At 34.9% G+C, this 72,089-nt stretch overlaps 3 protein-coding genes across 3 annotated transcripts; all 3 read left to right on the top strand.

Annotated features, from left to right (window-relative positions):
• The first annotated feature begins 5,286 nt into the window (after positions 1–5,286).
• Positions 5,287–9,860, top strand: LOC123548106 (uncharacterized). Its single transcript, XM_045335341.2, has 3 exons — positions 5,287–5,414; positions 7,950–8,879; positions 9,709–9,860. Exon 2 carries the CDS (start codon positions 7,960–7,962, stop codon positions 8,839–8,841), a length of 882 nt encoding a protein of 293 aa, XP_045191276.2. The 5' UTR covers positions 5,287–5,414; positions 7,950–7,959; the 3' UTR covers positions 8,842–8,879; positions 9,709–9,860.
• Positions 9,861–19,250: 9,390 nt separating this feature from the next.
• LOC123548105 (uncharacterized) lies at positions 19,251–22,797 on the top strand. Its single transcript, XM_045335340.2, has 2 exons — positions 19,251–20,613; positions 21,679–22,797. Exon 1 carries the CDS (start codon positions 19,716–19,718, stop codon positions 20,577–20,579), a length of 864 nt encoding a protein of 287 aa, XP_045191275.2. The 5' UTR covers positions 19,251–19,715; the 3' UTR covers positions 20,580–20,613; positions 21,679–22,797.
• Positions 22,798–47,014: 24,217 nt separating this feature from the next.
• LOC123548104 (uncharacterized) lies at positions 47,015–64,148 on the top strand. Its single transcript, XM_045335339.2, has 3 exons — positions 47,015–47,117; positions 62,463–63,033; positions 64,107–64,148. Exon 2 carries the CDS (start codon positions 62,473–62,475, stop codon positions 63,031–63,033), a length of 561 nt encoding a protein of 186 aa, XP_045191274.2. The 5' UTR covers positions 47,015–47,117; positions 62,463–62,472; the 3' UTR covers positions 64,107–64,148.
• The last annotated feature ends 7,941 nt before the right edge of the window (positions 64,149–72,089 follow it).

Raw genomic sequence — 72,089 nt, 5'->3', positions numbered from 1 at the left:
GAACTGGTTTGTTTTTCGATAAAATCTAAAATGTACTCATCAAATAAATTCAACTTCCAAATATTCTTGTTGTGTTTGTAAGGCCACATTCATAATTAAATGTTATGTAAAATGGCTATTTGTTAAAAACGCCCTCAGATATCAGCGGAAGTACACATTTCTACTATGCCTACTATGAATTTGGATCTAATATATCTTTCAGAGGCAAAAACAAATCATTTTTCAATAATCTCATTTTGTAAATGTTCAATGAATCAATGAGAGGCAATATTTAAAAGAAAAACTTCAGCTTATGGTTCAATTGTATTTTCATAAAAAGGCATGACAGTCCACAAAATTAGATTTTACATTGATTTTTTTTCAACGCAAGAAACGAAACATAACACAATTTTCTAGAAATTCACAAGTTCTTGCAAAGCCTTATGTAGTTTTCTAGAAGCTTTGGTTCATAACTAAACCATGAAGTCAAAACTCTCGAAACGGAATGCGAGACATTAAGCTAAAATCTTGAGTAAAGCCACATTCTGTTGCAGCCCCTTTAAATTCATTTTCATTTTTAAGGGGCATGCATCCAGACTTGTGTATGTTTTTGTAAATTATCCATTGTAATAAAAGGTAGTCTCAGACATCATCGACTTGTTATTTAGAACTCAAAAAGCCAATGTATTGAAACTAAGGGTATTCTGAAATTAGTAGCGGCCAGTACATGTGCATGTACAGGCTAAATATGAATGGCCAACATTAACCCGAGTGCAAGTGCAAATTAGCTTCTATGCACATATCATATAATCTTTTGGCTCTACATTGCATCAATCAAAATGTGGAATAAGTAAAAAAAAAAAAATATCAGTTAACTTGGTATAATGTATTATAAAAAGATTGATGATTACTACGCGCTTAAAATCCAAATGTGGCATCTACACATTATATATATGCCTTTTAATTTAAAGCGCCTTTGAACATATGTATCATTACTGTATAGATGTTAAAACGCGCTTTGCTTTCAAAAGCAGACACATAACTGTAAAGTATTGACACGGAGCAATCCGTCCAGAGGAACAAAATGAGTAAAAGCTCTCAGAATACATAGAGGGACATCCGCCAGATAATACAAACCTGCCTGGCTAACAAAGTATAGCTTTTTTGCGAATATACTGTCTTGTTCTTGAACGTTCCCGTATGTTGCACCAAAGTATATTAAACATATAGAAAAGCAAATTTCTGAACATTGCCATTTCTCTACCTATACACTTTCTTGTATGCTAGTGACCCAGTCAACTTTCTGAAACCGCCTCGATAGCTTAGTGGTAGAGTGTCCTCTTTGAGAGCGGGAGGTCGTGGGTTCGATCCCCGGCCACGCCATACCAAACACGTGAAAAAATGGTACCAGTACCTTGCTTGGCACTCAGCATTAAAAGGGAAACTGACCTCTTCTCTCATACTCTCGTGGTTATGGATTCCATCATGATTGAGGTATCAAGAGTATAAGTTGTAGAAATAGCTTCACTATCAACCTAAGATAAATTAATATAAACTAACTTTCCAAAACAGAATATGCTGCTTCCCTGGTCCAAATTACAGAAAAAGGCTGGAATACCACTGCCGATTTTCGAAAACATATTAGAGAATTAAGATTATCTGCACATTTTGAACCAGTTCCAATGTTTCTGCGTGTGTGCGTGTGTGTTTGCCCATGCGAATGTGTGCGTGTATGCGTGCGTGTGTTTGTGTGTATGCTTTTAAAATAATAAATCGTTCTAAAAAACATTACTTTAAAATGACGTTGTATAACATTCCTTTGCCAAAAGTTAGAAAATTTTTCAATTAAAACACACTTATTGTCCTGTCCTATATAGACTCACGACAGTAGTGAAAATGTGACATTGATGGAAGATGAAAAGTAAAATTAAAAATTGATCAATGAGGCTATCAAGAGAATACGTAATTGTGATAGTGTCATTAATTTGATAGCGTTGACATGTATTGTTTCAGCAAAGATAGGTTGCTCTGCCATAAAAATGTACAATTGCAGTTTCTTTTCATGGTTAATTTAATAAGCATAATTTGCAAGGCAATGTAGACTGAAAGGGAACAAGATCTCCTCGGAGTAGGGCAATATACGCCTGAAGTTCCAAATCAGAGGAGGAGGAAGTAAAATGTAAAGACTTGCTGTGTTTGTGCGTGTGTGTGCGTGTGTGCGTGCATGTGTGTGCGTGTGTGGAATGGGGTGTATAATATGGCAAAGGTTGTGGGGTTTTTTGGGGTGGGGGGGGTGAATTAGTGCGTTGATGGAAAACTGGGGCACAAGAAACTAAAATGGATTTTTGTAGAAGGGTAGTACAATTGTGATAAAAGTCTTACATTGTAAGTCTGCTTTCTGAATCTTGAGAAATTGCACATGTACCGGCGATATTTCCCTCTCCAATTGATAGATTTATACAAGTAAGATGAGTAAGTCAAATCATTAGGAGTGTACGCAGAGTTCTGAATATACTTACACCATGTGTTGTTTGTTTGATTGAATGCAAACACGTACATAGATAGTTCCATTTGTATAGAAAGCAACACGTGTGTCATTATTGACTGCATATATTTCTGAATACACAAATTATTTTACTTCAGGGCCTAGACGCTAACTCAGTTGAATTAAAATGCATGTTGCACATTGGCAAAAATAGATACTTTTGACCACAAATGAATGATGTCATTTGGTACAACTGGAATAATGTACTTATGCCAATCACTAAACCAATAAAATCTGAAAAGTAGATCCCTCGGAAGAACCAAGTACTAGGCAGTGAAAATTGCAAGTCACGTAACAGGAAGGCACTGACAGGCCCTGTGAAGTTCACCGTCATAGAGTGTTTGATTAATTAAAACAATATGTTTATGATAATTATGCTAAATAAGCCAGAAATAGAACCAAACTGCTTATGAAATTGACTATATGTGAACTAACCTAAGTGTTTTATCTGACATTTAATGGAATTTTAAAAGTTTGAATAAGTTCTTCTTTGTTGCTGTTTTCAATGTTTATTCATTTAAATTTGACATATTTTCTGCAATTAAATTCGACAGTTTAACATTTTGTTTAGAATAAGTTTTTATTTTCCATGTAACAGTTTATTATCCTCCGTCACAGAAGTGTCTTCACCACCACAGAACGTCTTCTCCATTACAACATGAACATACGCCAGTGTTCTACATTTTCGTCATGAAAGCATGTTAGTAATATTTTAGGTCCATTGAAGTAAAAAATAAAAAATGGAAACATTTTCTTCATCTATAAGCATACGGTTGTTTTGTAACGTTGAATAAAATCTAATTGTCTCGACCTTAGAGCACGAATCATTGTAAATATCACTAAAATTAAATGCAAAATAGAAATAATTTTCTACTGGTTGTTACTGAATATATTCAATTTCTTAAAATAAAAAGTATTAACCAAAAATTTGTAAACTCAAATGCACATTATCGTTGTAGAAGTGTTTACAGCCGTAACGGTGGAAACATACTCATGGGTGGTGGCCTTAAGGTCAATGTCATAGAAATAAGAACAAAAATGTCACATTATGTTTTTAAATTGTGTTTTTGAAGGTTGCTTCTCTGTCAGTAGTTAGATATTATATATTTTTCTTGTAAAATGAGCAAAAATCAAAACAATAAAAAATAATATTGTTTTACTAAAATTAATTCTTTTCCTGGTGTTGTGACGCGCACCTGCTAAAATGTAAACAATGAAATTATTTGACAATAGTTTCAGTACAGTCAGAGAATTTGAGAAATCGCAGATATATTGATTTTTTTCATTATGTTCTTACATAAATGTCAATTTATATAAATTTATATTATAAAATAAATTTGCCTGTGTCGCCATTCTAGGATCACATAGTTTTACAATCATCAGGTGATTTGCTTGGAGGCAGGGTGAATGTTTGACAATAATCCTGTGCGGAGGTTGAATCGTCGTTGGTGGGGAATAAATGTATTGACCATGTTATACTGCAGTATAGATAAAGAACGACATTGGTGTTTATATAAGAAATGCAATACTTCTTGATAAAATCATGACGCTTTACAAGCTTTACAAGCTTTCAGTTTTAAGGTAATAGTGCAGTTATGTCACTTTTCGGTAGATATACCAGCAAAAAGAAGGCATTTTGTCATATCAAACACTTGCATTCACTCACTATTTCTTTTAAAAAGCGGCGGAAATCAATCCGCAAGTATATCACAGAGTTTATGGAGACAGCCGAGCACACCACGACCGTATACATAAATAGTTACGCAAATTTTTAGTTCAAAGACTTGTGTTCTATAATCCAATCATCATTCAGGTAAAACACCAATATTGGGTATATAAATACCTCCTGTCTACAGTAATCTTTGTATTTCTCCGATAAACCTCAATAGTGACTGTATCTACTGTATCTGTAAATTTGTTGAATTACAACAAAACTTTTTGTTAAACAAGTATATTAATTATCATCCAATTAAAAGTATAAACGTTTCTATGTCTGTCCAGACCCGCTGTTTTTATTGGTTGAAGAATTATAAATTTACAGCTTCTATTGGTTCTTTAAGTAGGTCAAAAGTTGACAGAGAGAGCTACGTCGAAAAATGCTCATGTAATGTCCACGTTATAATTATCCCTTAGACTTTATCTTCATGGTTCTCTGATTCATAATCAATAAATTAGTACTTGTATCTTGTTGCTTACTTAGGACTTAAGAGTAACAATTCTTGCTTGGTTTTATACCACCATGGGTTCTTCCCGTGTTTGCCATAAAGGCTCATAATGGCTTTGTTTAAAATGTGGCTGCCACATTTTCCGTTATGAACATAAAATACATCAATTTCTTGTTAAATCTTATTTCCGATATTTACTTTCTTTAACATTTGTCAAAGGTTTGAATATTGCTGAGTGTACTAGAATGTTTTATTGAATCTATTGTTTTTTATTACCTCCCTTTACCTTTACCTAACTATAACAATGCATGTGCAATATTAAATTAAAGTAGTCTTTTTCTAACAATGTAAGTACGCATTACATCTATTTGCAAAGCTGTTTCATCTGTTTTTAAGATGAAAAATTAAAGCATTATAGACGTTGAAATATGCCATTAATTCTATGCCATGCAAACTAATTCACATTTAAAGCAATTTAAAAGTCTTTTCTTTAATGCAATTAACTCAATCTTATGTAAATTCTATGCCGACCTTTTTATTTTTATCTGTAATAAAGAACGGAATTTGGCACATGTGAAACATGATAGTTTTGTCAAATGAATGATGGACGTATTGGTGTAGTGTCAGAGTGTCTCACTACATATAAGGTTTTTCCGCCTAGAATATATAAGGTCACAGGCACTGCTTGTGCATTCCTTTTAAATCTTGGAAAACACGACAAAAAGGTAAAATGCTCTTATTTTCTGTTTTGGTTTTTTATATTAAACATTCTTTCATTATTTTTCGGAGGATGATTCAGATTTCAATTTATGAAAGTAACTTGCATCGTTTTTTTTTTAATTTTTGTTGAAATATTTTTCAAAAAGTAAGATAAAAATAATATCTTGTTAAAGTTTTATGATATTTTGCGTTTCAGGTTTTCACAAAACATGCTTTTTACTAGTTTAGGAATACATTTTATGTAGTTTAAGTATTATGATTAAAACTCTTTATATAATAAGAAACTAAATTTGTAACAAACACCCTATACAAGTTATACAGATTCACCTTTTCTAATGATTTGAAATGTTCTTATATATCTTATTCCTTACTTATGAAATCAGCTTGTAGCATTTCTCTAATTGTAAAAGAAAATAAGAAATGAAATACAGTACTTTTTAACATATTTAAAACTTGTACCAGTTTGTAGTGGAATTGCTATTTATGAACTGAAGTCAGTAGACACATGACTGGTTTGATTTCTAGAATGCATTTGTAGTGGATATGCTAATACTGAATTTAAGTTTTTCGAAAAGTAATGATCTTCATTAATAGAATATATTTTTGTAGTTATGCTGTTCACTGACTTGAGTTGTCCTCGTTTTGTACTATGTAGTTGGTAAAAGCATAATTGTCTTTATTACAGTAGAAAATATTTGCAGTGGTAATGTTTATAATACCATTTCATATTATGTTGTCCGCGTTACAGTTGCATAAGATCCAACTACCTGGGCCGATGCTCATGGCCTACTGTGCAAAAGTTTAATGCACTAATGTCATCTAGTAGTAAAAGATATATATATAGTTACAAAATATATTAAAGAAGCATTAAATGTGAGAAAGAATACTCTTGAAAATCTACTTGTCTTCTGATCGAATAAAATTATTGTGTTTTGTTCCTTGTCTTTTGTATATATGTTCACTTTCTCGTGTATGATTGTCTTTGCCATAAGTTTTTATATTTGTAAATGGCCAAAGGCAAATGTATTGCTGATTGCCAATAAACTGAAACTGAAACTATAATGGACTAAAATGCCGAAACATAATGGTTTTCAATTGTAGAATACATATGTAGGTAGTAATGTTATCAATGATTTGAAGTTTGCAGAAACACGTTGGTCTTTGTTTGTACATTTTAGTTGTAGTGGCTATGCTTTTTATGAACTCAAGTTGGCAGAAACGTAATTGACTTCATTTTAATTTATGTAAAACGTTACCACACAAGATATCAAAAAGTAAACGAAGTAATGTGAAACATCGTATCTATATAGAATTGAAAGAAAGTATTATTTTCATAGTGTGTATACTTATTGCTGTAATATTATAAATGTGTTTTCTCTGCTATTTGAAACGTAACTAAAGCTTGTGAAGTTTGTTTTCGGGTACGCTTTGTTAGGATATACAGAGGTTTGTTAGTCGGTAGAGAATATCAAGTATTTGAGAAAGTCGTGACAAACAGGATACATTAGGATTCCAAACTATGCTGAAATTTTTCAGGAAGTTAAATGTTGCAAAATTCTTACCAACAGGTAACGTTCATTTTATCATTCATGCTTTCGGTAACTTTTTTATATTTAAATATGTATTACAAAGTATTTTATTATACAAAAAAAAAGAAGAAGATAATTTGGAACAATGTCTGACTCAGTCAGCTTTCATGAGTTTTACATTCCGTCAGATATAATAGGGTTATTACAGCAGTAGCTCGATCTGTGATGCTGTATTCGGCTCGAGTGGATTATCGCAAGATCGGAGCGCCGAGTGTGATCCGACCTTACAAAATCCACGAGAGCCGAATACAAAGTCCCAGATCTAGCTACTGTTATAATGACCCTTTTATTATATACCTCAACCTTTTTGTGTGTTGTTTTGTTATTGAACGAAATCTTTAATGTTTATCAGTACTAAAATGGAACTAAGTGAAGTTTTTATGTCCGGCAGCATACAATACGGAATATAAAGGTACAATATGGAATTTTTCTGCCAGTTCACATTTAATTGTGAAATACAAGCCGATATTTTTACAGACTTTATATAGATATATAACAAATGTTGTTAGCTGCTATTTTTCCTAATTAACAGCTTTTTTGTAATACATATGTCTTTTAGAAACGGTGTTTTTTTGCATAGTAGAGAAGACCTATGCCTATCATTCTACATGCTGCGAAGCCTATTCATCAATAGAACAAGTTCTATGACAACTTTACAAAATCAAATAAGTCTAAATTCGTTTGTTTCACATTCTGATTCACGTTAGCTTAAATAAAAGTTCTGACACTAAGATGTTGGCCAGGTTAAATACTCGCTGTTTTAACACTAAAATAAGTGAATACTGAATACATGTATGACTGCGACTGCATTTGATATTCAGTATAATGTAATAAAACATACGGAGTTATAGTTATGACCGTTTGTTCATGCGATGTAAACTATTTATGCAATGGAATCATTGCTGTGACAAAGCATTGTTTTGTAAATTATGATCTTTTACACTATTCCAGGTAATTAGCCATGAAGGTTTTATTACTACTTGTAGTCCTAATTGATGCAGCTACCTCACACTACTATTATTACCATGGTGACGACCTGGGTATACCAAGGCAACATTACAGACCTTTTATCTTTGCCCGACCTTATCACACAGCGGGAGTGGCACCATATTTTGAGAATTCATATGATTCAGGACATCCAGGATATAGAGGTAGCCGATTAGGGAGTCACCGTAGGCTTGATGCTGGATACCTTGACTACTCCAGACGCAACCCATATGAAACAAGCGGATATCGTGGTATTGGAGCAGACAGTTATCTTGATATTGCGTACAATAGATACCGTAACTTTGATAGTAACATTTACCCTGATTATGAAAGTGATATATACCGTGATTTTGAAACTGACAGACACTATAATTTCGGGGATTATTCTGATCGTTACGGACAAGATAGAGCACCCCGTAATTATAGGCGTTCTGGTTTTCGAAATAGTAGATACTTGGGTAATGGTGACGGTACATACATTGGTTTAGGAAATAGAAGAAACATAGACTATTACAACGAGGCTAGCAGTGATTTAAGAAATATAAGAGACCGTGGTTATAGAAACGATGCATATAATGACATAAGAGAGAGCGGGTACCCTAATGCAGGTGACGGTGCATACAGTCCTACAGATTTACGCGATAGAGGCAGCCCTACTGAAATCTGGAAAAACAACATTAATCGCAGGCAAGATATCGCAGAAAATGTTCGTAATGCTAGAAAAAACTTTGCAGAGAACGTCAGTGGTAGGAGACAAGACGCGACAGAATCCCTCCGCAGTGCGAGAAAAGACATCCGAGAAATAAACAGGGGTATAATGAAAAGTAGGATAGAAAACGGATTAACTCCTGTATGAGAACAATGCAAGTATTAGCAGGAACACTGACAAGAAAGGTTTGTAATAGTGCCTTGATTTTTCTTTTCTTTTTAACGTATACTGTAATAGTATTTCTATATAAAGTTAGTTCAAAAACCCATTGCATTACATTTCCTAGCATAGCAAAAGAAAAAAAAAAACATAATATGCCGGTAACTGAATAGCTCCTAACGAAGGACGTAATCGCAATATGTTTCACCTAGTACATGCTCGGAGACACTTGTCGTCTTCCTTTTGACACATATAGCTTGTTTACGTTATAACGATTTTGAAACTTTTCACACTGCCTTTGAAAACAACCATGTATTGTACTCTACCCTTAGAATCAACATTGTTTACCCGTTCACCTTTTGCGGTTATCGTATGAACAGAGCCTGACGAAGTTTTTGTTTTTGGATAATATTATTGCCATGCATTTTAAATAAGCAAATCTAGATCTAGACACATTTAAAAAATGATCTAAAACCTTACTTGGCCATGTTTAAACAGGTCATTTTTCTAACTCAGGACTATCAAATAAATTTTACTTATGTGTAATATCCTGCTGAAAATATCAACCCTTGATTAACAATGATTCTATATGTAAAAATATAGCTCTAGATTGATTATTTCTAATACACTGACATATAAAGAGAGAGAATTTTCGTTTTAGGTCCAAATTGATGTAATGCAGCTATTGATAATAATTAGAGTGTGGTTATTTTCTGGCATTGCATGACAAGATTGCCGAGCAGATAATTACAGGTTAATAAATTATTGTCGTGATTCGCCCATCATCCTCTTTTTCAGCTGGTGCCATCTTCGTTTTATTAAATATGATTATGTGTGTATATTTTTCTTTTCCAGATCAATCACACGGCAACTTCAAAACTCTTGTTACCTCGAAACGATGACGCTTATTAGAGTTATCTGGACGATTGAAGTAATCTTGCTGACTGATAGTATTACTCCAGAATTTATATGTTAAATATAATTGCAATAAAAGATAGTAGCCAAGATTTATTGCCTTTCTGGATACAATTTAGACTGCAGTCAAATGACCACTTTAAAGCATGGCAAATTAAGTCTGATTGAATTTGTCAAACAGTAACTTCGGCGGCTTGGGACAGTCAGTCGTTTCAATTCACCTGTCCTATAGCACTGCTGATTCGAGCTACAGCAGATTATGTTATTGCTTTTGGAATTACTAGCAATATTTGTCACAAAGGAAACTTGCTTCACTTTCACCTTACTTCTCGGCAACATGAACATTCATATTTCATTCTAAATCAAAACCTGTTTCATATTTTATGCGTTTATCTAAATTTGGCTACAACACACCCTTCGTGCAATTCAAACGTGAACTTGAAAAGCAAATCCCTTATTGCATCAAATATGTCTTTGTTCATTTAAGATGACGCTTAATTGGACCATTTAACTAAATGTGATAATTTTGTATCCCGGGTATGTCTTTAGACCTAGTTGAATCAGGATAACACTGCATATAACTGATTTTCCCCAAGTTGTTTTTGTTTGTTGGAAGGTACTTATAGGTTATCAGCTTCGTATAAAAAATATGCATGACTACTGCAGTATTATTCCGCTAGATAGCCCGCCCGCTTAGCTCAGTAGGGAGAGCGTTGGTCTACGGATCGCGAGGTCGCGAGTTCGATCCCCGGGCAGGGCGAATGTTTTCCATGACAATTTGATAAAAGGCATTGTGTCTGAAATCAACAGGTAAATACTGATACAGAATCCAGGAAAACTGGTTAGGTTAACTGCCCACCCTTACATGACTGAAATACTGTTGAAACCAACGGCTTTAACCCAAAACAAACAAAAGAACGGGTCCATATTTCTCAGTACAATGCTAAAAATAATGTTATCATATACGTATCTGCACATATTAATATGTAAACATCGTAATCAATTTGTTTAATAGGCTGAATAAAATTTACAAAACTGACTAAACAAAAAAGTGAAAGCAACGACGAACATTACGTTATGCACCCTATTTGAAATTCAGACGTCAAGGTTGAACAACATTTGCGTTTCCAGTTCCATTTTATGTCAAGGGAGAATAAAAAATGAGTATTTAATAAAAAAAAATCATACCGCCATTTGATTTTGCTATAAAAGCTGTCTACCAGGTCTTTATATGCATTTTCAAATTTAATAGTGAATAACATTTTAGTTTTAGTCGGAGTTAAAATATACATTTCCGGAAAGATAGAACCCAAACTGTGCAAAATCTGAAGAAAAAAATACTAAATTCTTTAATTTCTCGCAATTAGATCTGTCGTAAGTTATCTCAGCAAAACAAATAACTTTGATCGCATTTTTATTTTTATACAGCCTTTAAATGGCCTTTAAACCATTAAGAACTACAATGTACATGTAAATGAGTTTCTCACTTATTATATTAAGCATGGCGTAAGAAGAAAACTTAAGGGGCTGAACACTGGATAATCGCTGTTGCAATTAGGTGTCTACTTTTAATAACACAATACTATACAACTTCAAGCCACACAGCACTTGTAATTGTCATATCCATAAAAATCTGATTAATTTTTTATTCAAACTTCTGCAAAATGCATCATAAAATCTTCCGTAAAGCATCTATCGCAAAACTTTTTTTTTTCTTTTTCTGGGGGTGGGGGAGGTGTCTGGGGGCATAGTTGCTTCCGGAATCGAACTTACGACCTTCAATCAATGATAGTTACAATGATATACAATAAGCGACTCCAACAACTGGACCACGAGTCTATCGCGTTTTATATTGTGAAAACTAAACACGAGATATATTATTTAAAAGAAAAGCCTGCAGCAAAAAAAAAAACACTGGAATTTAGGCAGGACAATGCCTATTATGTTTTAGAGAGTTCCGGTTTTTTTTTCTCATAACCACGCGACTTTAATTTAGTGCGAATGCTCAACGTAATACTATGTGGCAAGATTCATTTCATATTTAAATGACGATAAGTATATATTTTACTTTTCGGTTAAACATCCGGTTCAACAGTACATTTTATCTTGTAAAATTCTCGGTCATGTGGCTAACGTAAACACGTAAACAAGTTCATTCAGTGTATTAACCGACTTGTTGAATAAATTAATCTTACTAAGTTTGCTGAAAGGGGTTATCTGTATAGACGAGGTCCAAACATAGCTTCAGCATCGCCGGGCAATTTGATCTGTAAACTGTTACAGTAGTATACAAACAGAGATGAGCAAGATGGTGCCGAATGAAGGGAAATGATAATGCTGTATCATATCATATTTAATCATGTTTTTAGTAACAAAACGTGTTGTTCTTATTTGTGTCTGTGTTAAGAAGAGCAGTGAAATCTGCAACAAGAATACTAATAAGATATTATGGTTCATTCCCTTGTCTATATGTCCTAAGTGACTAGTAATCATTTGTCATACTCCGTCACAGATGTATTTTTCACCTGTCGTTTTTTCTTGCCTCTGGTCATATTCAATTTTCATCCTATCCGTTCACTTTTGTCTGTTTTAAAGGCTCAAAATATTTTAAAGTGATTCTTGCAATTGTTGCCGAGTTGCAAATGTAACTAAAAATAAAATTTCTTTTCTTTATTATTATCTTTTTGGGGGATTTAACGGCTAATCGACACATAATGTGATGTGATGACTTTTCACTTTATGGCTGTGGAGGAAAATCACAGATACCCATCCTGGCATTTTTGAATAGGTTCCTTACATGGAAGAATTATGAACATCAGGCGATGTTTCGAGCCTACATTGGTGGGGTGTAGGTGATTTGAGTTCACTGATCTTAATCATTCGGCTACGGGGCCCATTGAATGAACAGGAATAAAGACGACATGTTTATTATAATTACTTTATTAATGGACCGTATATAACAGGGAATGACAGACGCGAACTCATCAGCCATTATTTAAAGAGAGCTTTTAATGACTGATAATATCATCAATTCGTTGCCACATGAGTTAGCGTCCGAGTCCGACCATATACGTCTGTCATACCCACTACAACTCACTTATCATTATAAATGAAAACTACAACACAGTTTAGTGGGAAAAGTCCGCGACTTTATTTAAAGATTTCTCATGGCAATTGGCAAGGTGATTTGATGTTTAAAATGCACATACCATTCAAATACCTAAACATGTATAAACCATGGCCGGTGGTCAACAGCTGTTCAAAATGGCGAACCGTCAACCATGGCTAGTAGACTAATTATTTCACTATACAGAGCACTAACGTAAACATGACTATTTAATTTACTTGTTACCATTCTGAATTGAAATATTACTTCCGACTGAAACAATTATAATACATATGGCTTTGGTACTCTTTTTAATTCCACAGGACATTTTAAAATTAGAATCTTTATTCTATGGAAATGTTATAAAACCCCGACAAATATTAATGTTAACATGTATATATCTGTTTGAGTTTCCGGCGTTCGAGAGAACATTTACTAATAGCTCTAACACTAAAATGTCTGATCCTGTAGGTATTTCATATCATTTCTTAAAATAAATACATCTTATCAACAATAATCTCACAAAATCCCTGTCATTATTTTAATTGTTTGTACTCGACATTATATGCTTCCAAAAAATGATCGAAGACTTTATTACACAACAAATTATCATTCACTACATAACTTTCTGTGTTGTTTGCGGGAATACAAAATTCTGCTATTGTCTTTTTCCTTTTTAGGGTAAGCTATGATCTGAATCAGATCTACCATGCAGGAACCTGAAAAACAGATGAACAGAAGCAGCAAAAATGTCTGATTCATGATAAAGTTGTAAACAATATCAGCAAATATGGGGATGGGTGGGTTTAAAAAAAATCGGTGAAAGTCTATGTTGTTCCATTGCTGAGCAGAATTGAAATGTCAAAGCAAACGTAGCAAATCCATAAAACGAAATTCACGCTTTTGTTTTCATTACAAAACGCGCATAAAATGCAAAGGTGAACAACTAGAACGCGTCTTGATACTAAGATAATGTTCTCGTTGTCACCTCCTAACTAGAACAGGGGTCTATGAAACATAAACAGGTTTATTATGTACAACATGCAACATAAAACTCATTATAAGTGATGTGCCAATAATATAGTATCACTTAAGTTCATGATACAATATTTATCACTTTAAACTTGACCTTAGAAATAATCGAGTAAAAATGCTTAAATTATCGGAGCGAAATGAAAAGCAAATGACAGAGAGAGTGTGTGTTTGTGTGAGATGGAGAGGGAGAGACAGAAGGAGAAGAGAACGAGAGAGTTAAAGAGTATGTTTTATTTGCTGTAGACTACATTATTATGATAGGCTTGTCAGACCTCTCTTGAAAGGCAACATATTTTTGTCCCTCCTGAAAGATAATCAACTTTGGTCCTAAGTCCAAAAACTATCCCTGGTGGTACAACAAAACGCGCTGTTATTGCCACAAAATGCCTGCAGAAAGTATAAAATTGATTGTCGTAATTTCAAACAGTTACATAATTTTAAGTTATGTAATGTTAAATGATTGTTATTCTTTCCTCCCTTGCACATATAAATGACCTCCCACAAAATATATAGTCTAAAGTCTATTTGCAGATGACACTGCAATATAAATGTCACTTACCTCTGTTTGACAATTAAATACCCTCCAAACGACCCTAAAACATTTGATAAGTGGAAGTTGGACTGAGATATGGAATCCCATCCTTCCTAGTGTCAAGTTATACCATGTCAAAAGAAGGTAAAATCCTATTCCCACACAATTCTACCTGCATAATACACTTCAAAAATCTGTCACCTCAGCAAAATACCTTGACGTGAATATCTTACACGCTCTCTTTTGGGACGTCCGTCTAAGTTTTCTTTGCAGGAATATAAATGTTAACTCAAAACCCCTTAAGTTCATGGCATATCAGACACTTGTCAGACAACAGCTGTAATATAGCTCCGAAGTCTGGTCTCCATACACCCAAACCCAAATAGACAAAATAGAAGACGTCCAAAGACGGGCAGCGTGTTTGGCTATGTTCGACTTTGGCCACACTTTCATTGTCACTGACATGCTATACATACTACAGTGGCACAGGTTAGATCGCCGGCGCTTGAACTCTCTCTCTCTCTCTCTCTCACGTATAAAATCTAAAATCAGCTTGTTGCAATCCCCATGGACGATTATCTTATTCCTCTAAGACGACAATGATGGCATTATCATCATACTGTCTTACAGGTAAATCTCTGCAACTATTGCCTACTATAAATTCTCCTTTTTCCCCTAGGACTATAGTCCTATAGAATAATCTTCCATCTGGCATTCCCTTCCTTCAAACCCTTGAGCAGTTCAATGCCGCTGTTTGCAACATTCAACATATTTCTCCATATCCTTGCTCTTCATCCTTGTTTTTATCTTGTAAATCACTAACGAATTTTCCTTTTCCTACTTTTTAGCCCGATTTTCTGTTCTTTTCTTAGATTAAATTTGTACGAACAATTACTGTGGTTTGATGCGCACGAACGTGTCTACGTCCCTGTGCAACGGTAGGTAGGTAGGTATTTTATAATGGTAATGAACGATTTTTTTTCTTACAATGTTATTGTACTATTTTTTTGACCTGTCAAAACATGTTCCCGGCTTTCATTGTATTCTGTTCACGCCTATGAAGATTAACATGAAAGCCAGAAACATGTTTTGACAGTTCAAATAAATAGTACAATACCGATGTTTACGCGGAAATAGAGCAAACATAGTTAGTTCATATAGTATTTACTAGGTAAAATTAATATACTAATATAACATGTATTGTTCTTCTAAAATGCCCTAAAAATGTCAACGAACCTTCAATTCAATAACTTCTATTGAATCATCAAATTTATTGGCACACGCCTAACATATTGTTCTTTTTGATGATCAAAAATTCTTAACTTAACGCTCAAGTTATAACTTTGACTAAAATATACTCCATGGGCTTAATATATTCTTCTGACCTCAAAAAGTAAATTAAGAATAATTTCTGAATGAAAACCACAAAATGAGACCGTCTTGATATTATTATTCTTCTAACGTAAGAAATTATCATAGAAAATACTGATATGAAAACAGGCATTAATCTATTATTAATTAGACGATTATTAATTAAGTTTCTAATATTATAAACTTTAACAGTTTGCTTAGTTGAAAGATATAAAACAAATAAAATGCATTTTATCTGGCAACTGTATCAATCAACTAAGGCCTTCAAAAGAATACAAATGACTTTCTCAAAAATATTTACAACCCTGCACAAAGCAAATGCACTATACGAGGTTAAACAAACCAACAAAGTCCATTGTATAATGTACTCGGCGACTTGTTACAGTTGATTGATGAAATTAAGGGTCTTGGGAGGCAGAATGGTGTAGAGTTGTATGTTTCACTGCTAGGATGCGGCCTCTGCGATGACGTTTTTGCGGCATGGTTTCGTACGAAATCATTTTCTTTGGAAATCAAATACGCATCTTCCGCTAAAATGGTTTGTTTTCGATTATACTTAAATTGTACTCATCAAATGAATTTAACTTCTTAAAATATACAGTTGTGTTTATAAAGCTTCATTCACAATTTAAAATCATTTTTAACGGTTGTTAACGTTTCGTCGGGCCCTTAAGGGTGTTTCTCTTGTTGCTCTGTCTTCTGAAAAGGCATTGAGTACATACGTTTTTGGTTCTTAAGGTTTGTTTTTTATATATTTATACACGAGCATTTTTGTGTTTTACATGCCATGCCTTTTTGTTTCCAATACGTGTGTAAGAAATTCACCTGGAGGGGATTACTTTTATTTACACTGTCCCATGTCTTTGGAACATGGTGGGGGTAAGAGTGAGGTTAGGTGCACCATAAACCGGTCTAAGCTCCCCAGTGGTGTTTTTGCCACTGACCGTTCCAAGGCGGTGCCCCACTGTGTTCCTTTGTTTGTTCGTTTCGTCTTATGTGTTGGCTTTGTGTGCGTGTGTGTTGTTCGTTTTGTCCTTATGTGTTGGCTTTGTGTGTGTGTGTGTGTGTGTGTGTGTGTGTGTGTGTGTGGTGCACGCGTCTGCGTGCTGGGGGTTTCGTTTTGAGGAGGCTGCGTTTTTGGTGCGTGGCATTCCCTGTTTGATATTTTTCTTTGTTTTTTTACTCTGCTAAACTTCAAAAATAGACTGGTCCCTCATTCAATTTTCGCAGTATCACTTATTACTCAAAGGGGTGTTCACTGAAAATTTACTGACTGAATAGCGAACAGTGCACACAATGATGTGCAGGCTGATCTTGGTCTGCACTGGTCACAAAAGCAAACTAATTTACGGCCAGCAGGCTATAGATTAAAACCTACACGGTGTTACAGTACGATGGTGACAACACGACAGTGCGATGGCGAAGCGCGACAGTACGATGGCGAAGCGCGACAGTACGATAGTGACAGTCCATCGTACTGTCGCTCTTCACCATCGTAGTGTCGCGCTTCGCCATCGCACTATCACGCTTCACCATCGTACTGTCGCGCTTCACCATCGTAGTGTCGCGCTTCGCCATCGCACTGTCGCGCTTCCCCATCGTAGTGTCACCATCGTACTGAAAATGTTGTTTAATCAGATCATATATTTCAAGCCATGAAACGTTAGAAGTATATATTGTCAGGTAAAAATAATAAAAATACACTGTTGTATAAATTTTGCTTATAAAGCTTTTGGGTAAATTTTATGCTAAAGTGTTAATCAGGTCTAGAATACAGTTGTTTGTTTCCGCTTACCCGACTGACCCTGTCTTTTTACCACTGACCCTAAAGTTTTAATAGAAGACACGTATTGGATAAAAATGTAGATTTATGTTAAACAAGATTATTAGTAAGTAAATCCAAAGCACGTCCCTCCGTCTGACCGTACAATTCTAAACATTAAAGTCGGCCCTTAAGTGAACAGAAAAAAACTTGGTGAAGCGCGATAGTATGATGTCGAAGTGCGACAGTACGATGGTAACACTACCATGGTGAAGCACGACAGTGCGATGGCGAAGCGCGACAGTACGATGGTGAAGCGCGACAGTACGATGGCGAAGCGCGACAGTAAGATGGTGACACTACGATGGTGAAGTGCGACAGTGCGATCGCGAAGCGCGATAGTACGATGGTGAAACTACGATGGTGAAGCGCGACAGTGTGATGGCGAAGCGCGACACTACGACGGTGAAGCGCGACAGTACGATGGCGAAGCGCGACAGTACAACGGACTGTCATCATCGTACTATCGCGCTTCGCCATCGCACTGTTGTGTTGTCGCCATCGCACTGTAGCGCTTCGCTATCGTACAGTCGTACATTCGCGCTTTGCGTTCACAGGGAGCAGACGCTGGCCCTAACGGAACACCGTAAAAACCCAACTTCAAGTTTGTAGTGGAAGTATACATTTATATCGTGCTTATCTTCACATGTATTATATTATACAGTTATTGACTGTTGAGCCATTGAATATGATGTGACATTCACCGGAAGACGGCAATATTGACCGAGGCGATATCATATTCAATGGCTCAAGTGTCAATAACTGTTTTATTATATGGATTCAGGTTTATGAATAAGTACCAAATATTTGTTGCAACATATTTAATGTTTGAAAATAATAATAACTGAGTGAAAACCTATTAGTTTAAATGAAAACACTTAAAATTCCTGGAATCATTGTGTATACTGTTTTTTATCACTGAAATAAATTGTAGTCGATTGTAACCGGAGCATTTTTACCATTTATCATTGGCAGGAGTAACACCAGTAAATTAAGTGTGAAATGTCATCTATATATTATCACTTAGACTTAAAACATTCGTAGTAGTTATATGCTGTTGTTTATTAATATAGACTTAAGTGTAACTATTTTTTTTTTTGGTGGGGGGGGGTTATATTTTTATAGGCTCTTCCCCTTTTTTCCTAAATTTGGACATTAAATTGATGCCATGCAAATTCATTCACTTTGAAAGCGAAGTAAACTGGTTCTTCTTTAGTGCAATAGCTCATTCTTATGTAAAGTCTAGTGATCAAACGAATATCAACATATGCATGTCGACCTCTGTGGTTTTGTCTGTAATAAAGAATGGATTTTACTGGTTTGAACCTAACAGTTTTGTCAAAAAAATTGGATGTATCGGCATAGGGTGAAAGTGTCTCGCTCCATATAAGATATAAAACAGTATAAAAGACTTCTTTTTCATTCCCTTTAAATCGTTGTGAACCACGACAAACGGTATGATACGCTTATTGTTATTTTTTTTTTTTTTTTTTTTTTTTGTCAAATTTGAATATTCTTTTTCCGTTTTACAGGAGATGAAAATGAAAAATTTCGCGCAAATTGATCAAAAACTAATAAAATTAATGAAATTAATGTCTTCTTAAAGTGTCATCATACTGTACTGAGTGAAAATGTAAGACACTGAGTAAAAAATGTAAGATATGGTTTTCATGAGTGAAAGATATTTTGATCTTATTTGTGCAACAAGCACTTTTTATTTCATGTTTTGACTAAATTTACCCAATTTGTAGTTTCTTACCAGTGAAAAGTATAAAGTATTTTTTCACTTTCTCATTCACATGTTTTGGTACAGGTTAACAACCCACTGTTATAACACTAAAATAATGCTAAAATACTGCTGTTAAAGTAAGAATAAGGAATACAAAATCTTAATATTTAGTATTACGTAAATAATACGGTCGTATGTGATAACCGTTTCTAACGGTTATTTTGACTCTTGTGCTTTAGAAATTTTATGCATGGGCATCATTACTATAACAAAGCATTGTTACATTGTCTTATTTTATTTTTGTAAATATTGATTAAATATTGATCTTTTTCACTATTCCAGGTAATCAGCCATGAAAGTTAAATTACTCCTTGTCATCCTAATTGATGCAGTCACCTCACATTACTATTATTACCATGGTGACGACCGCGGTAGACCAAGGCAACATTACAGAGCTTTTATTTATGCCCGACCTTATCACACAGCGGGAGTGCTACCATATTTGGAGGATTCATATGATTCAGGCCTTCCAGGATATATAGGTGTTCGATTAGGGAGTTACCGTAGAATTGATGATAGATACCTTGGCCGTTACAGATATGAATACCCATATGAAACAAGCGGCTATCGTGGTATTGAAGCAGACAGGTATACTGATATTGCATCCGACAGATACCATCACTTTGATAGTAACAATTACCTTGGTTATGATAGATACCATGAATTAGGAACTGCCAGACGCTATGATTTCTGGGATTATACTGATCGTTATGGACAAGACAGAACACCTCATTATTATAGGGGTTCTGGTTTTCGAAATAGAGGATACTTGGGTCATGGTGACAGTGCATACAATGGTTCAGGACACAGAAGATACATTGATTATGACAACAATGCAAACAACCGTTTAAGAAATAGCAGATACCATGGTTATACAAACGATGTAAATAATAACATAAGAGACGTAGGTTACGGGTCTTACAATCCTGCATTTTCACGCGATGGCAGCAGCCGTAATGATATCTTGGAAAACATCATTAGTCGCAAGCAAGATAGCGCAAAAAACCTCCTTAATGTCAGAGAGAACCTTGCAGACAGGGCCCGTAGTACAAGACAAGACGCGGCAGAAATCCGCCGCAATGTGAGACAAAAAATCCGAGGTACAAACAGAAATAAAAGGGAAAACCGAATGGAAAAGAGATTTACTCCAGTGTGACACTAAAGTGCGAAGTATTAGCATGATAATAAAGGTTTGTAGTATGTATGCAGAAGAGTGCCTCTTTCTGCTTTTTAACGTCAACTTCAATACTATTTTCAGTATTATCTATGCAAAGCTGATCCTCTCTCTATCCTTTTGATACATGTAGCTGATTTATATGTAATAACGATTTTGGCACTTTCACGTTGCTTTTTGTATACAATCATGTATGTACTCTTCCGTAGAAACAACTAATTTATTACCCATTCAGCTTTTGCCATTATCGTATGAACAGAGCTTGACAAAGTTTTTGCTCTCGGACAATATTATTGCCATGAATTTAAAACTAGCAGATCTACACACAAACGAAAACAGATCTGAAAACTTTCTTGTCCATGTTTATAATAAGACATTTGTCAAGTTCAAGACTATCAACGATATTTTACTTATGTGCAATTTCCTGCAGATAATTTTAACTCGTAAGAATGATTATGTACAAAACATAGCTCCGAGTTGATTATTTCTAAAACTCTGACATATAAAAAGAGAAAATTTTCACATGTTCGCACGTGTGAGGGTTCCCATTTATGTATTCCAGCCATTGATAATTAGCAGGGCGTGGGTATTTCCTGGGACTGCGTGACAAGGCATCCGGGCGAGTAATACGAAAGTAGTAAATTATCGTCCTAATTCGCAAATCATCGTCTTTCCAGTAAGTTTCATAAGACTACTGAGATTTTAATGATTAATTTGATGTAATGAAACGCGTATACATACAGGCAAAATAGAAAACAAAACTCATATGAGCCGTGCCATGGGAAAACCAACATAGTGAGTATGCGACCAGCATGGATCCAGACCAGCCTGCGCATCCGCGCAGTCTGGTCAGGATCCATGCTGTTCGCTAATAGTTTCTCCAATTCCAATAGGCTTTAAAAGCGAACAGCATGGAGCCTGACCAGACTGCGCGGATGCGCAGGCTGGTCTGGATCCATGCTGGTCGCATACCCACTATGTTGGTTTTCCCATGGCACGGCTCAGATTATGAATACTGTTTAACTTCGCACACTTTCCGTTTTATTAAATGTGTTTATGTGTGTATCTTCTTTTTTTTCAGATCAGTCACACGCCAACTTCAAAACTCTTATTACCTCGAAACGATGAGGCTTATCGGAGTCATCCGGATGATTGATATTACATGTCAGATATGATTGCAATAAAAGACAGTTGTCAAGATATATTGCGTTTCTAGATACAAACTAGACTGGATTCAGTTTAGCAAAGTGAAATGATCACTTGCAATAGAAGCACGGTGTATTAGGTGTGATTAAATTTGTCAAATATCAATTTGAAACTGCGACAGCTGGTCATTTCAACGTCTGCTATAGTACTGTTGACTCGAGCAATAGCAAGCCGTGATTACTGGCAACTTTTGTATCTTTCGTTCACCATGCTTTTAAACAACATGAGAATTCATATCTTTTTTATTTGAAACATGTCTTATGCATCTATCTTAACTGGGCTATAGCACGTACCGTTTTGCAAATTAAAAAAAAAAACGTGATCTTGAAAGCATATACCTTATTGCATTGAGAAAATTTGAATTTATATTATGACATGAAGTTGATGACTATGTACACTCTGAATAATAATATTCTTACAGTTAATGTCTGAATGTGTTTCACGAAGTACCTCTTTATCACAGGCTATTCAAGTGTAAAAACTGTTTATGCTATCCATGTGTGTCTTCTCAAACACTTGTTTCGTGTAACGGTTACAATTGCTTGCTACTCAAAATACTAAAAGTAACAGAAAAACAAACCAGCAACTAATAACAATACCAAAAGTAACAATTCAGATACTTGGAAAATGTTAACCAGCCGTAAAATCCAATTATAATATACAAGAATAGTCAAGCCCTGTCCTGGTTAAATTTAAATCCAATCTGTAATAATTCCAAATTCCTCACTAAATTCAAACTGTATTTAGAATATCCAAAGAATATAAATCCTCTCTTCGAATATAAATCGTGGGATTAATGCAGTTAATGCAGGAAGGGGACAAGTGCCTTCTTTATTCATATACAGATGTCTCGTTTCTGTATTAACCCTACGATATTTTACAATCCACAATGTTAATGTATATCCATCAAATTTTAGATGTCCAAACCGGGTAATATTTTGCAATTAAGAAATACAGTAAAGGTTTTAAATAAGATATGAGCCGTGCCATGAGAAAATCAACATAGTGGGTTTGCGACCAGCATGGATCCAGACCAGCCTGCGCATCCGCGCAGTCTGGTCAGGATCCATGCTGTTCGCTATCAAAGCCTATTGGAATTAGAGAAACTGTTAGCGAACAGCATGGATCCTGACCAGACTGCGCGGATGCGCAGGCTGGTCTGGATCCATGCTGGTCGCAAACCCACTATGTTGGTTTTTTCATGGCGCGGCTCATATTACTTTAGGTTCTGCCCTGTCCTCAGACAGCTTCATATTTAAAGCATCATGGAAGGTTCCAGCACTTTCAAGTATCACCAAGAATAAAAAGAAGATTCTAGAAAAATCCAAAATAGCCCAGATTTTAAAAACAATGTTCACTGAACCTTCTAGAAAACCATAGATTATACATAACATATTGACATAATGATATCTCAAGATTCGGGCAGGCTTTATAGTAACAATGAGTATCAATATAAAAAGGTGAACATAATGGGGAATGGCATATACATAACACACCTTTTTCCAAAGCCAGAGTCACATACATGAACACTGAAAAAAAAACTTAAGCGTGTTTTTTGTTTCTTTTTCATCTGAAGACATATGCATACATTGTGTATATAAAAATGAATGGTCAAGGAATAGTACCATACCTTATGACAAAACCATTACTGGTTTTAATGTTGGTTTTTCTTCAGTAAGTCAGCTTCAGCTGTATCTTAGGACCGAATTTTAATGAATTTGATATACTGAAGTATGCTGCATAGTAAAACATAAACACTAGCTCTTGTGCAGTTGTCGAGTATCAATAAGGCTAGACAGTAACACCCAGAGTATTTCATTTTCAAACATCAGATACTAACTGAGACGGCAAAATTCTTTTTGCGTATTTAAATACCACAGACAATTTTACTGCGATCAGCAGGCGTGTTATGCTTTCAGATACTGGTGACAGCAAACCATCCAGGAGGTTAATATGAATAAATCATTTAAAACACTGCACAATTTAATGATTTCACAGCGGCTCAGAAAAGCTTACTAGGATATCATTTGAAATGAAGGAAGTTTTTTTTTTATAGAATTTAGATTATGAACACAGATTGGTCCCGACTGAGAGTGATTTCTGTCGAGCTTGTCGATTTCTTGGTAGCATGTGACTCCCTTAAGAGGCTGATGTCATCCTTAAAACAGGTCAGAAGTATACTGCTGATCTATCGTTTACACTTGGACATTTTTGGCACCGTTTTACAAAATAATGTTAGTATTGTCAATACTTAGCATTAAGTTCCAAAATTTATTCTACATTACCTCTTAGTCAAAATAAAGTATCTAATTCTGCCTGTAATGTAAGATCTATAACAGCAAAATAAGAGTAACCGTTCTGTTAGAGCTTTAATAATCAAATGAGCCGCGCCATGAGAAAACCAACATAGTGCGTTTGCGACCACCATGGATCCAGACCAGCCTGCGCATCCGCGCAGTCTGGTCAGGATCCATGCTGTTCACTAACGGTTTCTCTAATTGCAATAGGCTTTGAAAGCGAACAGCATGGATACTGATCCGCGCAGTCTGGTCTGGATCCATGCTGGTCGCAAACGCACTATGTTGGTTTTCTCATGGCGCGGCTCAAATATCTTTATATAATTGGATGGTGACTTGTAACTCAACCATTTACCTAAATGCGTTAAATATCAAATCCTGGGTATGTCTTTAGACCTAGTTATGTGATCGTAAAGTCATGATAACATATGAATGATTCTTTCCGAGTTTTTTTTTTTTTTTGTGCTAGAAGGTATGCATGATATATGCAGCTGGAAAAATCGAACGATTTTAGAAGAGCAATATTATTCTGCTAAAGGGCGGGTGCATATATCGATGCAAAGTTAATAATCATTTTATTACATGTATATACGTATATCCACATATTAATATCATATAAATAGCTTCAATTTTTACAATAAGCTGATAAAAGTTTTCAGAACTGACGTTCATAAAAAATTAACGCAACGGCAAACATAAAAATGCCGTCACGCACCCTAAATGAAATACAGACGTAAATATAGAAAAATATTGGTGTTTCCAGTTCCATTTTAAGTGAACTGAGAATATGAAAAAGTTTGTAATAAAAAATGATATAGCCATTTGATTTTTGCTGTAAGTGCTGTCTACCAAGTCCTCCTAAGCATTTTCTAATTTAATTATGAACACCTTAGTTATAGTCGCTGTTACAATATATCTTTTCAGGAATATTATAACCAATACAGCGCAAAATTTTGAAGAAAAAAAACGTTCTATAGATTTTTCGCAAATTCTGTTAATCTTCTAATGTTGTAAGTTATCTCTGCAGAACAAGTAGCTTGGATCCAATTTTTATTTTTATATAGCCTTTAAAATGGCCTTTTAGCCTTTAAGAACTAAATGTAAATGAGTTTCTCACTTATTATATTAAGCACGGCCAAAGTAGAAAATTTAAGGGGCTGAACAAGGGATATTCTTGCACACCGGACTGGCGTTTCCGGTGATTTTACCCATGCCGGGAAAACCCATCTTGAACCCCCATGCCTGCTGACTCTTGTGCTGTTAAACACTAGCGATTATCAGAATAATGGTCTTGAAACTCAGTCATTTCGGATGAACAACTACGTCAGTCTGAATTTAAGCACAACCTCGTGTATGCAATGCATTTTATTCCATATACCGAAACTTAGTGGTCAATTTCGCATATGGGTCATGATGGCATTCCCTGTTTGATATTTTTCTTTGTTTTTCATGATCAATCAATAATTAGGTCACTAAATAAAACAATAAAAATCCTGCTAACACTACAAAGGCAATATTATTTCTCCAACATTCAAATACAAATACAAATACATGGCATTTATATAGCGCAAAAATGATAAAATATTCTATTGCGCTTTACAATTACATAACACACATTTAACATATATACATACAAGATATGAACAGGATTCTAGAACTTAGATTTAAAGATTTGGACATATATAAATACTATTTTACACCACTTCTGAATATTTTGTATTTTAACAAGACTAAACTCATTGTTCATAAAACTGCCTAAATAAATGTGTTTTCAGTTTTGATCTAAAGCTGGCTTCAGACTGAATGTTTTTCAGATGGCTAGGCAGATCGTTCCACCATTTGGGACCAACGACTGCCATAGATCTGTCTGCTAGTTTTGTTCGCCGTCTAGGGATGTTAAAGTTAGTGTCACTTTGTGAGCGAAGTCTGTATCGTTGTCGAGTAGGTACAAACATTTCCCTCAGATATACTGGAGCTGTACCATTGATGACACGGAAGACTATTAATAAAACTTTGAACATGACTCTAGCCTTAACTGGAAGCCAGTGTAATTCTTTCAGAAGTTCGGTACTTGGTTTTTCATAGGAAGCATTCTTGACTACTCTAGCGGCATTATTTTGGACTCGCTGTAGTTTATTGATTTGGTAGGCTGGAATTTCTGTAAATAAACTGTTGCAGAAGTCAATGTGAGAATGAACCAATCCATGCACTAATGATTCAGTTGACTTCTGTGTGAGATGTTTCCGTATAGCCCTAAGGTTTCGTAACTGTACATGAGCTATCTGACACTTTTTCTGAATGTGATGGTCAAAGTTGAGTGTTTTGGTCATAGTTACACCTAGGTCTCTGACGTGATCGACGCATTTTACGTCACACCCACCAACGTTTACACTTGTGATGTCCAATTTCGCTAACTGTTGTCTTGTTCCATACATAATAATTTCAGTTTTAGACTGATTCATTTTCAGTTTGAAGGTTGTCATCCATTTTATGATTTCATTTAGACAACTGTCGAGTTGTTGAAGAATAGTTGTCTCATTTTGAGAATTTCCCGCTTGAATTTTTAACGCAATCTTGTGGTCGTCCGCGTATCAATAGAGATCAGCTGGATATTTCTGCACCACTCGGTTAAGAGCCGATATATACAGGGTAAAGATCACAGGTCCGGCACAAGAACCCTGCGGGACACCAAACCTTAGTGGCTCCGTGTCAGATGCTGACAGTTCGACTAAAACTTTCATTGTTCTGTTCGTGAGATAAGATTCTATCCATTTCAAGGGAGTGCTATGTATACCAAAGTCATCTTGAAGGATTTGAATCAGTATCGGGATATCGATGGTATCGAACGCTGCACTCAAGTCGATCATGACCACGATTGTTATTTGATTTTCATCTATGGTTTCCAAAAGATCATTATACATTTTGACCATTGCTGTTTCAACCCCATGATAAGTTCAATAGGCACTTTGGTAAGCTGGGAGGAGATTGTTAGCTTCAATATGCTTGTTGATTTGATTTAGTGCAGCTTTTTCAAGAATTTTGGAGAGGAATGTTAAATTTGACACTGGGCGATCGTTTTGCAGTTCAAGCGGGAGACCTTTCTTCTTCAACAAAGGTTTTATCACAGCACTTTTCCATTCATCAGGGAACACACCAGATAGCAGTGATCGATTTACATGAGTTTCATGAAACCCCATCAGATTGTCTGTTTGCCTAAGGTCGAAAACAAAGACACAAGTATCGTTAGGGGCCTCCGTGGCCGAGTGGTTAAGGTCGCTGACTTCAGATCACTAGCCCCTCACCGAAAGTGGGGTCGAGCCCCACTCGGGGCGTTGAATTCTTCATGCGAGGACGCCATCCAGCTTTTTGGCTTCAGGAAGGCCGGTGTTTCTATCCAGGTTTACGCCCGTGATGAAATAATGCACGGAGGGGCCTTCCTCCACCATCAAAGCTGGAAAGTCGCCATATGAACTGAACTGTGTCGGTGCGACGTTAATCCCAAAACAAAACAGTATCGTTATATCATCTCCTGTCCTATCAGTACTACGTACACTACTTTGTTTTGTGCGGAGTTTCCTTTTGTTGCATCTTTATTTTCATATAATATACGATATGCAAGAAAAAAAAAGATATATATAAATATACGATATGCAAGAAAAACTATCAGTCATGTGTTTATGAATAGGATAGAAATATCCGTCCCTCGGCCACCTGTGCATGGGCGGTAACTCGGCAAGCCTCGTTACTGCCCAGTGCGCAGTCGCCCTCGGGGCGGATATTTCTATCCGATTTGTAAACGCATGACAGATATTATTAATCGGTGTTGCAATTGGGTGTCTTCTTTTAATAAAACATTATACAGATTTACCAAAATACAGATGAAAAAGATGTCGTGAACACGAATCCTAGGAAAATATGATTAACATTCGCATAAAAGTCAGGTTTTTATTATTTATTTCAGATTAATATAGGGCCTTTTTTATAATAAACACGCTTCCGGATTCTTTACAAATGCAGCTACATAAGGTGCTTATACGTCCTCTATCGATACAAACACGGAGCGATCTTTCCAGATGTACAGAACGAGGGAGAGTCGCAAGAACGGAGCGGATTTTTATCTTTTTGATTCATACTGGTTCGACTAAATTAGCCGATTTTTCGGAACGTTTTGCGAAAACAACAACCTGGTGCTAAACGTACACAGATAATGCAAAGCCACCAGCCACCTTTCTTCCGAGAACCAGTGCTGGCCTCTACACTTTTATACATCTTGTCGCACAATTTTTCTTCACATTTTAAAACAAGTCCGAGTTAAGATTAGGAAAAAATGTTGTATATTTCCGCAGTTTATGACAACAATAGTCCCGCTGAAGAAGTTTATTGGCAGTATACTGAAAACTTTCATTGAAGTGTTCAACACGACTACAAAATCTAGCAAATAATACAAGCTGAGAAGAGCGAGATGTTGTAGACTGAAGGGAAATTCTTTGTATTATATTTTTCAGTAAGAAAGTTTTGTTTCTTAGTTTTTGTTCTGTTTTAGGAAGAGCAGTGAAATCTGTACAGCAATACTGATAAGATGTCATTGTTAATTCCCTTGTCTAATTGTCTAACTGGTAAACATTTGTCATACCCATCACACATGTAAAGAGACTAGTAATTTCTCACCTCTGTCGCTATCTCTTGCCTCTGGTCATATTCAGTTTTTGTCTTATCCATACAGTTTTCTCTGTTTCAAAAACTTGTAAAGTGACTCTTTTCACTCTTACCCGCCAAATCGTAAGTGAAACTAAAAATAAAATTTAATGATAAGAAAGTAAAGACGTTATACGGAAAGACTGAAAATAAAAGACAAGTGTTACTACATTACAAAGGATATAAAAGAACAACCTGGTAACCATTGCGATACTAAAGAACTTAATATACAAAATGACTGAGTATAATCGACAAGTGCTACTTAATTAGAAAAGATATAAAAGTACAATCTAATAAAACTCTATACTGTTTTTCCTCTTCATGTAACTTTGAAAATCGGGCAAGTATATTTAATATGCATTTGATCTACTAAATCTTTTATTTGATATATTACACACGAAGAAATGCATCGAAGACAAAAAATAGGTCGCATATATTTTATCAAATGTAACTGCACCCATATTCGGAACAATGTCTTTATTCTAATAATACGTATCTTTGCCATGTCAGTATAAAACTATTTCTGTGTCACATGATGTTCCTGTTTTGGTAATTGCCCTCTAATTAGGCCGATTGTACTTATATGTTGAGATGAAAATTGCTGTTTGATAATAATTTGATATAATTTGTGAATTATTAGAAGCAACCTTAAGGCGGTATATAAATGTAGCTTTTTAGAATGCGGTAAGAATTAGGATTATGAAGTAATTTTGTGCATAACACTGTACAAGTCATTTGTTTTAAATACAGTCTGTTTAAATGAGGAAGTTATCATTGCACCCCCAAACTACATTCGATCAATCCAAGAAGGCAATATAGATAATTAAGTACCTACTGGAACGAATGTTTTGTGTACTCCAAATAACCAAACAAAGAGCATTGCTTCTTGATTTAGCCAGACTGATCTAGTACCAGCGAAAGTCTTATAGTTTTGAGATGAAGTTAACAATAAGATGTTAATACATTGTGTGTAGCAACATAGTGTGAGGTGCACTTCCAATTACAAAACAACAAAGTGTTTATCAATGAAAAGCTAGTGGCAGCAAATAATTTAAAAAAAGGACAAGTTGACATCAATACAGTGTGTTTAACATTTATTGATTCCATAACAAGAAAGCAGTGTTTAATAACTCTTAAGTTTTTAGCAAAAATCAACATAACAATATCATAACATGTTTGAAGACTTAAACAATATGAAGCTAGCACCAACAAAGTTTAATGGTAAAGTTAGATAAAAATACAAAAAGTAATTATCAACAAAAAGCTTTGTCCTCTAAGTTTTGACCTTCAACTAAGAGATAGCTGTCCGTGTTGGCATGGCTATAACTACAACAAACAGCTATAAAACCCCAGAGTTACACGCAACTATTGTCACATACACATATTCATGTGAACAGTACGTGGAAGTATAACGAGTTGCGCATATATAAATGTCAAATTCGCCGGGCGTTGTTTACAAGCCTAAGTCACATATAGTAAGATTCAAAACGACATTAAAGACAATGATCATTGACCAGTGAATATAGTATTTCTATAAACAAAATTTGAGGATGCTTTTTATAAATGTCGCCATTTCTTTGGTCGCTTGCTGTCTACCTACTTCGCAATCTATTCAAAGGGAGCCTCTGTGGCCGTGTTTTTAAGGTCACTGACTTAACACCATTTGGTCCTCACTGATGTAGGTTCAGGCCTTACTTGGGACGTAGAATTCTTCATGTGAGGAAGCAACCCAACTGGCTTATAGAAAGTCGGTGGCTCTATCCTGGGGTCCGCCCGTGATGAAATAATGTCCGGATGGGCAAATAGGGTATTCCCCTACAATGAAAAGCCGGAAAGTCGCCATTTGACAACTAACTGTGTCGATGTGACCTTAAACCCAACAAAAAAATTATAAACATACAATAGAAATATGTATAACATTTACCCAAATGTCACAAAACGTAAAAGAGAAATATAAAAAAAAAATGTCCTTAAAATAAAAAGTGGCAATTTTATTGTAGCGGTTTTAAGCGTTTGAAGTGAAAACAAGTCATAATTCACATTTCTTTTCAGTCTCAATGAACATAGGTATTTTATAACATTTGTAAAATGAACCCGGTTTTCTATTTTTATTAAATATCACCATGCCTTTAAATATTGTTCAAAGTTTTTGTAATACAGGTATATGATATTTTGGATCTCTTAGAGTGACCTTGACATTTTTGTTAGTCGTGTGAACATTTAAAGTGACATTTCTTTTGCTATACTTAATGCTTATGAACATATATCATAAGTATATTCATTTAAACGTGACCGGTCTACCAAATAAAAAATAAACATAAATTTATCAACCTGTCATCTTGTTATGATGAATGTTTGTACCAAATTACTTGAGTACCAACCATACACTAAAACATAATTCAAACGCAAAGACCAGAAACAACACTCAGTCCAATGGAGGTCTTCTTTAGCCGCTATGTGAGACTTATTCTGTATTTTGCATATATTTGTAATGTACTTGTTGTTGAATTTTTGAAGCGACCTGTCTACAATATTTTTCCGTTACAACTTCTTTTTGTTGTGGGCCTACTTTGCGATGCATGGCTCTATGGCTGTGTTTGGGGTGGTCTGTGCTTCCGGGAAATCTACCCTTACCTTTTATCTTTTAAGAGTGCCGCTGTAGCAGTTGATAACATCTTTAAGTCAAAGAATGCAAGTAACCTTTTAATGATAGACTTGGTGAAATTAATTCTTGTCATGAGAGGTAATGGAATTTATTTTATGCTAACTAATGAAATACTGTATTCTATCAGTTAAATATTTTTATATCTCATCACTCACACTGTGAAAATATAAAACTCTATATTTTCACATTGTGAAAGATATAGCTCCGCCCCCTCATACATAGTGTATGATTTTTAAATTATTTGCTTAAAACGGGATGAAAATTGTAGTCGCACTTTGTTCTTTATAGTATATTTCTCGACCCAAACTTCTTTACTTAATGAGAACTTCATAACGTTATGCAGCAAAAAATAAAATAAAATGGAACTTTATGTTGTGTGCGTCTTTCTTACGTCACAACACGTCTGAAGTCATGTCTGTTTCCCGCGCTGAGATTAAAAATTGTTGCAAAATGCACATCTCAACGTAATTGAGCATAAAATAAAAAGAAAATTTGTTTGTTTTTCGTGAATATTGAATATATCTCACCTCGAAGTAAGACAATGTTCACACTTTCACTCGCGCTACGCGCTCGTGAAAATATTGGAATTTTTCTCACTTCTCAGTGAGATAAAGTATTCCATATTCACTCAAAACAAACAAATATCCTCTATATACACTACACTTACTACATTAACGAATGGACAAGTAAAATCTGTGATACAAGGCTTTTCAAGGAATTAATTAAATTTCAGTATTATTTATACCTGATAAAGTTAAATTTATTAAATTATTTCTTTGTTTCGGAGAAAAATTGAAATATCATTCTTGAGTGAACACAGGGTGCAATATTTTCACAAGTGACATAATCATGAGGGAAAATGTAAGATATGGTGTTTATGAATGAAAGATATATTGATCCTACATGCAAAACAAACAAATTTTCTTTTTATTTCATGTTTTAACTAATTTTACCCGTTTTATAGTTTCTTACCAGTGAAATGTTTCACTGTGAAAATATCAGATATATTTCCCTTTGATAGTTCGGTAATTCACGGAAAAACATGTTATAAATATTTATATCTCTACATTCCTTTAGATAAGTGTGTTGTGTTGTAAGAAAGATATTTAAGTAAACAAGATATGTATCAATAAAAAGAATTTTACAACATTGTGAGGATTTTTGTATAATCTGAAGCCGATTTTCTGTTACAAGAGATCTTCAAAATGGCGGTTAGCGGAGAGAATTTGTGCTACAATGTATGTGCCAATATCTATTTGTTATTAGCATAGGACATTTCATGTGTACGTACTGAACCCTAAACATTTCCTTATAAATTATCTGAAGGTCTACATATACTGGTCACAAGACATTTCATTACATCTGAAAAATATATAAGAGAACGAAACGGTCAGTTGCAGAAATACTGGAAGGCTTAACGAGGTAATTTCACGCAAAGAATGCATTCCATTTTACCTGACAAACAATACGTTATATCTGACTATACATCCAAGACATTTCTTTATTATCTGAAAACTGTATTGAACCCAAAAAAAAATTTCGTTAAATCTAAAAGAAACTTTATGTAGTTGTAGTTTGTTAAGTTTTATGGCACTACATTAAATAAAGGGTTTAATTAAAAAATGTTAAAGGGTCTTTGTGCATTACTAGTTTTCCAAGTTGCTTTAAGAAACCGTTATGTATTAACCTTCAACCTGCTGGCGGCAAGTAATTCTGCCTTTGCGACCAGTGCAGACCAAGATCAGCCTGCACATCCGGTGTACCAGTGAAAGAACAACTACTTGTACTGTAAATCTATAGGTCGCGAGTTATATTAGGTGGGCCGATGGTCTAGTGGTAACACGCTTGACTATCAAACCAGAGGTCCAAGGTTCGAATCCCGGTCCAGGCACTGGAAATTTCTGAGATGCTCTTGAGTGTCTCCCACCTAACTTAGAGGCCTGTACCGGTTCTTCCCAGGAAAGACGGCTTCGCGTGTATCAGTGCTATACACCGGACACGTTAAAGAACCTGACTGTCTATTCGCAAAGAGCAAGGCTAAGTTAGCCGGAGAAGTCTGTATCTAAAAAGGATTTCTCTCTATCTGTTCTGGGGGCTTTATCTCACTCTGTCCCTCTGGTCAGATCGCCCTGTGTCTGTACTAGTAGAGGATGAATTTCGCGCCCTGTGTGGCTGCGTTTGCTGTATGTAAAACGCCTTTGAACGTGTTTATCATGAAAAGGGCGCTATATAAATCTGGTATAATAATAATAATGATAATAATATATATCCCGAGGCGCGGTGCATGACTGTCATAACAAAATTTAAAACGTGTTATTTTCCCTTCATAATGAATATGAATTGAAACATCCATAGAAATTAACATATGTCAATTTGACGTTGTAAGTTTGACACTTTAGTTTGACATATATGACCTAAATGAGGTCTGTTTGCATAATTTATATAGCATTGATCTGAACAGAATTCTTTTTATCAAGGACAAGTGTACTACAAGTTAAAGCATAGCAAAAGTTCCTTCTAGGGAATATCAATATAAATATAAAATGATCATCTTGTATTTTGGTTGCAATGTCTGTTTTATACTGTCAAAAAATTTCAAGTAAGTATTTATGCTAGTTATTTAACATAAATTGTTAAATCCAACAACAAATTAAATCTGTTACCACTTTCAGTAGAGTAGATACGGCAATAAGACATTGACCCGGTTAATCAATAACGATTCGATGCGTGAATTTGTTGCGCATAATTAGAGGGTCGCAATGGGTTTTGTTTTCATATATTAACTATGCATTTCAAGGTATAGTAGTCGCAACTTGACCGCGATGGTTGATCTTAGTCTGATTATTCATATCGATTATTTCATTATAGAAATCAAGGGTGCTTATGGTAGCCGTGTATATTTATATTGAATTAGTTTGTATACATTGCAGTATCAAAGTATATATACTTACATTTGATCAGTTAAAACTTTCCAATACACTAATTTATATTTACATAAATTTATATTTCCTTTTTCTCGTGCAGCTCGTGTTTTACGTACACTCCTTTTCAATAATAGGTTGTGCCTCATTATGTATTATAATGCAAAGGTCAACCATCGGGGTCAAGTTGCGTCCACTATAACGATAATATTTAGTTGTTTACGTTTAAATTTGCTGATAAATGTCTATCTGGTCGACTGAATGTATGTTATGTTCCTCAAGAATGGAGGAAATAACATCCTCGGGTTTAGTAATATGTAATCCACCGAACGCGTTCAGTCAGAGAGTCGCCTCAATTAGGAAAGAATAGTCTAACGTCAGAGGTTATTTCTAAGGTCACGGAGTTTTATTGGCCAGCTTGTAATGACAACAGCTTTCGGTATCAATAGCTCAGTCAAGTGTGACTTATTGAACTATAATATTCCTTCTCAAGAGAAGGAATAATTTCCGGTCTGTTGTCTGACAACTGTCACACACTGGTAAATGTAGACAAGCGAAGCCATGCAAAAGCCATTACACTTTTAAGGAGGTAGTATACCTTGTTACTAGGGTAGATTCAAATTACACATCATATAATATACATGCCTTCAACCTTTGTAAACAGACAAACTGTATTAACCTTTTGCAACCAGTATAGATCATAATCAGCCTGCACATCCGTGCAGTCTGATCATGATCTGCACTGTTTACTATTCAGTCAGTATACAGTTACAGATTAAGTCAGCTACTCTTACAACCCGACCACAAAGGCGGTCAGTCAATCTAGAAAATACTGTATTCTATTTGTAAGTTGAACGTCAATACTTTGACATTCAATCAAGGTTGTCTATGTCAAATGTTAACATTAAGGTATCCAATCCACAAAGAAGCAAATTCTGTACAACAGTGCTATTAGGATAATTCAAATATTGATGCCTGGTAAACGCCTATAATTTTGGTATCCGATCCACAAATAAGAAATTCTATATATCAGTGCTATTAGAATATATCAAATATTGATGCCTGCCCTGTAAACATGAAGTCATTGGGCCAACGACGGAAAACCGTCAAAGGATAATCGTTGTTGGGCCACTGTTGGCCCAACAATGATTAATAAGTATTGTAAATACAGCTGTTGGGCCAACGTTGAACCAACATTAAATTTCAGTCAAAGATATCTCTGCATTGGCCCGATATTGATTTTCAGGGAAAGACTTATACAGAGAAAACATCGTTGGCCCAACGTTGGGCCAACGTTGGTCCATTAGAAGTAATGATATAATAATTTTACAGGTCACTGTTTTATCACAAACCCCCACAGGTATACACAGGTTGTGTAGCTGTAACATGCAATATTTAATTAATTATTAAACACTTTCCTGCACCAATTCGTAATCAGTTAAATTTGTGCTAATTGAACTAAAAACTTATCTGCAGCCGTAATGATATTTTGAACTACAGATCAGCTCACGCGGAAAACCCACTTTCCGTTTTTCCTCGAAGGAAAAATCTTGCCTAGCGAGGAATGTCTCCGAGTACTGCCCAATTCTGACTCGGAGTACCGACTGTTATAGTTTTATTACTTTAACGGAATTTCGTCGAGTCACTCCGAGAAATTACTTGACGGAACTCCGAGTCGAAAATATACAGGTAACACTTTAATGATTTCCGGTATTTTATGGCCACTCCGCGCGACTCCGAGTCTGTAATAAACAATAAATCGGTCATTTCGAGCGCCGCGAGATGATTTGACGAAACTTCGAGGCAGTATTTCCTTACTTGGACGGATTGTTTTTACATAATTAGCTTGTTTTTTATTTGAATGTATGAAACTGTTTTGAATTTTGATATTGAAATAGTTTCTGAACGTGAGAATAAGGTTAAGAAGTATATTTATTTATAATAAACTAAATTATTAATCATACGAAATTAAAAAAACTTTGAAATCATCGCCGTTAAAGGAAAGTGAAATAATTTCTGACTTTTCGAATTAAATTTAGGAAAAAAGTGTAATTATTTATAATTTATGAACTAAATTAAAAATAATTTATAACTATATAAATTTTAGAATAACACCCGCTAAAAGTAAATTGTTTAGAATGATATTGAAATACATGCGAATTAGATTTAGAAGTAAATTTATGTAGAACGGAATAAATTATTAATCATATATAATTAAACAAATTTCCAAATGAGCGCCGTTAAAGGAAACTGCTTTGTTGAATGATGATATAGAAATAATTTCTGACTTTGCGAATAGAAATAAGGTCATAAAAATGCACTAAATTATGAATACTTTATAACTAGACAAACTTTAAAATTACGCCCGCTAGAAAAGTAAATTGTTAAGTATTAAGAAATATATAAAACTAAACAGAATTTGTTAAATATAATATTGAAATAGTTTCTGACAGTGCAAATTAAATTTAGAAATAAATTGATGTAAAATGGACTAAATTAGAAACTGCATGATACTAGATAAACGTTAAGATAAAGGCCGTGAAAGAAAAGTGACTTTTATTAATTAATGAAAATTATAGGAGAAATGATTAATTTTCATCATGAAAGTGATCTTTCTTTTATTCAATTGGAAGGAATTATAAATAGGATAAAAATACTACTACCGTATCCATTCAAAAAGTATAAAAATATCATAAGTAAACAGACACATTTGGTTTATTTTAAAGTAAGATAAAAATACTTCATTATTATTTTTAATTACAATTCAGTATTATTTTTATTTACAAATATTGTGTTATTTCGAGTATCACTATGCAAAATATAATCACCCTGCTCCGAGTAATCTGAAATCTGTCCTCGAAGTTACTCGAAGGCTCATTTAAATTTGTATAGGTAATTAATTATTCGTCTCGGAGTCACCCGAAGGAATTCCGTCAAGTGACTCGGAAACAAAAGAAACCAATATACAAATGTAGGTGTGTATTCCGCTAATTGGATTTCATCTCGAGTCACTCCGAGGATTTCCTTCGAGTGACTTCGCATAAATCCTCGGAGTCAGATAGCGAAATTCCTTGACGGAAAATGGCTGACTCGAAGAAACTTCGAGTCGGAGCCTTGGTACTCGTTTTGGCCATCCTCCGAGGATCGAGTAGAATGGGTTTTCCGCGTGAGCTGATCTGTATTTCAAAACTACTACCTTGAAAAAATTGTGAAAAAGGTATTGAAAAAAAAACCCTTACTAACTCTGTAACAAATATCTAACTTTATACAATCATAAAATGTTTACAATAAATCTGTTGAATATTCCAGAACATGAACTCTCGTTAACCTGAGTTATGTAAGAAATCCCAGAAAATGTGGTTAATTTTACTCTCTAGGTCAGATTTCTAGCTTTATAGACATGTGAAGTAAAGGAAACTATTATACATGTGATAGGTCTAGATTTAACAAAAACCCGGTCTTCCAGCTATAAACTGTAAGTAGAAGTGTTTTTTTTTATTTTGTTTATGGAATCTTATACAGAATTTCTTTTTATATCCTGTATGCATGTTATATCCATATGACTTGAACATATGTTAAATACTTATATTTAAAGCTGGCGGATGGCACTTGTATTGAGTATTAAATTCTGTAAATAAAATAACTCATTTTCTTGTTAATTCTAACATATTTTTCTCGGTTAAATACAGACACAAATTAATTTCATACATTTTACGCAAGTTTATGTCCAGCTGTTTATGTGCATTTCTTTAGTTATTGTTATCAATTTGACGTAGATGGTTTAATCAACATTATGATTTTTGTTTTTACAGGGTGCTGTCCAAGGGAGTAATAATGGAGTGCCTAGCACTGTGGTGCACAGGAAAAAATAAAAATATAAAAAGCTGCAACTTCAGTGAGAAAAGAAAACAAACAAACAGAACTTGGATACATAATGAGTTAATATACAGACAGTAATTCACTTTAGTAGGATTTAATTAGTGACTGAAATAAGAAAAATATTTAGATTTATAAAAGACTGGAATCAATATTTTACATGTTGTAGTGTTGAAATATTCTGTTATATTTCTTCAGGAAAATTGCAAACAAACTTTAAATAAATGTTAGATTTCTTTTTGTTAAATGTTAACAAAATCACAACTATTTGAAAATAAAACATGTATTAAACAATGCTAGTTTTAGTCTTTTTTTCAATTTCGTAATCGTTGGGATAGCGTTGGCATCCATCTTTGACCAACAAAGAAACAGAGTTGGCCCAACGTTGGACCAACCGTGATAGACGAAAAAATGCTGTTGGCCCAATGGAGGGCCAACGATGAGTGTAGGATATCAGTTGTTGGCCCAATGGAGGGCCAACGATGAGTGTAGGATATCAGTTGTTGGCCCAATGGAGGGCCAACGATGAGTGTAGGATACCAGTCGTTGAGCCAACGGTGTACCAACCGTTGGGCCAACGTTGCGCCAATTAGCAAAATGGCGTTGGGCCAATGTCGGAAATCTTCGTTGGGCCAACGAAGAGTCTGCCGTTGGCCCAACGTTGGGCCAACGCATGTCTGCTATCTGGGTGGTAATCTCCTATAACTTTGGTATCATTTGAAAGTGTATTGTCTATTGAAAAAGAAAATTTAAATTACCTTACAAAAATAACTTAGTTTTAGTGATTTTTCAGCAGGAATTCAGTTATTACAGTGTAAGACTTATCATTCCGCAGTCAAACAAATATGGCTGTAGGGATGCGTGCATATTATTTATGGTCATCGTATTTACTTATTCAGCAGACACATCTCTTTCAAAAGATACCAAAAAACATGGAGTCACCAGGCATCAAAATGTTACCTCTTTGTGGATCGGATATTTTAAAATTAATGTTTTATGAAAAAACATAGAACAATCGAAGAACAAACCAGATACATGATGCAGAGACACAAAAGAGCACAAAACAGTATATGGTTATATTAATTTTAAATTTCAATCACTTTGCATTACTTACAACAACTGTTGAACTTCGATAGTAAGTGACTATTGTATACTGTAGTTCCTTCTTCATATTTAACAAATTTTTCCCTTAGGCATTCGCAAAGGTATATTAAGCAGACATTTTATTCCTTCAATTATGTCTAAATTAAAGAATTTATTTACAGGCACAATATTGTAGACCAACATGCTACTAATTGCAGATCTTTCCAAAGACAGTTACTGTAATTACTGAATGTGATTGTAAGTAAAATAAAAAAACAGTATTAACAGTCAAAGCATATTAGTGATTCCTATAAAAATATTCTGATTAAGGAAATCATGTATATCCGAGTACAATAAAAAATAAACAGACAACTGACTGAATATATCTCCCGATCGGGGGTTAAATTCAGCATATTTTTCAGTTTTTGTGCTTCTATCTTTGAAATGTTATATTGTTTTATAAACATTGTACATATATACAATGACACACAGTTGTCGATTTTTGCATGAAAATCGTTATTTCTTGCCCGGGAAAAATCGCAGATGATATAAACAAAAAATAAATATTTGGTTAGCAACGGATTTTCGTATAAGAAGTTTTTGCTTCTGTCTTATTTATAGAAAAATAGGCCTCACTAGCAAGTTTGCTTTACATAGATAATTTTTCAGAATTCGTGAGTGTCATTGGTTCGAACCCCACACTGGGAAAGTATTTTTCCCAATTCTGGGACACTATTTCTTTTTGAAACTGATCATACTATCTAAAGTTTCAATCACAAAAATGTATGTATAGTATAACATTTCAAAAGTAGGAGCATTAAAACTGAAATAAATGGCTGAATTTACCGCGATACAAAGTATGTTAGTATTTTCTGCCAGCTGCAGACGTACACTCTTTCAAAACAGAATACCTGTAGTATCGAATGTTCGTGTAAAAATCATTCTGATCAATGATGCGTAAAATGAAAGCTGTCACAGGTTTTTCAAATACATTTGATACAGTTGTTGTTGTTTTAATCCAGACCTTTATGTCCTAAGAATTTTCATGATTATGATATAACTGATTCACAGAAAAAGAGTATTATTTCAATCCTATATATACCAGTAAAGCATATGTATGCACTGTTTTATCAAGAAGGTTTTTTTTTTTTTTTAAAAAAAATCTGATAACTTTTAAACCGTAGTAAAATGTTATTAATGGGGAAATCAAACTGCTGTGACACATAAAGATGTATATATCGTACATATTATATAGAATGTAAATAAAGAAAAGTATATAGTATACCTAATTTCAAGATTGTAATATTGGAAAATATTGTACTTTAAAGGGTCTAAACACAAGTATGCACTGTCAATACCAATATGAATGTACTTGCACCCATAATAAATGTTAGTGTATGAGCGAAAAGGGAAAAGTCTTATTTTGTGTATATCATTTACATGAATGAAGTATAAAATCATCTTATATGTAACAATGAATAATGTCGTTATGTATTTGAAAGCTTTCTATTTTAAAAACAATTAACCACAATTTTGTCACGGCTCTGGCAGTAAAGTGCCTCTGTTTTCAGGTTCCCATTATTAGCGATTGTATATGTTTAATAAGTTATAAAGATATCGGCATTCATTCAATGCATTACATGTTGCATTTCTGACACTTTGGGAACTTATCTGCAGATTGTTATTGTTTCGATTTCATCGTCACTGTCAGTTCAGTTACCAATCTTCTTTGCTCTTCTTTCCCAAAAGTGCTACCGCAGTGATATATCATTGAATGAACAGAACTGATAGGAGAGATCGCCGTGACGTCACGCGTTAACATCTGTTTATCTGGTGGTTGGCAAAACAAATGATTTTAACACCGTTTGCGTATTGAATCAGAATTTTTAATTTTTAATAACTTTTTTGCTCATTTATGGATTTTCAAAATTCAAAAAGATTTGAAATACTAACAATCTTCATATTTTTGTATCCAAATATCTTTTTTCAATGAATAAACGTTTTAAATGACATATAATTTTAAAAGCGGCGTAGTGATTTTCACAACCTTTAGAAAAACAGTGTAAGTTAAGCGTTCATAATTAATCCATTTTATTTCGAAATAACAATTAAAAGTAATCAATAAATTGCTTGTTTTATAACCTTTCCATTGATCAAAAAATTATTTATGTAATTTGTGTTTTAAGAAAGTTTAGACCGTTAGAAAAACATCACTGTTTACAAAAAACATGGACGGTCGGCTTCTGCCCACCCGATCACTGTCTGATCAGTTCTAAAAATAGAATTTGTATGCAAACACGATCTCTCCTATAAGCATTTTTCACTAAATCATTGATGACGACTTTATTATTTATATCGTTGTCGTCGCGGATCTATTTTAGAGCTAATGGGGTCTATGAGAAAAAAAACATTTATTAAGCATGTGTTCGACATTAAAGCACATATATACAATGAATCTGGACTGTTCTTTCTATAGGTTTGAAAAATATTAGTCCGTATGCATAGCCTGATAACATTACCACATACAAAGACAAATTTTCCTTAAAAACGTCACTGAGTTTTAAACAACTACAGCAACCGTTTGTAAAAAAAAATAAATCATTTATCTGTATTAATAGCTGTTTTTCCGGTAAGGATTTATTTGTATGTAAAATCTAAAAAAAAAAGATCTATCGGTAAAAGGAAATCATACAAAGATACAAAATGCATTTGAATTAAAAGCTCGCGGAAACTCAGAAGTTTGCGCTTTTGTAACGTCTTCAAGTAGGCTTCTGTTATGGAGAACCAGCGATTTCTGCCTTCCTGTTCCAGTCATATTTCTATTTACATGTATTTATTTTTCAAGACATATACAGTTTGACTTAGTTAAGTAATAGGTGCATTTCTTTGTTGAAAATTCGCAACAAGGACGTAACGCCAAGCACGCACCAAACCGTCGATAATTGTGAAAAAATATTGTGCGGTATAGGTTCCTAACTGTATACGGACTGTTTATGCTATGTTATCCTAAGCAGTCCCAATACAATGTCGCACTAATATTACAATAAATAAAATCTGGAAAGTAGATCCCTCGGAAGCACCGAGAACAGGCAAACAGTGAAAATTGCAGACTCGGTTTGATTGAGTCAGTTCATGAGCAGTAATGGAAAATGCAACACTGCCCACGCCCCCTAGCACCGGCTTAAGCTGTATTCAATCTTCAAATCTAAATGAGTTGAAATCAATGATCCCGAAGGACCAGAAAATATAACAACACTGAGATGATATGTTCATATGACAGCATGCTGTTAAAGCTTTTCTGAAACTTTGTTTTGAATTTCCATGTAGTATCTCTCCCACCTAGCGATTGATAAACATGTAACCTCCAATTATGATTGGAGTAATGTGGGGAAAATCTGTCTGCCTCTGAAATAGTTGTCAAATACATGAATATTGTATGACACCAGAAAACGTTTTTATTTTTTCTTATGTTTACCGTCAGACAGACACAGCTATATATCCTATGGCAACTTTTCAGCTTGTAATGGTAGAGGAAGTTCCCATGTGCCTCTCCGTGCATTATTTTATCAATGGTTGGTATCTTGGCCGACCTGTTTGGCTTCCTGACATTTTATGCACCTTGTCACAAAACAAAATTTAAAATTAGAAAAAGAAACTCTCCAATATATACCTTGAAAGCTGACATTTAAATGAAATGACTTATCACCAAGTTTGAAGTTAAGTTTCAATGTTCTTTACAAGCACAAAGACAAATACCTGGTAGGATTATTATTTGTGTCATTGATTGATCTCTAGTACTATATCTACTTCAGTTGTCATAAAAAAGGAAAGAGATGTTACATCAAGACAGCATTTATATAAGATGTGATGTACTGCACTGACTTAATGTTGTGTATTTTTATGGGTTATTAGGCTTGTACAAATGTATCGAAATATGCACGAGTTCTACAGCGGAAATATTCCACGACCTTAGGAGCGCAATATTATTTTTAAGCTGAACCTGTCTACTAGTGTCTAAACAAAATGATGGTTTTAGAGCAAGTTTATTTTCCTTACCGCGTTTTTGATTATAACATTTGATCTCCTCTCCCACTTTAATGTTCTCTAGTTTTCGTCGTCATTACTCTGACAAATGGAGAAAAAGGGCACAGCAAGAAATCAGGTCATTGAATACTAATCGAAATGAAATCTACTCCCGGGCGGAACAAAAGAGCACGAACTGACTATTAGAAGTGACGTCATCCGTTTTGACTTCATGAAATATGACGTCGTACACAACTTGAGATCATCATAGGTCTATTTGCAAATGTTTTTCAAGTAAATTTTGAGGGTTTTTTTATTAGGAATAAAACATTAGATCGGTCTCGCTTTTAGAACATAATTTGATAGTGTAAAGAACTTATATAAGATACAGCGCACAAAAACAGTTTAAATTGTATAGTGTCAAAGAGGACTAAAATGTATGGTTTCACATATCATTTAAATCGAAATGAAAATATGAGTAATGGAATGAAAATTTTTATACCGGCTGTAATCACAGAGGAACTGCAATATAAAGTGTTCGGACACTATTGGCCTCCTCTTATAATCATGCAAGAGCGAAGCCAGTGCCATAACTACGCTTAGCAAATTGAAAAACAGTAAGCGTATCTATAAAAAATATCCGACGAAAAATGTTAGATGAAAAAGATCAGACATCATTTTTCTTCTCTCCGAGAGGAGAAGTGTTGCGCAATTTTGCAGTACATGAAACTTCATTTTCGAACGAACAGTTAAAACTTGTTTCCTCTCCCTTATAGTGTCAATAAGTTTTGTATGTAAAAGTCAAAAACGATGAATTGCCATTTATACAGAACATTATACATCTGTATCTTCTCTGACAAACGCTTTTTCTTGATGTAACATCATTGTATGCATTGCGGGTCGAGGTTGCGGAAGGGGGTTTTACTCTGCCTGCTGGCGGTTTTTGTAGGAATCTCCTCCAAGAAAATTTCAGAAGTTAAGGCAAAATATAGGGACTTCAGGTATACCTAACTCACAATTAGAATATTTATACAGATTGTAAATGTGCGTTTAATGCAGAAACAAATATTTTATAGTTGTTACGGGCACAAAACATTCATTATCTGGCGGATATTTCCGGAATAAAATTTAGCATATTTATCTATTTATGCTAACTGTCTTCCCAACAATGATAACATGTAACTTCATTCTAATATCATAAAATATCAATTTTTATTGAAGTACAATTTCAAATTTCGATGTAAAAATATTAAAAAGAAACTGCTAAAAAGCTGAAAGTTCCGGTATGATAATCAGCAAAGAGTAATTTGCGACAGTAAATATGTCGTGCTGTTGCAAGTTCCTGATGAATACTGTTTTTAATTTGCATCCATGGACTAAGTATCCAGTTGCACCGTTCAGTTTTCTTCCAATGGTTACACGTTCTGGATAGGATATAGTTTTGTTTCATATATCCAAAGTAACATAAACGGCAGAAATACTCTTTTTCAGCTAGAAAACAATGGACATGAGATCGCTAGAAAACGATGGACATGAGATCGCTAGAAAACGATGGACATGAGATCGAACAACTACATCAACAGTTCACGTTTTACTTTTTTAAACCTTTTTTTATGGTGCCACAATTTTTCGCATAAGTATTGCTATGCTAACAATTTAACAATTCCACCAACACTTACCTGTAACTATAAGGGTCTTTTGAGCTCGGTTAAAATCGCTGGTGCCAAATGACTCCCGCACGAGTATGGGTTTTAACGGAAGGATGCCACCAAACTTGAAAATAAATGGTTTTAGCCAGGTTCTCGCCAAAGCCTATTATGTAGACCTAAAGAGTACTTCTGAGACATCATTAAGAAGCTTTGAAGTATTGCAGTTTCAGTTTCATTAATCATCACTTTCTACTCAACTCTCTAAATGCTTCGGATTTTACTTGCACCTTTTCATAGACATTTGGTCACCTGAGTTACCTTCATTGTCAAAACTGTTTGTCACTTAAAGTAAGATTAGATAGTTGTATTACTTACTTTTTCGTGTTTTTGTTAGACATATCTGTGCGACAGCTATGGGGAAGCCTTGCACAATTTGAAGTCAAGATAATACAACATCGTTGCGTAATATAAGTGAAAATCTTAATATGTTCAGACATATACGATTTTCAAAATAATAAATAATAATTATTTATATTATATAATCAACATCGACTAACATGACCGTTCTAGTGATCTAATGTTTGTTCTGCAATGAATGTTCACTTTAATGCAATGCATACAATTGTAGGGTGTAGCAGATCATGCTAAATGCAAAGAAGATAAACACTATGCACAGAAAAGTGTGGTCTGACTATAGTACAAGTTTAACCCTTATTATGCTGGACACGACTGATTCTGCCTTTGCGACCAGTGCAGGTCATAATCAGCCTGCACATCCGTGCAGTCTGGTCATGACCTGCACTGTTCGCATTCAGTCAGAATTTTTTTGGTAATCACCACTTTTTACAATTAATGGTACAGTCCAAATTGAAAGATGGACAAGTTCATTATAGAAATTTAGCAGGGTAAGGGTTAGATGTGTAACATTGCCTATTTGTAAGCAACATGTAAATGATCAAGACTAACGAAAATATGTCTACCGTTCGGAGGTGCTGCAATATACACGAAAATAAGAGAAATAAATATAGCTGCAACTTCAGAAATGACTTTGGTCTCATAAATGATTATGTTCAAAAAACGCAATTCAGCCGCCTATCCTCACTTTTATAACAGCTTTTGCAGTTTAACCCTTTTTGTATATTTTGACGGTAACGAATCTTAAATATATGCATAGGCTTTCCTCTGCATAAGAAATTAATGGTTTCTTGCTCACAATGTTTATTACCAGAAGCAATTTATTATGGTGGCTGATTTCTGCCATTTCGCGTTTTCGCCCCGCCGAGCGAAAACACGATAATTAACAAGTTAAAATTGCGGGGGCGCGGGGCGAAAACTCGCTATTTAGCGGGGGCGCGGAGCGAAAACACGATAATTAGCGGGGTCGCGGGACGAGAGTAAGTAACTGGTATGTCGGGGGCGCGTGGCGAAAACACGATAATTAGCGCTGCTTAAACGCCGAGTTTTCGCACCGCGCCCCCGACATTCCAGTTCCTAAATCTCTCCCCTCGACCCCGCTGATTATCGTGTTTTCGCTTCGCGCCCCTGCTAAATAGCGAGTTTTCGCCCCGCGACCCCGCCGAGCGAAAACACGAAAATTAACAAGATAAAATGGCGGGGGCGCCAGGCGAAAACTCGCTATTTAGCGGGGGCGCAAAGCGAAAACACGATAATTAGCGGGGGCGCGGGGCGAGATTTAGTAACTGGAATGACGGGGCGCGGTGCGAAAACTCGACTTTTAAGCAGCGCTAATTATCGTGTTTTCGTCTCGCGCCCCCGACATACCAGTTACTAAGTCTCGCCCCGCGACCCCGCTAAACAGCGACTGTTCGCTCCGCGCCCACGCTTAATAGCGAGTTTTCGCCCCGCGTCCTCGCCATTTTAACTTGTTGATTCTCGTGTTTTCGCTCGGCGGGGTCGCGGGGCGAAAACGCGAAATGGCAGAAATCAGCCACCATAATTTATCGCTCTTTAATTAGGATTTTAAATGATCGATGTTACTAATGTACATTCATCATTAGTACTTGTTGATGTAAATATTTAAGCGGTATACACACTTCAGTACAGTTCCTTCTAACTAAAGTCTTGTTACTGGAGACTTCGAAAAGGTAAGATATTAAATAGTTTTATTTTTTTATAGTGTATTGAAACTTTATATGAGCCACGTCATGAGAAAACCAACATAGTGGCTTTGCGACCAGCATGGATCCAGACCAGCCTGCGCATCCGCGCAGTCTGGTCGGGATCCATGCTGTTCGCTTTTCAAGCCTATTGGAATTGGAGAAACTGTTAGCGAACAGCATGGATCCTGACCAGACTGCGCGGATGCGCAGGCTGGTCTGGATCCATGCTGGTCGCAAAGCCACTATGTTGGTTTTCTCATGGCACGGCTCATATGTAAAATTAATTTAAACCTTTGCAATTGTGAATCTATTCAATGCCGATATTTTTATTTCAAAACAAAATATCTAACCGCGCAAATCGTAATATAAGTAACTTCCATTTACTAAATTAACAACTTATAGGATTAAATCTTGGTTTATAAGCGCAAAATATTAAGATGTGCGAAACAATTTTCGAATATTTTGAACGTTTTTGTAGCAAATGTTATAACGAGTAAAACTCTACGAAAATATTAAAACTAACCCTTATAATTTCAGTTAAACATTTTTTCATGTCCAATTTTACAGTTTTAAATGCTTTGACTCTTGCACACCAAAAAGTATTTTTATAAAAGATTTCCGATTTTCCGACAATCTAAGGACCACCGGTTAGGAATGATTCTACTTAGGATAATCAATGTTTGCATGAATGTCTTTTTATTCAGAGACATGGAAGATATTGTCCTATTTTTCAATTTTACTGCAGGCTGTTCCATAAAAATTATGACAACAAACTTTTGATTTGAATGTATCTTAACAGTGTCATTCGTTGTTAAACTCATACAAAAGTGTAATGGAATTTCTATGTGGCATGTTAAGTCACATTTCAACGAAGATGGCAATTTTAACAAAAAGGTAGGCGTAATTATGTTTACTGATTTGTGCGACTTCGTCTTTTCGGTCAGTGACCTCGACAGGCGAAATTACTAGATTAAAGAAGTTTAAATGGCGGGAGCGCGGAGAGAAAACTTTTTTAACAGCGGGTTCTTAGAACGAAAACCAGCTAATCAACGGGAGCAGAATGCGCAAATTAGAGACGTGTCGCAAGGTGAAAACACGGCGTAAACAGAACTTTTTGTCCTTCGCCTCCGCTAATTAGCGTGTTTCAGCCCCGCGCACCGTGATTTTACGAGTGTTTGTCCAACACCCACGCCATTTGATTTCATAATTCTCTACTTTTGCCCCACAGTCTCTTCATTCAAACATTTTAAGTCTCGAGCTTTCGCCCGAAAAAAAACAACATTTAAACGGCTAATAAGTCACCCTGCGGAAAAAAACGCAATAATAAGCGAGGTCGCTCAGCCAAAACTCGATGAAAATAGAACGCTAAATAACGTCTTTTTAAATCTGCGACACCGCCATAACGTCTCTTAAATCTCGAACTATGCCCTAGCTTATCAGAGTGTTTTGTCTCAACCCCTCCCTACCTCTTCCCAGCCCCCTACACCCTGTCCCCACTGTTAGAGCGTTTACGTTCCACTATCCCGCCGTTTAAATCTTCAGGTCCCGAGTTTCACCCCGCGTTTTTTCTGATAGCTCAATATACCATAAAAGAATTCAATTTCAGCTGTCTTAACAGCTGTTTGTTTTTTTTTCTGAAACCGCCCATACGGGTGTGCTAATTTTGCCGTTACAATTAGTTTGACCGGAGAATGATAGTAAAATAAAAGGTAGGCAAATATTTATAATTGTTAATCAATCTGTAAGGAAAATTGATGTCTACCTAATTATTTCATTCATTATAATATAATTTATGCAACGGTCCGGGTCGTAATGATAAGGTACATGAGTACGTGACAGCAAACATGCTATAAAATGGATACAGAATACCACGCCAACTGAACATCCGAAATAAACATAAAATACAGAGTTACCTCAATATTAAAGAATGTAAGATTTTAGAAGATTTCATTATTACCCTGACTAAATCTGCAAATAACTAGTGTAAAATAGTAGCTTGTGTTAATACAATACATGAGTACGGTCAAGTTTTTACGACAGAGTTGCATTTAAGATTTCAAAGGATTTTATTTTCAAAGTTGAACTGTTACAAATGTAATGATACTTCATACTATGCATCTCAGATATTAGGCTAACATTTCAGTTCTCCGACAAAAGTTGTTTTTTTTCTTTTGAGAAATGTTACTCCAGTATAACTGTGCTGATTGTTGCCTACTAAAGTCTTTAGACTATTAAACAGTTACATTTTGGCATTCTATTTAAGATTAGCATTAAGGCATTCTATAGAAGACTGGCCTTTCGAAATTCTATTTCGGATAATACTCTGTATAAGACTGGCATTTCGGTATTCTATTTAAGACTGACAGTTCGGTATTATGTTTAAGCTTGCATTTTGGTATTCTATATAAGCCTGGCATTTTGGTATTCTATATAAGATTGGCATTTCGATATTCTGTTTAAGACTGACATTTTGACGTTGAATATGAAACAAATGTGTCATACACCCCTGCCAAAGGCTATTTTACGTAAGGATTACTCGACGAAAAGTCTGGTCGCTAAAATGTAAAGTGGCAACTTTGTTTCTTATGTCATTGTGTATATAACGTGTTTATTTAATAAATACTCTATAATGATTGTCGAAACGACTTTCTTAACAATCTGCGGAATTTTGATATTGACTTGGATACTGTTCTTTTTGGTGACCAAGACCTCTCCTATCAGGATAACATGACTATATCTTTTTAATGTACTCCTGGGAGCACCTATTACCGTGGTATTAAGGAATCAAATGAACATATATTTTAAACAAAGACAGCATTTTTTAATTTGACTGGTAAATATTAAAGAACAAACATTTTGTGGTGCATGGAGCCAGTTTTTATTGATCATTATAGTTTAAATTATTTTTGTTAAGCTACTGAGTAAGGCATGTATGTACTTTATGATTATTTTTGTGTCATGCATTACCAATGTATCGGGTTTCAAATGTATTTTTTGACTATTTTCGTGGAAATCTTTACTTAAACACTTCAAATTAATATATAAGAATGTATTCTTTACTTGTAATATACGTAAGGAAACATTCCAAAGGGAATTAACAAAGTTATTGGAAGCTTTTAAAGTCTATGGTGTAAAAATTATGGTAATTCTTAAAAACAGAAGAGATTTATTTAAAAATGAAAATATCAAATGAAATTTTACTTATATGAAACTATGCCTTTTTCAAGATAAATATGTGAAAATGTATCAAAAAAGTATAAAATTGCAGTTGTTGGATGTTTTTATTTAAAAAAAAAGAACACTACCACGGTAATAGGTTTACCTTGGTAATTGGTTTCTTCGCTTCATATCGGACAGTAAGCGATTCTTAGAAATCAAACGACCTCTTCCCTTGAGACAACGTTCAACACTTCTATGCTTATAATAAAGACTCAGATAAGGCCAGTTATATTACTAGAAATAATTTCCATACCTTAAACTAATTCCAACACCAAGTTTTATTGATGATCTTAAGTTACTTATGCAATACAGAAAAAAATCCTTAAAACTTAGATGGTATTTAACTACAGTTTCCTTTTGAATTTTGTTTAAGCAATTAAAGGATTGCAAATATATCTTAAATAAAATCAGTAAAGCGAAATATTAGTATCATTTCTCTATTCTCATGCATGCATTACTTTGAAAATGCAGTTCAAGAAGCATTTTATAAACAACTGCCCTAACTGTTTATATGAATTTCGAGCAAATATTGATGTTATGAAGTACCAGTGATATTATGTATACATGTTTGTTTCACGAATCCCCAATGAATGTTTTTTTCTTGTTTCTGACTTTGAGATACACATATTTGATGTTCAACCCTTTTAACTCCAATACCGACAAGTTTGCTTCAGAAATATGTATGTATAAATTTGGTTATAAATTCTATGTCCTGAATTGTTGACACTTACGTTCTGAATTTTGACACCCCGACGCATTTTGACAAAGATGGTAAAATACTAGTACTTGCTAGAAATCTAAAAAGATTTTTTTCTGATATTCAAAGCAAACATTTATACCATAGTATACCAGTAGTACAGCAGTACAGCCTATGGTCCAAAGTAATAATCACATTATGTATTAGGCGCTACTTTTGAATTCCAGATCCAATATCTCAATATTGTGCCATGATATTTTGAGAACTCCTTTCTCTACATACGTGTATTACTTATTCCATACCAAAATGTTTATGTTGGAATTACTTCAACCCCAAAAGTTAAAATTACCATCCTACATGCACTTGGTATCTTTATCTAACACTTACTATGTCCTTCAACACCTCCAACGCCTCGTATTCTTTATTTTTATTTTTAGCAATATTTTTTTTTCGGATAAAACTACTTTCTCTAGTTCAATTTTAGCTTTAAACTTATAATATGTCTACAAGTTAATTATCCACAAAGGAGAAGAATTCGATAAGACCTGTCTTCTATTTTCATCCTTTTCTGAGTTATTATAGTCAATTTATGACTATGTACTAAGTACTATTTAGGTATAAATATGTTTAAACGAAATAACGGGTCACTGTCAATATTTTTTCGGTCTATCCTAATGAAAATTGTACTAGTATATGATTTTCTAAAATTTACCCAGGGCCTCCATAGCCGAATGGTTTCAAATCACCTGTCCCTCACTGATGTAGATATGAGCCTCGCTTTGGGTGTAGAAGTCTTCATATAAGAAAGCCATCCAGCTGTCTTACGGAATGCCGATGAGTGTACCAAGGTGCCCGCTCGGAATGAAATAATGTCAAAATCGCAGTATCATATCGATGATATGGTTAGCCGAATCAAATCCTATATGTATTGGGTTTCTAACTATCAAAGCACTGTTAGCGCTTGTGCCATTTTTGGAATGGATTCTTTTCATACACGTACTAACATAAATCACCTTCCATCAGTACTGTACTCAGTACTTTGATTGTTTGAAGTGGATGACTATCGTTTCTATGTACATATTTCTATATAGAAATGTGGGAAAGATCGGTTATGTCAGGTTTGAAAAGGCTATAAAAATACTTTCTATCAAAATGACATTATTTTACACCCTCGTGAAGTATTCTCCATTGTTAGAACGTTTTCTGGGTATTTTGTATTTTAAAATTGAATAATGACAAGTTGCTTCCATTTTATTTGAAAATGAAGTAAATCGTAATCTTGAGCACGCTTTTCACATACATTTACTTGACGGTATACGGCAAGATGTATCAATATATATTTGTTTTTTATTTGAGTCTCATCATTGTACAAATATTTACATACATACAAATATAAAAGTCATAAAAAGTACAATGCCATTCATAATATTGAATTACAAGAGACTATTAAGTAAAACATTAAAATACTCTACCACATATCCTGAAATTTCAACATGTCTTAAATAAAACAGAGAGATAAAAGAAATTATCAGCGGCTACAGAATATAAAGTAAAACTACCACTAAAAGTTAGTAAAAAAACTAAAAAAAACAAAAAACAACACAGACTCCTAAAAAAAAAATTTAAAAAAATCTACAATACCTACGGGTACAGAATGTTTGACCTTAATTGCAATATATTATAACAGGTTTTTGCGGTGACCTTGACAGTATCATAGTTGGAGAAAATAAAAACAAATTTTTCATTATCTGTGAATGTACTAAAAGTGGGATTAATCTCAGACGCTTTAGCCATCAATTGCAATCTTAAATTTTCATAAGCGTTACAATGAAGTATAACATGTACCTCACTTTCTACAGATTTCCTACAAACTGGGCAAATCCTATTCTCAATGGGGAGGTTCTCATACCGGCCAGTTTCAAGTCTGATGGGGGCAACCCCACATCTAAATTTAGCAAAAGCCGCCCTATGTTTTAAAGGCATTAACATTTTCAAATAATTTTCAGTTAAAAACTCCTGCTTCATCAATTTGTAAGTCCTTAACTTGTTTCCTGCTCTGCCATTCAAACTTGTATTTCTATTCAACAGGTTATGCCATTCAACTCTATACTCTGACATTAAACTATCAATAACTTTATCACAAAAATATGTGGACGACTGTCTTTCACACTGACTGTAATGTTCAGTTAATCCTAGTTTGTCTAAACATTTTGTAAAAACAAATTGCCAATTTTTGCATCTATTTCCACTTATAGTTCTACATGCCGTGAAAACTTTATAGTTAAGTCTTGTCACCTCCATCTTACCAAACCTATGCCACTGATGACAGATAGATTTCCACTGTTTAACATGAGGTGGTTGCCAAGCCAGTTCTCCATAAAGAGCTGTAGTAGTATCAATGTGTTGCATCCGTTCGAGCGTTTTATTTATTTATTTATTTATTTATTTATCCGTCACTAGTGCTAATTATATATTTTGTTTGATATTATGATTAAATGTAAAACTTTTTTGAATTGGCAAACTTTAAGTCAAACATTTCCTTACAAGTCCGCATAAGATTGAAGAGGCAATTAGAATTAAGTTAAGTAAAAGACACTTTATCATATACCACGATGGTATTTATTATTCCAAGTCTTTTAAATATGTTATACAATAATAATTAGGGCCCATTATAATTACTCACGTCATAGAACAATATATAGGTTGACGAAAGTACATTCATGCAATTTTACAGTCTGAGGTAAATAGTATAATAGTAGGTCCATAATCTGAAAATAGACATTATGAGACATTTCCAAAATATACATGTCACTGTTAGTAATATTCTTAGTCACAATTGCTATAAACACTCAAATTAAAATTTCCAAATAAAATGACAGTCTTTGTTTCTAAATTTATAATCAACATTTTCTATGAATTATCTTTTCTTTTAATTTTAATTTAAAAAATCTATGCTGTACTAAACCATAAATCACTAAACTATTACAAAATTAACAATTTCATACCTACGTTTTCAACGTAATGTAATTTTTATCGACGTTGGACGTTTTGAAGCCCACACATTTTGTCATCTACATAATTCCGGTTCAGTGGTAAAGAAAGGGATTTAATTATCAAATTAAAAGAAATTTCACTGCAATTGTTTCGGTGTCAGACATAATCTAATAATTATTAATAATGCATATAGATTATTAGTGATTAAATATGGTATGTGTGTATTTCATTTGCCAAATTCAACGTTGGACATTTTTAAGACCACATATTCCGATGTCAGTGCAATTTGTGTGTTTAGCGGCATTTCCATGATGAAATAGTTCAATAAAAATTAAAATGCATTCTATGGCAAATGTATTGATACCAGTCAAGATATAAAAATTTGAAGGCCTTGAGAAACATAAACAAGAAAGTGCCCCCGCATGTGCATCTTCAGCGGAAAAATGACGCTGGACATCTGGCAATCAGGTGAATGACTCATATTTGTATCGCATTATTTATTTTTTAGGCAAATGTACGGCTAGTATCCTGGTACCAAACATAATTCATCATATTGAAATGAACAAAGGGGTGGATTTTATAAAACGCCACGGCCTTTGATACTAGTAGTTAATAAGAAACAACGTTAGACATTCATTGAGACAGTCATCTTTTTAAGTGAGAACTGCTACAACAAAATAAGGTTAAAGAATATTTCTTAATTAAATGGCAATTCAATTGATGCCTGATATAGACTCATTACCAAACGGCAATTTACTATAAAAAGTACTACCAAATGGGATATAGTTCCGTCCGCTATGATAATTTTCGTCTCCATCATTGCTTCCAGACGAGCGCCCACACAACATTTTTTATAGCAAAGCTTTTCTGATGACATCAGCGTCCATTGTCAAACTTATGCGTATTTTTTTGTCATTTAGTTTCCCAAATTTTCGCAACACCATCTATTGTTAATATAACGCGAGACACGTCATTTCCATAAAGAAAATTCAGCTTTCGTTCGTAATAAAAATTTTCAATCTGATTAAAATAATCTCCAATTAATGATACGCATTCGATCTGAAGACAGGCTATTGAGACTCACGTTGACCAATCAGAACCTTGCTTTCATCATGTTGAAAGTGAAAGTAGAAGTTTAAAAAACTGTAATTAACCTGGGATTCCAGTTTTCGATATGTGATTATCATGTACGGGTTTATAATTCTAATAAGAAAGCTTATAGAAACGCATGAGAATTAGTTGTTTTTTTCTTATTTTTTCCATTTAAAATTGAAAAGCGTTTGTTAGGGGTACCGGTAGTAAACTGCCTTTATTATAAAGCTTTATATTTCACCATCGATCCCCTGCAGGGAAATATCTATTGCCGTGGCGGCCCGGGTTCGATTCCCATCTCAGGCGTGATTTTTTCTTGATTTCACATTTTTTTTAAAGATAGTTTAGAAATTAAATCTCATGTACTTATGATCATATTATAATGAAACTTATATTCTAAAGAAAAAATATTTTAGCCAAAATCTGAGTCCAGTCCCTTTTAGCCAAACGTTTGTTGAAACGAGTCGTCAGATTGGTTCAAATAAAAAAAAGATTGTTGGAAATAAAAATAGCAATATTGGAAATCCTATTATTTAGAAAGATGAATTTGAATGGGTTGTCATCAGTTCTACTAGTAACTTTTAGGAAGATCGAGAATTTTAGTGAGATTGTACAAATTTCCAGTTAAGAGGAAAACAACAAAATATATAGAGAAATAATCAGTTTTCTCAGCTGGTTACACTAGTGTATGCCATTAAAGTGTTCCTAGAAAACAAAGCGATAAATCTAGCTGACTATAACGCTTTCCCAACGCAAATGTCACAGTGTAACGAAATGTGCGACGTATGAATACTAGTGCTTTTACACCTGGGTACGTTATCAAATATAACCATACCCGGACATCATTTGTGATTAGAACGAATTATGTGTACAAATTAACACAAAATTTTCCTGGTCGGTTTTACTTCCTATTGTTCTAAATATTTCATGTAATTAGTGAGTATGTATGTTTTCATTCTGTTACTGATAAATGGTGTTCAAGTTGATAGTTGAATAGTCGCATGTAAAAGCGAGAAAAAAAAATCGGGAAAGTGTCTTTTTCTTTCAATTTTCGGTTCAATTAGGATTATTCCAAAAATAGTTATTTGTTATTTACCCTTATAGCAATATTGCATTCAAAGCAAATTTGACATGCAAAAAGAATATCTGTAAAAATGGTGTTGATAGAATATATCAAATTCAAAAACTTTAAATCACTTTTGATCAACGTATCCAATATTCATACGGGTTAAAGTCACTGTGTAAAAAAAAAATTAAGCAGAACTTGCCCTGACGACAACTTTTTACAAAAGCATATGTAATAACTATATGTAACGTGACATTAATAAAAAGAAACTTTTCTAAAATGAAGCTATAAAATTAATTACCAAATCTGTAATAATTAAATCTTTAAAGATATCCAGTGCTCATTTGCCAATGAAATACTTTGCCTTTAGATATTTACTTCACATGTAGAAAATCCTATTTAAATATATCCAACTTTACTAAATATATAAATTCATTATGTATGTAGAGCTACATTCATACTTATATGCCATGCAGTAACAGATGACATTTTTTTTAAAAAAACATATTTTTTTAGTACACATGTTTATCTATTCTTGTGTGAAGTATGTTCTATTTTAAACCTAATGTATAGTACTGGTAATATAAAGAAATCGGTTAATTTTATGTTTGCATAAGCTATATGTAGAAATTGTTCTTATTTTCAAATATGAAATTTGGGTCTAGTTCATCTTTAATGCTGTATTTTCTTTTTCAGATATATAACTTGTACAGTGTATGTGTTGTCCATTGTCTTTAATATCATCTATACATGTTAGACCTTATAATAACAGGAATTATATTTTATAGTTTAGTTTATTCTTTTATTAATAAAATCTGAAATGTAGGTCCCTCGGAAGCACCGAGAACAAGGCAAACACTGAAAATTGCAGACTCGGTTTGATTGGGTCTGTTCATAAGCAGTAATGGAAAATGCAATACGTCTCATCTGTATACATCATATACATACAACACAAACAATTTAACGTTAAACAGTATACAGCCGCTCTATACATAGCTACAAGAGACAATACATACATAAAACCTTTCAATCAATTTAAAAGCTATTAACACATTATTTAAAAAAAATACCTAGAAATAATTATATAAAATACACATAAAAGCAGTATAAGACATCAAGAGACATTGAGCGATATGTATTATTTCAGAACCCCAAGCTTGAAAGCCCAAATTGAAGGTTGATGATATGTCAATGACCTCAAATTATTATTTTTGTCACAATGTGACACAGCAATAACCCAATAAATTTTGGATTAGTATGTCTAACCAGAGCTGTCCATAAGACAGCACGCTCGACTTTCTCAATGCTAGACTATGAATAAGAGCTTTGCCAGTAAAAGGGGCTTAACTCAATCAAATATATATTAGACTTTATCAGAAACTTTAATAAAAGGAAAATTCTAAGTTAAAAGGGGACTGACTATGTCAAAATTCAAATCAGAGTTACGCGGATTGTTTCACCTGGCGTAGACTATGATAGAAATAACTACTATGTGATACGTGTTATATGGTTACGTTCATTCTATTGTAACAAATTCCATTTGTTCAGAATAAGACATAATATATACGACTTGCTTCAGTCCTTTGACAATATAGTAGCAATCAATCCCTTATTTCATCTAATCAGCATTTATAAGATAATTTTTAAAACGGATCAGAAGATATTCGTTTAAAATTTAGTAGGATTATTTTGTTGATTTGTTTCATCATTTCAAAAGCGTTTAAGAGAATATGTATCTTCTTAAAATATATGTTTTAGCTCAACTGTCACGTAGTGACAAGGTGAGCTTTTGTGATCGCCCGTCGTCCGTCCGTCGTCCGCCCGTTCACAATTTCTTGTGAACACGATAGAGACACATTTTGCAACCGATTTTAATTAAACTTGCACACAACTTGTATTGGCATATTACCTCGGTTCCTTACGAAAACTGGCCAGATCCCATCATGAGTTCCAGAGTTATGGCCCCTTAAAGGGCAAAATTTGCTATTTTTGGCTTGTGAATACAGATCACATTTTGCAATTGATTTTAATAAAACTTGCACACAACTTGTATCGTACGGAATCCTGTTAGTGCCATGTGAAATGTCGTCCGTCGCCCATCAAAGGCGACGCACGACATTGCGATACGACATCGCTACAATGCGATACGACGCGCGACAATGCGATACGACACACGACAATGCGATACGACGCGCGACAATGCGATATGACATTCGTCAAAATGTCGCGATGTCGCTTCGCAATGTCGTGCGTCGAATTGGCAATTTTGGCACGATATGTCGCGATGTCGTGACGCATTGTCGTCCGTCGTATCGCATTGTCGCGTGTCGTATCGCATTGTCGCGATGTCGTATCACATTGTCGCGCGTCGTGTCCTGCATTTTAGCGACGCGCGACAATGCGATACGACACACGACTTTCTCAAACGACATTGTCGCGATGTCGTATCGCATTGCCGTGTGTCGCCTATGCGCCAATAGCACGACGCGCGACATCGCGATATTACCCACGACAATGCGATACGACATCGCGACAATGCGATACGACAAACGACATTCTCAAACGACATTGTCGCGATGTCGTATCGCATTGTCGTGCGTCGACCGGTGTTCACTTGAATAAATACCTGTGTTCATTTAAATAAATACCGGACAATTCATCAATTTCATTTTATTATGAAAATCGTTAAAAGTAAGGTATCAAACTGAAATTTCTTTTAATTAGTAGTATTGCCTAATCGAATATTAAACACAATGTTTTTCCCCGGGCACGCCGTCGGGAACATTTGCTGACCTTTGCCATTTTTGGCTTAAAATATTAGCAGTAAAATAAGGAAAAAGTGCTTATAAAATATTTATTTTGGGTAAATAAAACTTGTTTTGAAAGAAAATGACAAAATCTGAATGTTTGTGACAAAAAAGACAACATATGTTCGTCCGTCTGTACGTAATTTAGGATAAAAGCTGTATTTACGTACTTTTCCGTACGGAAAATTCCGTGTCCTATTTATATAGAAATATGCATATTTCCGAAAATGATACTTTTGAGACGGTCCTCCACAAACCTCGGCGTAAAAGTATTCAATTTACATATCGTTTAGACTTTTAAAATTAAATTCATTAAATATCTTGTGTTTGGACATTCTACAATTATTTGAAGTTAATGAAAATTCCGTAAAGAAGTACGAATAAGCTTATACTAATTACGTACAGACGGACGAACAGGTTTTGTATTTTTTGCAAAATTCAGATTGTATTTTCTTTACAAACAAGTTTTACTTGTTGCAGTCTCATTACCCCAGAATAAATTTACTAACACTTTTTCCTATTTATGCTAATATTTTAAGCCAAAAATGGCAAAGTTCAGCAATGTTAAGGAAATACTTACTTAAAAGAATTTAAGTTTGATACCTACTTTTAACGCTTTATAATAAAATGAAATGATAATTGTTCGAAAAATGCGACCAGATTAGCCGTTCATTTAAGTGACACGGTATTTGCCAATGACACGTCGACGCCGACATCGATACGACATCGCGACAAGTCGTTGAGAATTGTTGTCTATCGCACATGCGCGCGTCATCGCATTGTCGTGAATGTATCGCATTGTCGTTGCGTATCGCGATGTCGCGCGTCGTGCTTGGCATAGCGACACACGACATGGAACACACGCGACAATTCGTTTGAGAATGTCGCGATGATCGATTGCGCCGTCGTATCGCATTTGGATCCTAAATAGACACTTGCGCGCGCGTACGCCGACGGGTTCGAACAATGGATACGAGCGCGACTGCGTAACTCACAATGCGATGCGACATGCGGACTATCGTGCCAATTGCCAACTCACACGACATTGCGAACGACATCGGACATTTGCGAAAGGGCATATCGCATTGTGCCGGTATGCATTGGTCGTATCGCATGAACTAATCGGCTTATCATCACAGCTCGGTGTTGTTTTTTTTTGCATACGTTGTTATTGACGTAAGATTGTTTTTCAGAAGAATGCAAAAATAGATAAAGTTTGATATGAGTCTGTCAAAATTTAAAAATATGGCGTATATAATAGTATATTGAAACATATTTAAATGATGTTTAGTAGCTGCTTCAAATTGGTAATTTATACCAATTGAGTTAATTTAACTTGAAATTGCACGAATGAATAATGGTTTAAGTGAAACATTTAGCAACTTGATGTGAATATTGAAAGTTTAAATAGATCATAAAAGGTACTCTGCTAAGTTGAGAAGTGGCATAGCTAACTGGCTTATAAGCTAGACATTGTAACGTATACCAGCGGAGGAACGAATTGTTTTCATTGTAGAATTCAGTTGTCAGAAATAAATATTCTATACATTGTCTTGTATTTTTTATCGAGCGAACTGATAAAAGTAGCTTTGAATTGAATTAAATTTTACAGACGTTACTGTTACTGATAAGGTTTGGTATCTACCCCCGAACAAAGACATTATATTTATATGTGCCAAACCCTGTTTTAATAATTTAAATTGAAGGCTAATAGTACTGTGTGGCTGAACTTAAAGTAATGAAAGCTTTTGGTTCTTGGAAACACTAAATATTGTATCACATTTCATATTTAATACTTATAGAAAACGGTTTGCCTTGTCTCTACTTAATTGTTTTTATGCATGTACGCATTTTTCTACATGTCAATCATGATTCCTATACAACCACATGTATTCAATAACTCACTCATACATGGACTTGTTGCATTTATTTAACTGCTTTATTTTGCACTTATATACCATTCCACTTCAATTCAAATATACAGCTCTCACTCAATGTTCACTCATTAATTCACTCCACTCCAATACAGGCTGGTTCGTTAAGCATTTCTGAATCAGTTAAATCCACTGCACTTATTCGATGTCTCACTCAGTAACTCACTTCATTCCGTTACACACTGTTTCACTATATACTTAACCCTTAGCCTGCTGGCGGCATATGATTCTGCCTTTGCGACCAGTGCAGACCAAGATCAGCCTGCACATCCGTGCAGTCTGATCATGGTCTGCACTGTTAGCTATTCAGTCAGTAAATTTTCGGTGAAAACCCCTTTGAATAATAAGTGGTACTGTCCAAGTTGAAAGATGGACCAGTCCATTATAGAAATATATCAGGGTAAGGGTTAAGTTCACTACACTCTACCCTACTCCATAGTTTTGTTATTACTTCTACTTATGCCCAGAGGTATCTACATATAAAGAAACTTAGCATGGTACAATTAAAGGCTGAAGATAACTCATTTACCGTGATAAGACTACAAGACTTTTTAAATTATTTTATAATTTTAAATAATTGCATCAGTGCTCGTTTTTTTTGGTGATGTATATTTTCACTACAGTTTTTTTTTTTTTGTGGGGGTGGGTGGGGGATGTTTTTTTGTTTTTTTCTTACAGTTTGTATTATGATGTCTGTTTTTAATACAGTCAGATTTAGCATCAGTCTGCAGTCTTTTAACGATACAACATTATATAAATTTTATAAATACCATGTTTAGTTTTCTTTCCAGACTGTTTATCACTATATTTAACCCTTATCCAGCTAAATTTCTATAATGAACTTGTCTTTCAATTTGGACGGTATCATTAACCTTCAGCCTGCTAAATTTCTAAAATGGACAGGTCTAACATTCAATTTGGGCTGTACCATTTATAATTTGAAGGGGTGTTTAAAATTAACTGACTGAATAGCGAACAGTGCAGACCATGATCAGCCTGCATAGACGTGCAGGCTGATCTTGGTCAGCACTGGTCGCAAAGGTAGAATAACTTGCCGACAGCAGGCTAAGGGTAAACTGTTGAAAGGGGTGATTACCAAAAAGATACTGACTGAATGGCGAACAGTGCAGATCTTGATCAGACTGCACGGATATGCAGGCTGACCATGATCCACACTGGTCGAAAAGGCAGAATCAATCGTGTCAAGCATGATAAGGGTTAATACAGTTTGTCTGTTTACAAGGGTTGAATGCATGTACAAACACTATATGTTAATGATGTGTAATATCTACTTATTGTGCATTTTATAGACTTTAGGAAGAGATTTTATTGTGAATTGCATAAAATCGTTTTAAAGTTTTCCGTCAAATAGATATCTGTTCATCGAGTCTCTCATATTTCTTTTCAGAAAGGTTTGCATGATTATTTTATGTGTAAATGTAACTGTTTTCATGTTTGTTTTTCATGTAGAGTAAGACTATAATAAACATATTTTATTTTCTTACAATTTTATCTTTTTAGGTAATTAGTCATGAAGACCGCATTAGTGATGGCCGTATTACTATCTGCCGCTACAGCGCAACCTTTTGGTTATTATGGTTATGGTGATGGTGATGGTGATGATTTTCCTGGTGGCGAAGATGACTTTGGCTTTCCGGGAGGTCTTTTCGGTGGCATTGCTCCTGGTTATATTGGTGGCTATGCTGGTGGCCCTGCCTATGGTTTTGCTGGTGGCGCTGCTGGTGCCTTTGGTTTTGCTGGTGGCGCTGCTGGTGCCTATGGTTTTGCAGGCGGCTATGCTCCTGGTTATCAAGGTGCCTATGCTGGTGGCCCTGCCTATGGTTTTGCTGGTGGCGCTGCTGGTGCCTTTGGTTTTGCTGGTGGCGCTGCTGGTGCCTATGGTTTTGCTGGCGGCCCTGCCTATGGCTCTGCTGGTGCTTATGGCTTTGCTGGTGGCCCTGTTGGTGCCTATGGTTTTGCTGGCGGCTTCGCCTATGGCTCTGGCTATGGTTTTGACGGTGGCTATGGCAATGGCTATGGCAGTGGATATGGCTACGGTTTTGGTGTTGGTGGTGAATTCGGAGACAATTAGGTTTTAAATTCATTATTTTTACATAGTAATTAATATATTGTAAAAAAATATATATAAATAATGGCCTGATTTGAAACAAGTGTTCACTGCTTGACAGAATGATTAAAAATACAAGAACTCGAGCGTTTTTCAATGCCTTTGATTTGCGATAATATGAAGCCCAAGGCATCCTTTTTCAAAAGAAATCATAATTTTGGCCGAGATAAATGCATCGAACTACTATTCTTTTGTATCAGAAAATTATAATTTATGAACAGTGCATAAAAACGCTGGGAGGGTTTAGATTTAAATTTAAAAGGGGCTGAACATAATTGTAGACAAATTTTGAATCGTATTACCTGCACAAAACATGAAGGTAATGTCAGATCAAGTAGCACCCTATTTCATTTTAATAACTTTAATTCCACATCAATAGAAAATAACAGACTACTGTCTTTTAATATCAATGTTATCAGTTCGAATCTGATATTGGTATTGATATATATCTTAACGCGTCTCCATCCCTGAAAAAAGCATGAACGAAAAACTTTTTCGAAAGTCCATATCGCATACTCGAATTGCTGACCTTTTCATATGGCACTTGTAAGTGATCAAATGATAAAAGAATAAGTCTAATCCATTGGATTACGCTACCAAGCAATATAACAGCAGACTCGATTTGACTGAGTCTGCGCATACATCTAGAATCAAATTTTTGCTTTTGCCATTAAAACATAAATACAACGTTTACACTTGGGATAAACACTTAAAGTATAATATATGTTCGGCGGCCGTATTGGCGGCTATCTTGATTTCAAAGATAACTGTTGGCATCAACTGATCAACTGGATCTCAAATGTAAAGATCCTAGCGCCAACATTCTGGCATATAACATAGCTTATGCTGTTTCCTAGACTACCTCAATCCCGCACCCCTCCCCCATGTGTAGGAAAGTTCTTGGTTCTTTTGCTCACTATTTGTAAAAATGCGAATGTTTTTTAATAGAACGACACTTTAGCACTGCAGTAATCTTTCATTCCAACTGTCTGTCAATTTCTATACTTTTGACATTTGAACATGTTTTCTGATTTCAGAGCAACCGACAGCACAGAACATCTCACCTTGGCAACATTTGTGAGGAAAAAAAACAACATGAAATATTTCGCTTTCACATTCTTCAATAGTTTTTTCTATAACCTTTAAAAAAAGAAAATTAAAATTATAGAAAAAGAAATCAGAAGTCTTCTGCTGTTATTTCCTGACAATAGAACTTTTTTATATTTTATTCCTGCGCAAGGATTTTACTGACTTTATATTATATATTCAAATACGATAAAATATGTGAATAGCAAGTACAATATACATTACTTACAAATATATTTAAAGCTGTGAGGATAATGTCATTGAGGTTGGGAAGAAGTCCATAAACTGTTACCATGATTTCTATTAAAATGTTAAGTTTATAAAGAGCGGATTCAGTTGTTTATATTTAAGATAATCATTGTGTGTAAGTAATGTTTTTATATTCAACAGTGGCATGTGTTCAAATATGTCTTCCGACAAACAAAATATATTCATCAAGCACTTATTGTTATATCATTATAAATGTATAGTGTGTAAGTGCTCGGGTTTACATATGTAACTATAAATGTATATGCTTATCAGATACAGATATCATGCTGGACATAATTCTGCCTTTACGACCAGTGTAGATCATGATCAGCCAGCACTATTCGCCATTCAGTCAGAATCATCCCTTTTAACAGTTTAATGTACTGTCCAAATTGAAGATTGACATAGTTCATTATAGAAATTTGGCAGGGCAAGGATAAAGAAATACATTCTTTAAGTTGAACAGTAGGTTTGCTAATTTTACTGGTGAATTTGATACTTGGAAACCATTTTGAAATTAGTGTACAGTTATCCTTCCAGATGACCTAAAATATGTTAAAACTGAACAATACTTCAAAATGTGTTGAGGCCAGAATTAGTTTGTTACACATTGACGCACACCTTACAAGTGATATTTGCGTAAGCACTTGTCCAAATGAACATCCTCGTTGTATGAATAGCTCCATGATCTGCCAGGAATGCGTTAAGCGATCGTTTGAATATTTAATGGTTGCTATATAGGAATAAAGGTATTGACTTCATCGATGTACCCAGTATATATCGTGATAGACGTGTCATTGATTCTGTGCCTAAATATTTTAGAAACTCTGAAGTTCCTACTATCTGTTATAAATATAAAACACCTATAAAAATGTTATATTGAATTACAATAAAAAATTTCCGACCTAGATGTTCAAACAAATACCCCTTCTTACTGCGAATGTAAAACCTCAAACCTTTGCTCATGTCATCACTGGTAGTTTTGATATTACTAAAGACAAGCGTATTCGTAGTTTATTCTTAAAAGGATCTAAAACAGAATTCCTTCAAATACTGATTTTGATGCTTGTCCCGGTCAGAATGCGGAATCCCTCGAAACGTTTTGTGTTAAATGGTTTCGTCGTGAGAATGCTGATCCCAATGCATTAACGTCTTGGAAACGTAATATTTTCAACATTGTCGATTTCTCGTATAAAATTTTATCAAACAAATGAACACCTACTTCCACCAAAACCCAAGTTTACTTGAAGACATCTGAAAAAGGAAGGAAATCCAAGAATTTCATTCTTAGTATGTCTTAGTTCCAGCAGACAAGACGGCCAATAACATTATCATCATTTGACGCCTACATTATATTAATGTTTTACAAAACGAACTAAATAGAACTAAAGCTTATACATTGAGTCCTTCTGCTGAACAATAGTTTCTGATTTAAAAGTTCGTATACATGATCAACAAATTAAACTTCCAACCATGTACTGAATTCCTAAATTGATATATAACCATATAAAGCTCGTTTCGTCGCTAATTTAAGCTATTGTACCACTACAAATATTTCAAAGATATTAACATCATGTCTTACTGCTGTAAAAGCCCACGTGAAAAGATACTGCCATAAAGTATACGAAAACTGGTAAACACTTATTTTGGTCGATAAAAAATTCTGGCGAAATCATTGATAAGTTTAAAATTAATAATTACAATGTATCTTCAGTCAGTACATACGATTTTTCTACTTTGTATACCACTTTACCACATAATTTAACAAATGACAAACTAACTGCCCTAATTCAAAAGACTTTTGCCAGGGGAAAGCTACATTCCTCGCTTGCAATTTCGACAAAGCTTTACTAGCTGCATTATTAAACATTATACAATGTGGACCTGTGACGAAGTTTGTAAAGCCATTTCCTTTCTACTGAACAACATTTACGTCAGAGAATGCAGTTTTCAGACAAGTACATTTTGTAACTGGTATTCCCATGGGGACAAACTGTGCACCCCTTGTCGAAGATTTGTTTTTATATTGTTACGAAAGAGACTTTATGTTGAGCCTTTCTCCAGATAGGCAGGCAGACATTATTACTGCATTTGATAATGCATCACGCTATCTGGATGATACGGATAATCCATTTATTGCTCAAATAGTGGATACTATTTTTCCCCAGGAGCTCCAGTTAAATAAAACTAACAAATTGGATACTGCTGATTCATTTTATGACAATATAATACATACCAGCGTTTATGACAAGAGGGACGATTTTAATTTTAGTACTGTAAATTTCCCCCATTTGGATGGAGTTGTACCTCGGGCTACATCTTATGGGGTATATATTTCTCAATTAATTCGGTTTGCCAGAGCGTGTGGTCTTGTTGAGGACTTCAATGAACGTAATCAATATGTCACAAATAAAATTCTTCAGCAAGGCTACCGTTATTACAAATTGCGTAAATAATTTGCTAAATTTTACTATCGTAATTCTGATTTGGTTTTAAAATTCAGTACTAATTTGAAGACACTTCTGTAAGAAGATATTTCAAAACCCGATTTGCATGGGGATGTGGTTGACAAACTTCGTAAGATTTTGGGTCATGGTAATTTTCCAACTGTATTTGGTAAAATTATAAAACGTTTTATTAAAGGAGGTTATGACCCAACTGTTTTGAGACACACCGCATGTTTAGTGTTTACAGTTGGACACTACGCTTCCCTCTTTGACTTGGTCTGACGGAAGAGGGGGAGGACTCTGTGATACCGGTAAGCAGTTCTTAAATCCCACCTGGACTGAACTGTTTCGATTTCTGTCTTCCGGCCTGTTTCGTCTGGCCCTTAAGGATTAAGGATGTTTCTCCTGATACTCTGCCTTCTGCAAAGGCTTTGGGTACATACGGATTTTGGTTCTTAAGGTTTGCTTTTTATATAATTATACAGGAGCATTTTTGTGTTTTACATGCCATGCCGTTTGTTTCCATTGCGTGTGATAAAGATTCACCTGGCGGGGATTACTTTTATTTACAGTGTCCCGTGACTTTGGAACATGTTGGGGGTAAGAGTGAGGTTGGGTGCGCACCATAAACCGGTTTAAGCTCCCCAGTAGTGTTTTTGCAACTGACCGTTCCAAGGCGGTGCCCAACTGTGTTCCTTTATTTGTTTGTTTTGTCCTCGTGTGTTTGCTTTGTATGTGAGTGTGTCTGCCTGCTGTAGGTTTCGTTTTGAGGAGGCTGCGTATTTGGAACGTGGCATTCCCTGTTTGATATTTATCGTTTTTTCTGCTTATGACAGTTCCAAGACGATGGCCAACTGTTCGTTTGTTTTCATTCTTCCAAGCTACCTACCCGTTATTATATGTCTATGTATTTTCATTTAATAGTGTACGCATACATGCAAATAGTGCTGTAGGGCTGCGGTTTAAAAGGACTGCGTGCTTACATTGCGTTATTTTCTTTCCTATTGGATATGCTTCCATTTTTATAATTTTCTTTCTGCAAGCTTCCGATTTAAACACCAGTGGGAGAGAAACGACCAAGAAAAGCAATAGTGAACACTATTCGTCATTGTGTCCATTGTGTGCCAAGTACTTGAACATACGATAGGAGGCTGAAAGTACAAAAATATATTACATTCTTAATTATGCATTGCAGTTATTTAGATAATAGGGCCGAATCTTAAGTTTGCTGTCTCCCATCTTACATTTCAAAATAGAACTTTTTAGAAAACAGTTGATGATTTGCGTGTTTAATTATATACTGACACCTGTTCTAAATTTGACGAAAATGATTTCACAACTGTTTAAATACATCTCGGTAGAAAAGGGCAAATATTAGAATTATCATGGAGCAATAAAACTTCACACTCCAAATGCAGTGTCATTACAATAACCTAAATGAATGAATCAATGGCATAAGCAAGTAGCAATAGGCCAAATATTCTGCTTAAAGAAATGTTGTAGCCATAGAATTTTCCCTGTTATGATGCTAAATAATATACCTTGTTACATACAAAAACGTTAACCAAATATTATTTTGTCAAAATATCGACAAAACTTTGCGAGGAAGCAGAAGATTAATGGAATCTGTGCACTGCATGTTCGATCATTAGAGTGTTTATACCAAAACTTCACCACTTGTTATGCTAGAAAGCAGCGTACGAGGCTCCTGCAAGAAGTTCTGTTATTGGGTTCGGATTTCTTAAGTGCTACGTTTTATCAGAATTATTTTTATAACAAACCTTCAAAGTATTCACCCTTTATCGAAACAAATTTTTGTAAAATTTTTACCCAATCGCGAAAAGCAGATAAATAGTTTTCTTTTGGTATCTGTTGGAGACGCTGATAAATGGCGCTGCCAAGAGAACTTCTGGACTTATATTTCATTCCAGAAAGCACTTTCTTAAGCCTTGGAAATAAAAAAAGTCACAGGGACTCAGGTCAGGTGAATAAGGCGGATGGTTTACAACTTCCACCTTTTCAGAAGCCAAAACAGACTTAACAACCTCGCACTTGTGAGAGGAGGCGTTGTCGTGAATAAGAAGACTCCTGGCCAACCTTTGCTTGGACGTTTCTTTTTGTAAAACTCTTTCAATTTCTTTAGTACAGAGGTCTTGTTGAATCGTCCAGTGACTGTATGGCCGGATGGACAAGGCACTTGAACGACTCGCCCAATAGAATTGAAGAAAATTGCGTACAACATCTTTTTCGAACTTATGGTTCTCTTGGCAATACACTGCGTATTTGATCTTTTCGCTTCCATTGCTTATTATCAGCCCTTCTCTGTGACTCAAACATGTGCATCAAGGTTTCGTCAACTGTTAGCAAGTTAGAAATAACGCGACTATCACAGCCTTTGTATGTTTTCAAAAGTTCCTGGGCACATTTAAGGCGTTGTTTCTTTTGCTCCTCAGTGAGCTCCTTTCTCGGGTCCAAACGTTTTTCAGAATTGTTTGCACACTGCCTTCTGATATACCTGTACAACTGACTATATCTTTCACCGACAATCGCGCATCCTTTTCGACTCCAGCTTTTACTGCAGCGATGTTTGCCTTGGTAACAGGTTTTAGGCCTACCAGAACGGGTATCATCTCCCCCACACGTGCAGGAAATGCCATCCTTAACACACACTGTGCGACATAGAAATGGGAAAATGAGAGGTCCATAATAATTATTAGCCATCAACAATTTCATTTAAAACAATTAAATCTAGCTGTTGAACATCTCATGAACAATTACCAGTAAAAAGCATAATTGGAACTAATTAATGTGATAAAACAGAATGTACAATCAATTTAGTATGAATAAGTAATCTTCAATGACACATACACGTTCCATTCAATAACGGTAAATTCGGACAATATTTGAGGTGCTTAAGTTGGTAATGCAACAAACGTTTATAGAGATATTTTACTCGCGACAATGTGATAAATGACTTTATATAACCGATCGACAGTCGTAGTTTCCAATGATATCTTCGCTTACTGCTACGGCATAAAAAAGTTAAAAGACCTGGAGCGCCTGTGATAAATTACAGACTCTGGTATATACCGAATTCCAGCGATTTGAATGATAAGTATCTTTCATGTATATATTTTGTAACCATGGTAATCCTTACCATAACGTTTAGTCAGTATATCATACATATCATACACTAAATGCACGCGGACATGCAATAATTTGCGTATTTTTGCCGTACGCTCCGATTGATAAACATTTCTGGATATGCGCAGAAGATCGCTCCAGGTCTGCAATGAGCAACATCGAAAAAAGTTGGGTATGCAGATGCGTTAGTGGCAGTATCTTCTCCAAAATACATTTCAACACCACACCGAAAACGCTAAAGATATGAAAAATAAGCTATGGTACGGAGCATCCCTTCAAAGTTTAGAGTATATGGCTAGCACCCTCACACACTCCTACCAAGCAGCACAGACAGACAGACAAACACACAAGCACACGACACACACACAACAAACACACGCATGCACGCACACACACACACACACATACACACATACACACACATCCAGAAGTCGGCCCCTAAGATCATATACCTGAGCCCCGGAGAAACCAATACCGTCACTGGGGGTCAATACCTCGTACCTCGGATTTTATCTTCTGAACATATATGGTCTATATACAACAATAACAAGCCTTGCTACAGTCACGTGATGAAAAATCGTAAGAGCGATTCAAATTTACACCCTTATCGTCACATTAAAACACCTTATCATTGCAAAACTTAAAACATGATGTTTAAATCACATCGTGAATAATAAACTGTAGTTATAACTGATTATCTTTTCTGTATATATTTGTTAATATTTAATATGATAAATTAGCATGTTTGTATGACATACTTGTCATGCTGTAAATATTATGAATGATGTTAATGTTCAGTTGATCAAAGAGCTACGACGTGTTGACCCTATCCTTTATTTTAACACTAGTGTCATTAATATTCAAACTAGTATGCTTTTGCAAAAAAAGGAAAAGGTAACTCTTGAAATCTGAGCAAGAGAATTCACAAGAAACCCACATCTTCAGAGCAATGGTCATATTGAACTAAATAATCCATGGGGGTAGATTTAAAGAGAAGAGTACCTTAAGTGTCCGGTAAAAATCCGTGTATCACGTTCTCCGGAATAACGTTCTTCAAAATAATTGGGACACTTTGCAATGCTTGTGAGATAATCAAGCGACGATTGGACAGTATTTGTTTGGGAGGTAAATTGAAATATCTGCCTTTTTAATTAATCATAAACAACACTTTCGTCCATGAAGCATTTTTAAAACAGCTACTATGAAATATATTTATCTTATGCACATGCAACTTTTCAAACTCTATGACATGTTATCATACTGCAGTGCATAAAATAATGCTGAGTGTTGATAGGGTTGTTGCCATGTAGTAGAGCCGTCAGTAGGGCAATATTTCAAAATGATGAAGTTTTCGGAACGCAATTAAGATATTTATAATACACCAAGTTACCTTTCTACCCCTTGGAATAGCAACGGTTTCTGACTGACTACGTTTGAAAAATAAGTGCATGCATAGCTTTTGTACAGGTGAGCAGTGCCTTTAAATTACACATGGATGTTACGATCTATGGTTGCCTTTACATCTTGTTACTTACTGTTTCGATTCAAACGAACCCAGATTTCATTGCTTGTTACTAAATTCGAACTAACACTTGGGTCCTATCTAGGATGAAGTTTAAACAATGTCTTGCTGTTGAGACGTCATTTTTGCACTTTCTCTGGCATTCAAGATTTTTATTTTATTTTAAAGGTTGCATTTATATAGAAATCTTCACATGTAACAGCATGTATATTTGTATATATCCGACAACCTGTTGCAGTAGTCATTTTTACTTCAAGATGTTGTCAGGCGCCACGAGACTCACAGATCTTCTAAGTGGAAGGCAGTCTTCAACAAAAACCTATCTAGTCCTGGTCCAGATATTTCTTTCTTGCATGGCCAGACATGATTTTCCCGTGTTTTTGCCGGTGCTAGAAAAACTCGTCTTACAACCCGGGGTGTAAGATGACCCACGTGCTGCAATTTATGAATGAATGCGTAAATTCATACGTTACTATAATAGAATAGTGAGCTTTCGTTTTACTTCATTTCTTCGATTTATTAAAGAATACGACATGCAAGAAAAAGAATCTATCACTAGCAGAAGGTGCCGA

The sequence above is a fragment of the Mercenaria mercenaria genome, chromosome 9, assembly GCF_021730395.1.
Source record: "Mercenaria mercenaria strain notata chromosome 9, MADL_Memer_1, whole genome shotgun sequence".
Classification (NCBI taxonomy): Eukaryota; Metazoa; Mollusca; class Bivalvia; order Venerida; family Veneridae; genus Mercenaria; species Mercenaria mercenaria.
This window is presented reverse-complemented; position numbering and strand designations above follow the sequence as displayed.

Coding starts and splice junctions, on each gene's coding strand:
- LOC123548106 (XM_045335341.2), top strand. CDS start 7,960: ATGAAGGTTTTATTACTACTTGTAGTCCTAATTGATGCAGCTACCTCA.
- LOC123548105 (XM_045335340.2), top strand. CDS start 19,716: ATGAAAGTTAAATTACTCCTTGTCATCCTAATTGATGCAGTCACCTCA.
- LOC123548104 (XM_045335339.2), top strand. CDS start 62,473: ATGAAGACCGCATTAGTGATGGCCGTATTACTATCTGCCGCTACAGCG.